Here is a 72,089-nt window from a genome sequence, read left to right on the forward strand (position 1 = left end):
CAGGTCGTGCCGCTTGACATGTACAATCCCATCTGAGCTCGGGTTCACTCCTGTTCAGTCATAGCCTTTCCTTTACCTACACATGAAAGTAGAAACTGTGATTCAACAGACTCAGTAAGAAATGCATATAACACATCATATAAATTTCTGACCTGTAAATAGGCGCCCATACACCTATTTGCAGAGCTTAACAGATGAGTATGAACGTTCTAACTAGGATACGACCATGTACCATGTACCACATGCACTCAGTATACCATCGTACTAGTGTAGGTAGGGTATGGACCGCACCTTGAGTACCGTTAAGTGTTGTACCACAGACACCTCGTACCTTTCCGTACAAGTGCTGGTAACACCATGATGTACTTCCAAACATCATACATCTTACCAATGCACTCTGTACCGCAACCGTACAAGTGTTGGTAGTGTATGAATCACAACAAATAAGCATGTATATATATTAACACATACATACATTCGAATATTCATATCACACATTATACACAGTTCTTACCTGTTTTCCGAATTCAAGTATGCTGGCCAACCTGAACGGAAATCTCGTGCTAGATGGATGTCCTAATCACAACAATTGCAACACAGATGAGTGACTCACTAAATCACTTTCCGGGACTTAAACTTGAAACTAAACGTTTCCCTATCGATAAACCTCATGGAAATACCCTAAATATCTCAAAATTGGCCAAAACTAGGGTTCTGGAAAATCCCCCAACAAAGTGCATCGGTTCCCAACCGCATCCCGGTCCCGGGTCACCAACCGGTCGACCGGTTGGTACAGACCACCCAGAACCGGAATTCCGGTTCTACTGCTGGGAACCAAAAATCATCCCCCTTGATTCAATTCAATCCCAAACTTTACCAAACTCTCCAGTATACCTATACAATGTATAAACATCCATTTCCAATCAACAAATCACAGAACAAACCAATAATTCAAATTATGCCATTAAAGCTCAAAGCTTGAGTTTCAAAACTCAAGCTTGCTTAAAACGAACCTCAAGCAATAAAATCAGCTACAAGGGACTTCAATCAACTTAAACCAACTCTAGAATTCGAACCCTAGGTACTTCAAACCTTAACAGCCCCTAATTCACAAAATCACACACCCAAACCAATAAAACTTAAAGAAAATAAGGAAGAAAACTACAAGGGCTTACCTTAGTCCTAAGAACCTTGAATCTCTAGTTGATATCCAGCAAAAATAATGGAGCTGAACCTGGTTCCTTTTGGTCTAGGTTGGCCGAGCAAAGAGAGAGGGGAAAAAGATTGAATTTCCTCAATTTGACTTTTCTTTCTTTTCTTTTTTAATTTCCCTCAAATGAATTCAAGTAAATCCTTTGCTGAGATTTAATTGCTAGGTGTCACCCTACAAGGCAGCCACCAACTCCTTTTTTTGGTAATTACTAAAATGCCCTCAAAATTATAACTTGGGTATTTCTAAAGCTAGGGGTAAAATGGTCAATTCCATAACCCCGCTCAATCCCGATAATTTATTTTTTCTAAAATACTCCCCGCTAAGAAATAAAATTCTAAACTTACCTATGTGATCAATCTAGCCATCCATCGTATTTTCCGTTGTCGCCGAGCAAAAATTACAAAATTAACATATTTCACATATAAGCTAAATAATACCCCTAGAGTTTAATAAAATCTCCAAAATTGAGAAATTACAACTCTAATATTTATTTCTAAATATTGGGGTCTAAAATAATTAAATTCATAAATAATAATAAAATAATAAAAATTAGTGCTAATTGCCTTCTCTAATCCCATTTATTAAGGCGGTCGTTACAATTATCCCCCCGTTAAAAGGATTTCGTCCTCGAAATCTAACTTGAGTAGCTTTGGACATGCTGAGTCCTCATATCAGACTTCAATTCCCAGGTGACTTCCTCCACCTTACTGTTCCTCCAGAGCACTTAATCAGAACAATAGTCTTGTTCCGAATCTAAATAGGTTGTTCTTCATAGGATAAGTCTGATTGCAGTTCAAGGGCTTCATAACTCAAGACATGAGTCGGGTCCGACACGTATTTCCTTAACATGGAAATGTGAAATACGTCATGAACAGCTGATAATGCTGGTGGTAAAGCTAGCCGATACGCTACCTGCCCGACCTTCTCGAGTATCTGAAATGGCCCAATGAACCTAGGGCTTAACTTACCCTTCTTCCCGAAGCGCCTAATACCTTTCATTGGTGAAACCCGCAGGAAAACATGTTCCCCTGCCTGAAATGTAACATCTCTGCGCTTCGGATCAGCGTAACTTTTCTGCCTGCTTTGAGAAGCAAGTATCCGAGCCTTGATCTTATCAATAACTTCATTGGTCCTCTGCACTAATTCTGGACCCAGGTACTTCCTTTCTCCCGTCTCGTCCCAATGAATAGGAGAAAGACATTTTCTACCATATAACATCTCATAGGGAGCCATCCCTATTGTACTTTGGTAGCTGTTGTTGTAGGAGAATTCAATTAAAGGCAAGTACTTACTCCATGAACCCTCAAAGTCCATGACACAGGCTTGCAGTAAATCTTCTAAAATCTAGATAGTTCTTTCTGACTGATCATCAGTCTGAGGGTGAAAGGCTGTACTAAACTTTAACTTGGTACCCATAGCCTTCTGAAGACTCACCCAAAACTTCGATGTGACCTTTGGATCCCTATCTGACACAATAGATTTAGGGGTTCTATGGAGACGAACGATCCCCTTTACATACAACTCAGCATACTGATCCAGTGAATATGTAGCCTTCACTAGTAGAAAGTGAGCTGATTTTTGTGAATCCGTCCACTATGTTCCTTACTGAATCATACATTCTCATAGTTCTAAATATTCCAATTACAAAATCCATTGCAATGTCCTCCCACTTCCATTCAGGAAGGACTAAAATTTGTAGTAACCCTGCCGGCCTCTGGTATTCACCTTAACTTACTTGGCAAGTCAAACACTTGGACACATAATCCACCTCCTTTCTTTTCATCTCATACCTCCAAGAATAGGGTTTTAAATCCTGATACATTTTGGGGGTTCCAAGATGCAATGAATAAGATATGGTATGAGCTTCATTAAGTATCTCTTTCTTAAGCTCATCAACATTAGGAACACAAACTCGAGCTTTAAATAACAACATTCCACTATTCGAGACTAAAAAGTCTTTAGGCCGACCAGCCATTACATCGTCTCGAACCTTAACTGGCTCGGGATCTTCCAATTGTGCCTTTCTGATTCTCTCCAACAGATCAGATAGGAGTGCTAGATTATGTAACTTCCCGACCACGAACTCAATTCCTGCACTAACCATTTCCGAGGCTAGGTGAGGGGCTATCATAACCGTAGTACACACTTGACCGGGACCTTTTCTGCTTAGAGCATCGGCCACAACATTGGCTTTCCCGGGGTGATACAGTATTTCACAATCGTAGTCCTTAACCAACTCCAACCACCTTCTCTGCCTCATATTCAGATCTTTTTGGGTGAAAAGTATTTGAGACTTTTATGATCAGTATAAATCTCACACTTTTCACCGTAAAGATAATGTCGCCAAATCTTTAAAGCAAAAACCACAGCAGCGAGCTCTAAATCATAAGTTGGGTAACGCTGCTCATAATCCTTCAGTTGACGAGAGGCATAGGCTATGACTCTGTCAGCTTGCATCAGAACACATCCCAGACCCTGTCTGGATGCATCACAATAAACAACGAGTTTCTCTTGATCTGATGGCAAAGCTAACACCGGAGCTGTTATCAAACATTGCTTCAACTCCTGAAAACTTGACTCACACTTATATGACCACACAAATCTCTGATTTTTTTTTTCTTGGTCAATTCGGTTAGGGGCATAGAAAGTTTAGAAAATCCTTCGACGAAACGTCGATAATACCCTACTAACCCGAGAAAACTTCGAACTTCTGTCACAGACTTGGACCTCGGCCAATTCTTCACTGATTCTATCTTATTTGGATCGACCATAATTCCATTCTTCCCAACAATATGACCCAGAAAGGACACCTCGGACAACCAGAATTCACACTTTTTGAACTTGGCATACAGCTTGTGATCCCTAAGTCGCTGTAACACCATTCGAAGATGATGCTCGTGCTCCTCTTCTGACTGAGAGTATACAAGAATGTCATCGATAAATACTATAGCGCAGTTATCGAGGAAATCCTTGAATACCCTATTCATGAGATCCATAAAGGCCGCAGGAGCATTAGTCAATCCGAATGACATTACCAGAAACTCATAGAGCCCATATCTGGTTCTAAAAGCAGTCTTTGGTATGTCCTTCTCCCGAATTCTAAGTTGATGATAACCAGACCGTAAATCAATCTTCGAAAACACTGCCTTTCCTTGAAGCTGATCGAACAAATCATCGATCCTGGGCAACGGGTACTTGTTCTTAATCGTCAGCTTGTTTAGCTCCCGATAATCAATACACATTCTGAGGGAACCATCTTTCTTTTTCACAAAAAGAACCAGAGCTCCCCAGGGCGATACACTGGGTCGAATAAACCCAATGTCAAGCATCCCCTGAAGTTGTAACTTAAGCTCCTTGAGTTCTGCCGGAGCCATTCTATATGGAGCTCTAGAAACAGGTTCGACCCCAGGTACCAAATCAATTACAAAGTCAATCTCTTGCTGTGGCGGCAATCCCGGCAACTCCTCGGGAAACACATCAAGAAAATTTTTTCACCACCCGGACTACCTCAGGCCCAAATGTTTCAGGTCTGCTGGAGTCAAATACCACCGCTACAAATCCTACAGAACCATTGCATAGTAAATCCCTAGCCCTCAACACAGAAATAACTGGGATTCGAGACCCTGAACTGATCCAACATAAACAAATGGATCTTCACCTTCCGGCTGAAAAGTCACCATTTTACGCCTACAATCTATACTGGCCGAATACTTGGATAAGAAATCCATTCCCAGTATAATATCAAACTCCGTTAATTTCAATTCTATAAGGTCAATACTCAATTCCCTATCTTCGATCCCAATTGGCGTAGACCTAAAGCGCCTATTAGAGATAACCAATTCCCCGCTAGGCATTAGGGTTCCAAACCCTCTTACAAGAAAATCATAAAGTCTATCCAAAAGATTAAATACTCTCGATACTACATACGAGTATATAGTCCCAAAGTCAAATAATACATTAAAATGGGAGTTGGTGATAAGAAGCTAACCTTTCACCATAGAAGGACTGGAAGCAACATCAGCCTCAGTGATAACAAATGTCTGAACAAGTACAGGCTTTACTTCCAGCTCCTGCTTATCTTTCTTTGCCTGAGGGCAATTTCTCTTAAAGTGCCCAACCATGCCACACAGGAAGCATGCTTTTCGGTTGCACTTTCCGGGATGATGTTTCTTGCATCGCGGGCACTCAGGGTAAGAATAATCCTTGCGTACACCCTTGCCTTGATTTCCTCGAAACCGCTGGTTCCGTTTTAAACCCACCACTGATGACGTAGGTTTACTCTTCTGCTCAACCATGGAGCCCCTACCACCTCTGCCATAACTAGAAATATGGCAAGCGGTATCCCAATTTCGTGGCATAATCTCTTGAGGTCCTAAAATACATTCTCTAGGGCTCCCAGTCCAGAGAGCATTCTTCATATTTGAATCTCCCTGAAGGACTGTAGGTTTATTTATCCAAATTTTCTCATGCAATGATCCCACTTGGTTATCAGCCATACTATGCTCTGCTGGTAATACCGAATTGAGAATGCCTGGCATATGAGGTAAAGATAGTACAGGAAACCTTTGTTGTTTCAACCTCTGAATCTCCTCATCGTGTTGTTGAATCATAGCTTCCATTTCTGCGAATCTTTGCTCCAACTCCCACGGAGCCTGTGACGAACGACCATTACTCCCATCAGAAGCCATCCAAAGGCTTTCACCTTGGTTGCGGGGAGAACTCAAACTCCATTCTCTCCAACCGTTACTAGCCCTGACCACACTATCCAGACTCCCCATATTGCACCAGGTGTCCATACTATAGGACAAACCTGCCAAATAGTAAGTCAGTCTGGTCAGGCAACGACCCCATTACAAACTTTCTACCGCACTTATGGATTCTAGGGCAACGCACTTTAAAATAATTAATTAAAATCTAATATGCTTCCTATCATGCTCTCACATTCACAATTATTTAAAATACTAAACAAGTACGGGCTTACTGAACCGTGAACCGAGCTTTCTCTGATGAAGATTGTACATGTCATAGCAAGCTTCGGTAGACAAACCTGGCGGCTCTGATACCAAAATTGTAACGCCCTAATGCTAAGGCACGCTACAGTGCTTTTTCAATTATTGTGCAATCTTTGCTAATCAAAGATATTTCTCGAAAAACGTGTTAAATTAAAACTTTTGCTTTAATTATTAAACTTTGTAATATAATACAATATTTACAAATTCCGGGATCCCGTTTTCAAACTTTGTAAAATTTACTTTTCAAATTATATATTTCAAAATACACAAGTTCTAGGTCGCACAGCGACTTTCAAAATACAACTCCCAGATGTCCCGAGACAGAACACTCCAGGTCGCGCCGCTTGATATGTACAATCCCATCTGAGCTCGGGTTCACTCCTGTTCAGTCATAGCCTTTCCTTTACCTACACATGAAAGTAGAAACTGTGAGTCAACAGACTCAGTAAGAAATGCATATAACACATCATATAAATTTCCGACCTGTAAATAGGCGCCCATACACCTATTTGCAGAGCTTAACAGATGAGTATGAACGTTCTAACTAGGATACGACCATGTACCATGTACCACATGCACTCAGTATACCATCGTACTAGTGTAGGTAGGGTATGGACCGCACCTTGAGTACCGTTAAGTGTTGTACCACAGACACCTTGTACCTTTCCGTACAAGTGCTGGTAACAGCATGATGTACTTCCAAACATCATACATCTTACCAATGCACTCTGTACCGCAACCGTACAAGTGTTGGTAGTGTATGAATCACAACAAATAAGCATGTATATATATTAACACATACATACATTCAAATATTCATATCACACATTATACACAGTTCTTACCTGTTTTCCGAATTCAAGTATGCTGGCCAACCTGAACGAAAATCTCGTGCTAGATGGATGTCCTAATCACAACAATTGCAACACAGATGAGTGACTCACTAAATCACTTTCCGGGACTTAAACTTGAAACTAAACGTTTCCCTATCGATAAACCTCATGGCAATACCCTAAATATCTCAAAATTGGCCAAAACTAGGGTTCTGGAAAATCCCCCAACAAAGTGCATCGGTTCCCAACCGCATCCCGATTCGGGTCACCAACCTACGACCATAGTACGGACCACCGAACCGGAATTCCGGTTCTACTGCTGGGAACCAAAAATCATCCCCCTTGATTCAATTCAATCCCAAACTTTACCAAACTCTCCAGTATACCTATACAATGTATAAACATCCATTTCCAATCAACAAATCACAGAACAAACCAATAATTCAAATTATGACATTAAAGCTCAAAGCTTGAGTTTCAAAACTCAAGCTTGCTTAAAACCAACCTCAAGCAATAAAATCAGCTACAAGGGACTTCAATCAACTTAAACCAACCCTAGAATTTGAACCCTAGGTACTTCAAACCTTAACAGCCCCTAATTCATAAAATCACACACCCAAACCAATAAAACTTAAAGAACATAAGGAAGAAAACTACAAGGGCTTACCTTAGTCCTAAGAACCTTGAATCTCTAGTTGATATCCAGCAAAAATAATGGAGCTGAACCTGGTTCCTTCTGGTCTAGGTTGGCCGAGCAAAGTGAGAGGGGAAAAAGATTGAATTTCCTCAATTTGACTTTTCTTTCTTTTCTTTTTTAATTTCCCTCAAATGAATTCAAGTAAATCCTTTGCTGAGATTTAATTGCTAGGTGTCACCCTACAAGGCAGCCACCAACTCCTTTTTTGGTAATTACTAAAATGCCCTCAAAATTATAACTTGGGTATTTCTAAAGCTAGGGGTAAAATGGTCAATTCCATAACCCCGCTCAATCCCGATAATTTATTTTTTCTAAAATACTCCCCGCTAAGAAATAAAATTCTAAACTTACCTATGTGATCAATCTAGCCATCCATCGTATTTTCCGTTGTCGCCGAGCAAAAATTACAAAATTAACATATTTCACATATAAGCTAAATAATACCCCTAGAGTTTAATAAAATCTCTGAAATTGAGAAATTACAACTCTAATATTTATTTCTAAATATTGGGGTCTAAAATAATTAAATTCATAAATAATAATAAAATAATAAAAATTAGTGCTAATTGCCTTCTCTAATCCCATTTATTAAGGCGGTCGTTACAAGAGATCTGAACGGAAGGAGACATTTAATTCCGTTGCACCCAATGTAAGGTTTCTAATACTTTATATGTGTTTATTTCATAATCTTTTTAGAAGTTCATATTTAGGGTGTTAATGAACATACTTGTGAGTAGATCTAAGATCCTGGTAAAATAATTTCCAACAGTAAGTGCATATTTCTGGTTCTATATGTCGATGACATATTGCTTGCCACTAATGATATAGGCTTATTGCACGAAACCAAGAGATTTCTATCTAAGCATTTTGAGATGAAAGATCTTGGTGACGCCTCTTTTGTTTTAGGAATTCAAATACATTGAGACCGTTCTTGGGGTATTCTTGGATTATCACTAAAGAGCTATATCGATAAAGTACTCAAACGATTTGGCATGCAAGATTGTAGACCAGGTGATACCCCTGTTGTTAAAGGAGACAAATTTTGTCTTAAACAATGCCCTAAAGGAAGCCTTGAAATTCAAGAAATGCAAAAGATTCCTTATGCTTCAGCTGTTGGGAGTCTTACGTATGCTCAAGTTTGTACGCGTCTGGATATAGCGTACATTGTTGGAGTGTTAGGAAGATACTTAAGCAATCCAGGAATTGATCACTGGAAAGCAGCCAAAAAGGTTATGAGATATTTGAAGAGAACAAGAGAGTACATGCTCACAAATAGGAGGTCAGATCACTTTGAGATCATTGGATACTCTGAGTCTGACTTTGCGGGATGCCAAGATAGTAGGAGATCCACTTCGGGCTACATATATCTGTTAGGTGGTGGAGCTATATCATGTAGGAGTGCAAAACAAACACTCATAGCTTCATCCACCATGGCAGCAGAATTTGTTGCGTGTTATGAGGCATCCAACCATGGTATATGCCTGAGAAATTTTGTCACTGGGCTGCGTATTGTGGATGGAATTGAAACACCACTTAAGTTGTATTGTGACAATAAGTCAGCTGTATTGTATTCCAACAATAATAGGAGCTCGACAAAGTCAAAACACATTGACATCAAGTTCCTTGTTGTAAAAGAAAGGGTACAAAGTGGGCAGATTTGTATAGAACACTTAGGAACAAACTCCATGATTGCAGACCCCCTTACTAAGGATTTGCCACCCAAGGTCTTTCATCAGCACACTGCTCGTATGAGTGTTTTAGATTATGAGGATATCTAGATTCAGTGGGACTTTTTCTTTAGTGTGTTTTAATTTGTTTCATGAAACATGTGTATTTGGATATTTTTCTGATAAGAAATTATGTTATTCAGTTTATTTCACTTTGTACATTTAAGCTAAAGTTTTGATCTCCATAAAGTAAAGTAGGACCAATTGAAAATTGACATGAATAGATCACCATGCATGTAATTTTCATACCACATTATTATTGGAAATTATTTTACCAGGATCTTAGATCTACTCACAAGTATGTTTATTAACATCCTAAATATGAACTTTCTAAAACGATAAATTAAACACATATAAAGTTTAGTAAACCTTACATTGGGTGCAGCGGAATATAATGACTCATTCCGTTCAGATATATAGCCCTTGATTCCTTTCTGTAGCAGAGCATTATCAATATCTGAACCTGGATCTCTTTCTCTGAATCTTTGATGCTGAAACTCCTTCTTGCGGAAAGTCTTTCTTCACGATCTTCCTCACTATGATTGAGGTATCACTTGCTGTGTGTGGGCACTACTCATACACTAAGTATTTCAAAATCTCAATGAGGAAGAGAGAGAGAGAGAGAGGGTTCGGCCAAAGATAGGGAGAGAGAAGGCTCAGTTTTTTCTGAATGAAAAATAGAAAATTTAAGTGTAATTTTCCTGAAGCCTTAACTATCTATTTATAGCATTCCACTAGGGTTAGGTTTGAATTATTTGGCATTAAAATAATGAAAATATCAGTTTAAATTCCCTACAAAAGTGGCTGGCCATGCTTAATGGATTTGGGCCTCACTTTTTGCAATTTTGCAGTTTTAACTTTTCTGCATCTGATTTTCTCAAAAACGCCAATTTTCTAATTCAACCATTTAAATGCCAATTCTAACTATTTAATAACTATAAATAATTATTAAATAATATTGTCATTTATCATATTTATTAATTGAACCATACAAAGTATCATAATTAACAAATATACCCCTATTAACTCTTTCTTTACAATTTCACCCTTACTTAGTGAAAAATTCACAAATAGACATAGTCTAATTTGAGAATTATAATTGATTAATCAAAACCAATTATATGAGTCTTACAAGCAATATTATCTCAACTAGTGTGGGGACCATGGGTCTATATAACCGAGCTTCCAATAAGTAGATCAAGAATTTATTACTAAAATTCACTAACTTATTAATTCTTCGTTGAATCCACGCATAGAACTTAGAATTGCACTCTCAGTATTTAGAATGCTCTATATGTTCCACCATGTAGACACATCATTAGTTATCCATTGTTATAATCCTAATGTGATCAATGATCCTCTATATGAATGATCTACACTGTAAAGGGATTAGATTACCGTTACACCCTACAATGTATTTATCCTTAAAACACTTAACCCCGTATAAATGATATTTCAGCTTATGTGAAATGAGTACTCCACCATTTATGTTCGTTTGGTCAAGCTCGAAGGAGATCATCCTTTGCTTACTATTCGCCAGATAGAAGCTATAGATTCCATGTTTATGCTAGCGCTCCCACTCAATTGCACTACCGTGTTCCCAAAATGTACGTATCACCCTGACCTAAAAGTAGGCTTAACTAACAAATCAAAGAACACGAATAGCCTTTCAAGATTGAGCCTAATCATAACAGGATTAAGAACATTTGATCTAGGATCAACTAGGCAATATTGACTTGAATAGATATTACGGTAAGTTTAATAAATCTAAGTCAAAGTTCAATATCGGTCCCTTCCGATGCATACTCCTTGCATCCAACCTGAGCTTTACTTTAACCAATGCTCTGGAAAGAACATAGCACTTCTCCAAATGCAAGTAAACTCTGTTGTAGATTATTATATCAGTAAAACCCTATGTCTGATAAATCTAGGAAACTTTATTCACATAGTCATGTTTACTTTCCAATGTGTTGACGACACAATAAATAGGATCAAGTATGTGAAAAGGGTTTCAGATGAATTCATACATTATGTACTAGGGCTGTACATAAATTTTCGTAAACCGCCCAACCCGAATAACCCGACTAAACCAAACCGACAAAACCGAAAAAAAATACAAACCGACATAACTTGACAAAATTCTAAACCGCCCAATCTGTAAATTGGGCGGGTTGAATTTTGACCCAAACCGCCCAATGAACCCGCCCAAACCGATTTAACCCGATTAAGAGTTTTTTTTTTTTTTTTATATATATTATATATTATATAATATATAATAATATATAATATATATTAAAAAAAACCCAATCCCTAAATTGAATTTAGATTTGGAATATTATGTATTTAATGTTATTAATTTTTATTTTAGTTGAATCTGAAAAAAAAAAAAAAAATCATAATTCGGTTTGGGCGGGTTAACCCGCCCAACCCGTCGGTCGGGTCCAGAATTTTTTTTTTTAAATTGGGCAGTTTGCATGCAGAATTTTATAACCCGATCTTTATGTTGGGTTGGAAAATATATAGTATAAACCGACTAAACCGACCGATGTACAGCCCTATTATGTACATATAATCATGAAATAAATCATGTGAACCATGCAACATTAAATGTTATTTCTGATCTATATTAATAAGTAAATCTGATTATATTGAAATGAATTTTATTTAGGGCATAAAACCCAAAAAACTCCCACTTGCACTAATATAAAACAAAAAATACGTTTCAAATAATCTCAAAACCTCGATATACAAATCAAGTGTAGTAGTAGTAAACTCCTCGTAATAGGATCTAAAAGGTTGAATTAAACACAACCTTTTCTCCACCATTACTCTTCCTTAATCACAAAATCATTGATAATGTGAAATTCCTCTCTATATGTCTACTCTCTTGGGATACTAGATTCTATATCTTTGGCAACTACTTTTGGTTAATCAGGAAATTAACACTAGTAGTTTAGGCAATTTGGAATGGTGCCAAAAATGTATAGAACTTTCCTTAGACTGAATAAGTACCTTTCCTGTAACTTTAACATTCAGTCCCTTCCTGGTAGAGTTAGAGACTTCAGATAGGTTTTTCCACTTCTCCAAAATCACTATTCCACCCCCAGAGTAACCGCCATCTTATCAGAAAGATTTTCTAGCACAAAGGCAAATTTCGAAATCTGACGTGGTGTAGTCTAAGAGTTTTAAACACACTCTTATAGACTAACATATAGTTCCTCTTCTTAATCTTAAGATTTACTTGATTGTCTTCCAATGTTCTTGTAACGTTCCCGCTTCAAGCCTCCATTGGGCCCTTACACCCACGAACTAATGGCTCTTATACACGAGTTCGTCACTCTGGCTGCTTTCTGGATTGATGACTGACCCTACAGACCAACACGAGTGTTTTCAGCGTGCTTTGTCCTCACTCACACGCATCTTGGGAAAACTTCCCAGGAGGTCACCCATCCTTGAAATTGCTCCAAGCCAAGCACGCTTAACTGTGGAGTTCTTTCGAGATGGGCTACCGAAAAACAAGATGCACCTTGTTGATATAGGTAGTACCAATCAATCTATTTAAGCTCTCTTCAACTGTATAGTCCCATACCTACACAGTCTCAGAATCATCCCACTTGACCTTCCCCAGGCGGTGCTTACCCGGTATTTCCCCTTACGGATCACGGGACTACTGACTGTCACAATAAAAAAATTTATTAACCAAGAAAGCGGATATTACAATTATCCCCTCCTAAAAAGAAATTTCGTCCCGAAATTCTACTCGACTTTTTTTTTTTAGAAAGCGAAGACTCAATGTCTTATACCTCAGCACTTGTCATCACTCTGTCCTGCTTCTTTTATAGCGAAGACCCTCGCTGGAACGTATTTATCGTCTTCCTTTGAATCTTCCTTGTTCTCAGTTTGTCCCCACAATGGACAATTACGTTTAATATGACCTTCTTTTCCGCATTTGTAACATGCATTTGCCCTACACTCTCCGAGATGATGTTTAGTACATTTAGGACATTCTGGAACATTGCGTCCATTGTTTCCATTGGATCGGTGGTCGTTATCAGTTTTGTACCTCTTGTCTTGACTTGATTGTCCGGGCTGATCTTGTCCCCTTTTCTTGTGGTCATTAGAATTGGCTGCACCTTTCTTAGATTCCCTCCTAGCAGCATTTTCCTTCCAAATTTTGTTTTCACTTTGCTCAGCCGTAAGAGCCATTTCGACAACTTGAGCATAACTTAATTGACCCCTAGACACAATCTCTACATCCCGAGCAATCATTGGCTTCAGGCCTTCCACAAATCGATGTGCTCGCACTCTATCAGTAGGTACCAATTCTGGAGCAAATTTTGCCAGTCTATCAAATTTTTGTGCATACTCTGTAACAGTAAGGCTCCCTTGGGCTAATCCAGTAAATTCATCAACATTTGCTGCTAACACTGCTGTGTTATAATATTTCTCATTAAAGACCCTTTTGAAATCATCCCAGCTCATGGTATTTACATCCTTTGTTTGTTCCACCACCTCCCACCAGATACAAGCATCTTTCCTCAACATGTATGATGCACACTTCACTCGGTCATTCCCATCGACCCTTAGCATCTGTAAAATATTTTCTATGCGACTCATCCACTATTCAGCCACCACTGGGTCTATGCCTCCCTCAAACTCGGGTGGGTGTTGTTTTCGAAACCTCTCTGCTAACATCTCATGTCTAGCCTCTGCAGCAGGATATACCACCGCAGCTGGTGGGTCTCTATTTTCTGGCTCTGGCGGCTCCGGTTGATGTCTCAGCTGAAGAAGTTCTTCATTCTGCCTACGAATAGTTTCTTCCAGTGCAGCAAAGCGCTCTTCCCATCCATGTGGTGCTTGTGGTGGTTCATTGATCCCTCCATTCTCTTGGCCTCTATCTTGGCGTTGGCCTTGGCCTCGACCCAATCTGACTGACCTTCTAGGAGGCATATTCAAACTCCTAAACCACACAAACCTAAAAAAAATATCAAGAAGGAACATTTTGACCATCACCTTTAGATGAGAAGAATATCACAACACTACATGAACAATTTAAAGATAACTTAATCGTAAGTAATAACCACTTACAGTACAGTGAGTCAAGCTCGTCTCGTGGCAATGAACTTTACATGTTAGGGCTAACCACACTCTTTAGGACCGTATTGCTCTGATACCATGTTGGTATATGTATGCTAGCATGGTATGAATTAATTTGATGTTGTGATGTTATTATGTTTATGACTATGTTATCTAGTTGGGGGGTTATGTCCTACATAGCTCTTCTTACTGGGCGTTAGCTCACGGGTACTCTGTGTGCAGGTAAGGCAAAACTATACAGTAAGGGTGGCGAGCTCGAGGCATGGATTACATGTTAGGGGATTGTCACGATGTTTTGGTTTGAGAATATTTCTTTAAAGATTATGGCTCGATTACTTTTGTAAAAGTTAATGTTTAAAAATTTATAAATGAATCAAGAGTTTTTGTTTTAAAATAATGAGATCTCATGCTTTAATTATTTTCAATAAATTAGTTTATTGTTTTACTATAAATGGTTTTAAACGGACTAGTAAGTGTGACGTCTCGGGAAATCAGGGCGTTACAATATGGTATCAGAGCCTTGACCCAGCCGAAAGTGTGGTCGACGAGGACGTCGGACCCCGTAAGGGGGGGTGATTGTGACAGTCAGTAGTCGCGTGATCCGTAAGGGGAAATACTGGGTAAGCTGTGCAATCCCACACCGCCTGGGGAAGGTCAAGTGGGATGATTCTGAGACTGTGTAGGTATGAGACTATACAGTTGAAGAGAGCTTAAATAGATTGATTGGTACTACCTATATCAACAAGGTGCATCTTGTTTTTCCGTAGCCCATCTCGAAAGAACTCCACAGTTAAGCGTGCTTGGCTTGGAGCAATTTCAAGGATGGGTGACCTCATGGGAAGTTTTCCCAGGATGCGTGTGAGTGAGGACAAAGCACGCTAAAAACACTCGTGTTGGTCTGTAGGGTCAATCATCAATCTAGAAAGTAGCCAGAGTGACGAACTAGTGTATAAGAGCCATTAGTTCGTGGGTTTAAGGGTCCAATGGAGGCTTGAAGCGGGGACGTTACAAAACTAGTAAGTGTGACGTCTCGGGAAATCGAGGCGTTACAATATGGTATCAGAGCCTTGACCCAGCCGGAAGTGTGGTCGACGAGGACGTTGGACCCCGTAAGGGGGGGTGATTGTGACAGTCAGTAGTCCCGTGATCCGTAAGGGGAAATACCGTGTAAGCTGTGCAATCCCACACCGCCTGGGGAAGGTCAAGTGGGATGATTCTGAGACTGTGTAGGTATGGGACTATACAGTTGAAGAGAGCTTAAATAGATTGATTGGTACTACCTATATCAACAAGGTGCATCTTGTTTTTCGGTAGCCCATCTCGAAAGAACTCCACAGTTAAGCGTGCTTGGCTTGGAGCAATTTTAAGGATGGGTGACCTCCTGGGAAGTTTTCCCAGGATGCGTGTGAGTGAGGACAAAGCACGCTGAACAAACCATGGTTAACAGTTCTAGCTTTTCTTAAGATTTTGATTAGGTCATCCATGAATCTAGTAATGATTTACATTAAGTATACAACCATTACATCATTCTAAAATTGCATTACCATGGAAGAAATTAGGCAATGACTAATAACTAATCATCAACATGCAACTCGAAATTTCTGGGGAGGTAAGTTTGGATATTAATTCAAAAATCAATTTAATGATCTTTGAACTGCATATCTACTAACTATTTCTCCACCCCTATCAGTTCGCAAGATCTTTAACCACTTACCTTAATGGTTTTAACCATTGCTAGAAATTAATGAAAATTTTCAAACATTTCAAATTTCTGGCTAAAAGGTATAATCTAGAGTTATCGTTTTAAGAATACAACGAAAAACTCATATCCACCCCTGAATGTGCATCCATATGGGAATGAGATGAACTTACTTTCACTGGATATAGGCATATTAACTCTTTGCAGAGATTGATCTTGTCAAATCCACTATGAACAAGATAAAATGCCATAGATTAAAAAAAATGGTAGTGTCTTTTGATGACATAGGTTTAGTTACATCAAAGAGTTCTTAGAATACTGCAAGTAGATCCTGGTCACAGAATACCTAACTCATATTCCATACAGTTTTAATCCATTAATAGAAGATGGATATTAAACACTTGAGAAAGTGTAACTGTATTGTATTCTGGAATTAGAAATTTAAGAAAATTTCTATTTGGAATCTAAAATTAAAGTCAAAGACTTAAATTTATACCAAATATAATGAGTAATTCTATCTTGGACCAGCACTAATAATACAAACTGTAAGTCAGATTTGCCCATACAAGTTGGAGATTTCTAAGATTGAGGATTTATATCAATTGGGAATAGAATTTCGGGATTATAATCATATGCGTCATTTAATTTCTTAAGAGAAAATATAGAATGACATGAAATGATTTATAGACCATTCATCCAATGATATGTTATTGAGCTAATTCGAAATGAATAAGCTAAGAGGAATTAGGATAATTTCGTTTAAAATAAGAATCCAACGATGCTTCGATTAGCGAAAGACAAAGTAATCTTATTTATGTAATCTTCTTGTTTCATATTGTAAAAATACTAGTCTAAGGTGTCATCAATTGATGAACAGCTAGATGTTGCATATACAATATTTATCTTTCGAGATCTTACACTATTATGTATGTCTAATGGTGAAAATCCACTAGGGATTTATCTCATTAGATAAACAAGCCAAGTTAGACCAACAATGAAGATTCGAAATTAAACTACAACTTAATAACAGAAAATAACATGGTTCAATATAAATTCATACACAATTCAGAAATTATAAACACATAGCAAGTAGGAATGACAAGTGAAAATACTAAAACTTACAATCCTAAATAATTTCCAAGGTTTTTCAACAAACTGATACAATGTCCCGTTTAGGCGAGAGTCAAAGCATCATCCATTGAATAGAGTTGTTAGCTCATCTAAAATGATAACCATTCTAGCAACCTTTTATTTGATCAAGATTGGAATTCAGCGTTGTCCCGTTTAGGCGAGAGTCAAGGCAATTCTATCTTATGAGCTTCCACCATTGTTTCATAATTTGCAAGTCAAGTATGGTCGCCACCATTAGGGTGATCTATACCATACAAAACACTTACAAACTAGTTATCATGCGAGGTTAAACGGTGCGAAATTGCTAATGAACGTTCCTCCATTAGGGAGGATTACTCACTAAAACAAACGCGGTGTAAAACCCACAATGGAGATCGAATATCTTTTGATTAAAAGCTCATTATTTAAAAAGAGTTGTATTTTCTTTGATTCTCTTTATTTATTCTATTTATTTTAAAAAATATATTTATTCAATTAAAATTTCCAATTTAGAATGAAAAATTCTAAATATAAATTTTAATTTAATATTTATAAATTTTACTAAGATGGATATGAAAATAACATGAATTATTTCCATCTTAGTAATAATTTCCAATAAATATTTAGAAAAATATTCAATTTAAGTTGTTACAAAATTAATTTAAATTAATTTACAACTCAAATTTTATTTTCTATAAATTTATATATTGCATTTCGAAAAATTAAAGTATTTAAGAATACAATTTTCGAAAAATGCATATTAAAATAAAAAATAAATCCTGGAAAAATTATTCTAATTTAATGTTGGCCCAAAATTAATTAATAAAATTAATTTACAACAAAAAATATAATTTTCTTATTTAATTAAATATATATAAGTAAAATTTTAAATATTTAAGTATGATGATGAAAATCAACTTATATATAAATTTTCTATTTAATTAAATACACTAGAAAAATACTTCAAGCAAAAATATCATCTATCTAGATTTTCCTTTGACTAATTAATTAAATTTCTAATAATATATTTTAATTCATTTATTTAAAAATTAATCAATTAATGAAAAAAAAAATCATTGATTTAAGTTGGTCCAAAATTAAAATAAATAATTTACAACTTTAATCTATTTTTCAAATAAAATTCGAAATTCCAGCATTTATGAAATGTAATTTCGAAATTTGATTAATAAAATAAAGAAAAATATATTGTGAAAATTATTTAAATTTAGTTGAAAAAATAAATTTCAACTAAAAATAATTTTCTATTTAATTAAGTGTCATGAAAAAGAAATATTTAAGTATGATGATGAAAATCAACTTAGATATTTAATTTTCAAATTAATTAAATGTATTAAATTCAAGAAATAAATAATTAAGTGTAGAGAAGGCTTAATTATTAATCTCTAGTTTAATACTAGGAAAAAATATACTTAAAATAAATTGTACCAAAATTAATTATTTAAATAATTAATTTCACAATGTATAATATTTTCCTATTTAATATTAGAAATAATAAGTAGTCTAGAAATAACTATCTAGAAAATATCTTATTTGACTAAGTATCTTTTCCACAAAATTTGAAAAAATATCTAATTTAAGTTGTATTAGAAAAAATCTAGAACTTAAATATTTTTAAATTTAAATTTAATTAAATATCAAAAATTAAGTTGTAACCACTTAATTTAAAAATATTCCATTTTAAGTTAATATTCGAAAAGATATTAACTTAAAAAATATCTAAAATATTCCATTTTAAGTTAATATTCGAAAAGATATTAACTTAAAAAATATCTAAAGAATCTTAATAACCAATGCCTAAAATTCCTCAACTTAATTTTGAAATTTAAAATTCAAAAGATATTCAGATTTAAGTTGGTTAGTTGTAGATAACTAAATATCAACTTAAATAAGAATATTTAATGAAAAATTTAAATTAAGCTCCAGAAGGAATCTAGATGGTTATAATTCTATATTTAATTAAATACAAGAAAATACATATAGTTTAGCTTAGAATAAAGAATTCTTTAAACTATAATTTTCTTAAATTAATTTCAAAATAAATGAAATTAATTATGTTGCTAATGTCCTTCAAAAAAAAATTATGTTGCTAATCAATTTTATTAGGTTAAACTAGTTTAATTAACCTAGTACAGTTGTTCAAATCAGGCAAATGGGCCTTCACAATTGGGGTGGTTCATGTGAGGGGGTGCTGGGTTTAGTATGTCGTACCCACTTCTATGGCTCCCAACTCTCACACAAGGCCCAAAAGAGAGGAATTTAACCTTAAAATGAACAACTGTTATTAATTGAATAAGCCCAAAAACTAAATGGGCCTAAATAAAATCTATCAAGAACTATGACATTTTATTTAGCAACATTAACCTATATGCATCTATAATGAAATTAAACACATAGGCTCACACATGCACACTTTGGATGGGTCCTATCATGTTGCTAGGTCATACACAGATGAAAGAAGATTGTAAATATACCTGTAACAAATTATTTACTTGACCAAAGGAGCCATCAGATCATTAGATCTGGCAAAAAGTAACCATGGCTATTTGCAATCAAGTAATAATAGGTTTTGAAAACTTACACACAAGCTAAAACACATACTCCTGCAACAAGGTTAGCTGGATAGTTGGATGTAGGATTTATTTAATTTTAAATTAAATAATTAATTTCGAAATTAAATAATTAATTAAAAAATATTTTCGAAAATTTAAAAAAATATTTGAAAAATTCGAAATTTTAAAAAAAAAATTAAATTTAAAATTAAACCTACAATTTTGAAAAAATTAGGTTTCAACCAACCTAAATATCATTTCAAAAATTTGCTAACTACTTTTAAAATTTAAATGTTATTTTATAAATAAAAATTAAATAAAAAATTAAAAAGGATAAATGAATATCTTTTTCAGATTTTAAATGTAATTTAAATAAATAAAATAACATGATTATAGTTATCATATTTTAAATTTAAATAAGGTCAAATTATTAAAAAAAAAATTAATTTAAAAATTTAAAATCTGACCTTAAATTTAAAAATAAGATAAGATATAATCAAATTTAAAAATAAGATAGATTATTAAGCAAAAAAGATAGATACTAACTATTTTTAAATTCAAATTACACTAATATCTTGAATTAAATTTAAAAAATATTAAATTAATTCATAATGATAATTAGAATTGAATTAGGAATAGTAATAGTATAAATATAGAACTACACAAAAAATCGGAAGTTAATTCCATGAAAAAGCATGAAAAACCGAAGAAAAACGAAAAAACTGGGAGCTGTACGGACAGTTTTCGCGATCGCAGGAAAATTTCAGCACAACTCCGATTTTTTTCGAATCTTCAAAAAATCATAACTAATTCAAATTAAATCGAAATTGAGTTCTGTAAAAAAGTAACTTGCTTAATTTTTTCCATACTATTCAATAAAAATAATTTCAGAAACAGATATTCAATTATTTGTAACGAAAATTCACAAACACCAATCAATCATCAAATAACACTCAATACAACATGATACCATCCAAAAACAAACAAACAATCGTTTTAAAGTCCAAATTTCTTGCAAGTAAATCAATTACCATGGCTCTGAGGGCAGTTGTTGGAAATTATTTTACCAGGATCTTAGATCTACTCACAAGTATGTTTATTAACATCCTAAATATGAACTTTCTAAAACGATAAATTAAACACATATAAAGTTTAGTAAACCTTACATTGTGTGCAGCGGAATATAATGACTCCTTCCGTTCAGATATCTAGCCCTTGATTCCTTTCTGTAGCAGAGCATTATCAATATCTGAACCTGGATCTCTTTCTCTGAATCTTTGATGCTGAAACTCCTTGCGGAAAGTCTTTCTTCACGATCTTCCTCACTATGATTGAGGTATCACTTGCTGTGTGTGGGCACTACTCATACACTAAGTATTTCGAAATCTCAATGAGGAAGAGAGAGAGAGTGGGTTCGGCCAAAGATAGGGAGAGAGAAGGCTGTGTTTTTTCTGAATGAAAAATAGAAAATTTAAGTGTAATTTTCCTGAAGCCTTCACTATCTATTTATAGCATTCCACTAGGGTTAGGTTTGAATTATTTGACATTAAAATAATGAAAATATCAGTTTAAATTCCTTACAAAAGTGGCTGGCCATGCTTAGTAGATTTGGGCCTCACTTTTTGCAATTTTGCAGTTTTAACTTTTCTGCATCTGATTATCTCAAAAACGCCAATTTTCTAATTCAACCATTTAAATGCCAATTCTAACTATTTAATAACTATAAATAATTATTAAATAATATTGTCATTTATCATATTTATTAATTGAACCATACAAAGTATCATAATTAACAAATATACCCCTATTAACTCTTTCTTTACAATTTCGCCCTTACTTAGTGAAAAATTCACAAATAGACATAGTCTAATTTGAGAATTATAATTGATTAATCAAAACCAATTATATGAGTCTTACAAGCAATATTATCTCAACTAGTGTGGGGACCATGGGTCTATATAACCGAGCTTCCAATAAGTAGATCAAGAATTTATTACTAAAATTCACTAACTTATTAATTCTTCGTTGAATCCACACATAGAACTTAGAATTGCATTCTCAGTATATAGAATGTTCTATATGTTCCACCATATAGACACATCATTAGTTATCCATTGTTATAATCCTAATGTGATCAATGATCCTCTATATGAATGATCTACACTGTAAAAGGGATTAGATTACCGTTACACCCTACAATGTATTTATTCCTTAAAACACTTAACCCCGTATAAATGATATTTCAGCTTATTTGAAATGAGTACTCCACCATTTATGTTCGTTTGGTCAAGCTCGAAGGAGATCATCCTTTGCTTACTATTCGCCAGATAGAAGCTATAGATTCCATGTTTATGCTAGCGCTCTCACTCAATTGCACTACCGTGTTCCCAAAGTGTACGTATCACCCTGACCTAAAAGTAGGCTTAACTAACAAATCAAAGAACACGAATAGCCTTTCAAGATTGAGCCTAATCATAACAGGATTAAGAACATTTGATCTAGGATCAACTAGGCGATATTGACTTGAATAGATATTACGGTAAGTTTAATAAATCTAAGTCAAAGTTCAATATCGGTCCCTTCCGATGCATACTCCATGCATCCAACCTGAGCTTTACTTTAACTAATGCTCTGGAAAGAACATAGCACTTCTCCAAATGCAAGTAAACTCTGTTGTAGATTATCATATCAGTAAAACCCTATGTCTGATAAATCTAGGAAACTTTATTCACATAGTCATGTTTACTTTCCAATGTGTTGACGGCACAATAAACAGGATCAAGTATGTGAAAAGGGTTTCAGATGAATTCATACATTGTGTACATATAATCATGAAATAAATCATGTGAACCATGCAACATTAAATGTTAATTCTGATCTATATTAATAAGTAAATCTGATTATATTGAAATGAATTTTATTTAGGGCATAAAACCCAATAATTATCATGATTAATCTATGTCATTTGGCTATGTTGATATATGCGACCATTGATGGGTTTAGTTATGATTGATACAACGAAAATAGCTTTGATCCTATGTTGATAAAGTTAATGGACGAGATTGCACATGCCTATGGTTATGATGACAAAATTATGAGCTCAATAAGGTTAACATATTTATATGTATACATATGTGACCCAGTGGGAGATTGATAGAAATTATTGGGGTGACAATTGTACATATAAAATGTGTGTTGGGTCATCAAATAAATAAGTCAAATTTATGTGGTCTATTTTGGAATAAAGTTTATGACTTAAGGGCATGATTGTCATGATTTTAATATGTGGATACCATAAGGACAATTTCTATATTGATGAGGGGCCAAATAGAAATAGTCAATAAATATTACCAACAGGTTTGTCTGTTGGTAATATAACGGGTAATGGTCCCCATTTGCATCATATCTTTTCACTCTTGTATCCCCATCACCAAGAGAAAAAGTTTCAGAGAAAGGTTTGATGCAAATTGGAAGATCATACCAATTAAAGGTCATTACAAAATCGATTGTATGGACTCCGGTACGCTTCCGCTAATCTATATTCTATTGTTTGATTCTCTTGAATTAATTAGGACTATATTCAGAGTTTACAGTATTCTAACACTTTCCCCATGGCCCTATTAGGTTGAATAATTCTGATTTTTCTTAATGTGGGGGTTGTTGTGACGATTCATGCAAAATAAATGATGTTAGTATTTAGCTGTTTAATTATGTCCCAGCTTGCAGTTACATTTTTGTTTCATAATTATGATATTTACTTTGGTTACTGGTTGTGTTTGGTCGCATGTGTTTTAACGAAAACAAATAATAATAGAAGTAAAATAAAATTTTTTGTAAATATATTTATTTTCTAAAACCAAAAAAATTTCTAAGTTTTAGTCAAAATCTTATTAGATTGTTCATGTTGGGGAGGTGCCAAATTGGCACGTGCATTGCTATCTAAAACACTCAAACTATAATAAGATAAAATATTTTGATTATAATATTAAAAATTTAATTTTAAATTTTGATATTTACAGTGAGTTTAGATATTCTATATTAAGACTTTATTTAATAATTTTTTTCATTTATTTTAAGATGCTATTTTTTCTTTAATTTTTGCTACATAATATTTACTTTAAATTTTACAAAACACATATATTGTTCTTTTGAATTTTCTAAAAATAAATAATAAATATTAAAGTTATATATTGTTATGATTTATTATAAATTATTTCTTCACATTAAGGATAATTACGTTATAATTGTGTTATTATTGCAATTAACGTATTTTTTATTATTAATACCAATGTAGATATCATAATTTTATATATACAACTATGCTTTACTAACCAAATACAATGATACAAAAATTACTTTAATAAAACGAATCATTCATATAATCATACTTTTAAATTAATTGTAGAATTTTCTTAAAAAAACAAAAACACAAAACCTTTTACGTGGCTCAGTACGTAACTTTCATCTAGTATATATATAAACCTTAATTATTTATCATTACACTTTTTGGGATATTACATGAAAATAACACAAGAAAACACCATTTAAATCACAAATAAATTTAATAATATGTGAGACAACTAAATTGCTAGAAAATGACCTAACACATATGAAGAAAGACAGAAAGAATGAAAGAAAATGGCAGCCTAGTATTAAGCTGTGAAATATCAGATTTATTTATCAACACAAGTTCTGATTAAGTTATAAAGTTATGTTTATAACGGTAGTCAGGACCATTCAGTCTATCCACGGTCAAATGTTGTTATATTAAGTCTTTTCTAGTTCCGTTTGCGGCCAGACTTCATTTGCTTCCTGGTATTAGATGAGGAAGGCTGCTTCGAAGGTACTGGCAATACAGTTCCTCCTTTGATGCCATCTGTATCCTTCATGCTCTTGAGCGCTTTCTGGGCTTCAAGATAGACACTGAGGTCCCTAATCTGTGAAACCACCATCAAATGTGTTGTGTAAATAGCTTTCTCTAAAGTTACAAAGAGTGACAGTAATAAAAATTGAAGTTTTAAAGATACATTGAATTGAATTATTACCTGTTCTTCCATATCATGTATCTTTTCATCCCTCAACTCTAGTTCGGCAGCTTCCCTATTAGTGAATAGTGACAAAGTAGAAAAGATTTAACTGGTTAGATTTTACTTCACAACATTATGACAGGTTTTAATACAAGAGAGTAGTCATATCTGGTCTATAAGTAATGCCACCTTTCTTCCAAATCCTTGAGCTTCTTGCGCAAAACTTCTTGGTCTTTGATAAGATTTCGATTAATCTTAGGAGACAAAACAAACAAAAGATAAAGCCAGTATAACAGAATAAGAGCCTGACTAACATTTTGAAAAGGAAAAAACAATCAAATGAAGATCGGTAAGAGTTTAGGGACTAAAAGAGAATATAGACAGCTTACATCTGCAACAGTATTTTTTTCCTCTGTGCACTTTTCCATTTGATTTAGGATGTCCTGCATTTTGGAAGTCACTGCCCTGTCTACTGCTTCATAAATTGTATTGTCCAGTTTACTTTTGGCTTCTGTTAGTAGAGATTCATAATGCTGAAAAAAAAAATAGCAAAGGAAAGTTTACTGAGGGAAAGGGAAATACAATATACACAATCATCAAAATAAGTAACAGGTCAATATGACAGGAACAGTACTCACTTGTCTTTGATTCTCAAGCTGATTAGCAAGGAGATGGTTATATTCATCCACAATCTGTTGTCAAGTAGGTAATCTAAATATCAGTACATGTCATGAGAAAGGGAAAAGTGATAAACACTTAATGAAAAATGAGAGCAAATGAGTGTTATAGGTTCTCTTCTAACTAACAGGTTAAAATAGGAAATGTAAAAAGCTCCAGTTTTCATACGAAATACATACTACATCCACTTTGCTGCTATAGAGTGCTCCACTAAAGCCAGAGTCCTCGCTACATGTGCAGCTGCCACAATCTCCTTCAGATGACAAGCAGCGAGAGTTCATTTCACCAAACTTGCCATCAGTTTTTGATTGGTTAAGTCGGTGAACATAAATATCACCAACATAATCCCAGATTTGTTGTGTTGTTAAGTCAAGAGAATAGCAGTGCTCTGTATCCTTCCAATGCCTGATTGCATGTCCTTCCTTGTACCTTCAAATATAGCAATAAATATCAGCAACTATAAATTCATGAGAATCAAATGTAATAATGTCAAGCTCCTATGAGTAATTTACAAACTCTTGAAACATGCAAAAAATAGCTAGTATTAATTTGTACCTTCCACATCCGACGAAACCACATATCACACAAACCCACAGATTCTCTGATGTCCCACAAACAGAGCAAGTTGGTCCATTATCCTGCTGCTGACAGTATTGGCAAACCTGATCACATACAACCAGAAAATTTCATTGGCAATGTTTCAAATATTCACTTATAATGATGACAAACAATATCAATATGTTTTCAAGGAGTCAAGGACCAACGCAAAGAGTACAAATTAAAGAACTGTGATACATTAGTCTTGAGAAAAGTAAATTAATTGCAGTTCTGTCTAAAAGAATCAAATACTTGAAGAATGTAATCCATAAAACCTGGTCATCCATATCGAAGATTTCCAAGAAATTAAGAAACAAAGGTTCAGATTTCGGAAAAATAAGTTTGATCTCAACCTTGGTTTATGCTTGCAACGAAAAACACTCGAAGATGGAATTGTTCAATAACAGATAAGTGAAAAGAGGAGCTCCAGTTAACTTTACACATCCATTCCATAAAGAAATATAAATAAAGAGTATAGCGATGTAATTATGGTCAATAGTCAGAGTCAGATATTAATAAAAGCAGTATCCATTCCATGTCCTTTCTCTTACAAAAGGAAGAATACCCTGATAAGAAAAGTACAGGGGAATAGCACACTTTTGGGAGCCCAAACCAAGAAAGGTGCCAAAGAAACCAGCCACCATCCTTGAACGGCAATAACAATCCCTATTGAGGTGGAGTTCAATAATCAAAAACTGACATATCATGTGACCAAAGTTTTTGGCAAGCACATGCTAGATAGCCGCACAAAAACATTGAGATGAATCAGGGCCGGGCAGCTAAGGCGAATTAGGCCAGCGCCTAGGGCCTACCCAGCCTCGGGGCCAAAAAAATATTTTCTTTTTAAAAATTATATATATTTTAGTAGTTTTCAAAAATACCACATATTTTAACTGAAGGGCTTAATAATTTTTATTTATGTAAGGCCGACCCAATCTCAGGGCCGGCCTTGAGATGAATGATGCAGTCATTGCAGGCAACCAACAGATATCTCTATTTACAAAATAGATGTCTAATTATAACTTTTAATGAGAACCGAGAACCTGCTCACCGGGCAAGATAAGTCAGTCCACTTTGAAGTGCAATGGCATTGGAAAGAATGATCACAAAGGGTACTCAGTATTCCACTAGTGTCTGAATCCAATCTCTCTAACAATTACCAAAAGAAATGTTTATAAGTATCAATCCACTAGTCTGCAGAAAATAAACAAGTCTACATTTTTTTCCTCAATAGCAAAAATATGTAAAAGAAATGCTAGACATCAGGTGCTAAGCCAGTAAGGAAAAATAGGTAATTCTTTTGTAACTCACCAAGGCAAACAGGGCATGTTGGTAACTCAGCGGACCCATCTGGTGGTGTCCCAGCTATCTCAGCTGATTCTGTGTAATCCACCGAATGCAGAAACAGAATGTGACAAACCTCAGCCTAAACAAAATTCAACCGTTAAAAACCAAGGATTCAACTGGTTAAATCAAAACAACACAGCCTCCACAAAAAACATAAGAGAAGATAACCAACCTCTCCGGGTGAGAATTTCTTCCCATTGAGACTGCAATAAAATCCATCAGACGTCACCTGATTCATAAGCCTAATTATAACGCTGTATCGATCATCCATCCCATCGTTTCTGATTAATGAAAAAACAATTATCTTAATCTCGAATTATCAAATTATAGATTAGAACCACAGTGATAAGCAACATGCAAATCTTCTCTAACCAAATCAACCCAGTTAAGAGTTTAGATCAAGAAAACGAAACACCATAACAAAAATCATTTCTTGATTATCTTTCTTACCTCTCGAAATTACCCGGAATTTAAAAAAAAAATGTCCAAAATCAATAATACTTCACCTTATGAAGACAAGCTCAGTGATATGATCGATTCGAGAGCCACAAAATCGGATGAAATCTTCAAAGGAGAAGTAATTGGGGACGGCAATGACGAAGATGGTAGTGGACTTGGAGCTAGGGTTTGGTAACGAAGAATGAGCTATACTCCGAAACAGATGCGTTACACCTCTCCTTTCGCTATACTTGGAAAGAGCAGTATTGGGATTCGATTGAGATTTCTTGGTGTTGATAGTATTAGTAGTATGAGGAGATGTATAAACTTGTGAAAACTCCAAATCCTCAAAGGAAAGAGGGTGGCCGGCATCAACCGAGTGGACTCGGACGGAAAACATGGTTTTCTTTTTGCTCTGACTAGCTAAGCAACTCAGTTGGAAATTGAGAGGGAGAGTTGTGGAGAAGAAAAGGAAGAAATAAATCAATTTATATGCCAAAATAAAAAAATAAATAAATAAATAAAAAGAAGCAGCATTCGCGGGAAATCGACGGTTTCTTTCAGGTAGGCATGGCAAAATAGGACTTTTCCGCGAGTCCAGTCCCTCCCAACGGGTTGGGGCCGACCCGCTGATAACTCTATAGTATAGAGTTATTTGTAGTGCTTTTAAATTAAAATGATCACGAGAAAGAGTAATAAAAGTGTGTTTGTTTGATTAACTTTAATTAACTTTTATCTTTATTTTCTATTTAGTAAGTTAGTTTTTAAGTCTTGTAACTATTATTGTGTTTGTGTGGCCACGTAATTACATAGTAACGGTGTAATTAGAGGTAATTGGGAGGCCTCAATTCCTCTCTCCAATTCTCATACCCCTATGAGAATTGGGTGTAATTACATACCAAAAATAAATTCAAATTATTTTAATTAATTGATATGATATTTTAATTATTTTTAATGTATTGACTTTTCCTTTTTCTATCAATCATCAAAAAACAAGATTAGATTGTATTAGCTGTTGGAAAATTAATAATAAACCCAAGATCTATTTGTATATAACATAGAACGCAATAATAAGATATAATAATTAGGTATGTGTACCTGATTGATCCATAGCAATTATCTCTGTTTGATCCACAGCAGTTACTCCAATTTGATAGTGCAATACTATCAACTAAGTCTTCCTCCCTAGATCTCTAAATCAGAAGCAGTTTATTTATCTGATTATCAAAAGGTATACAATTGTGATGAGACAATATGTATTTATAGAGTTAGGGAGGGGACTTAGCTACAAAACCCTAGTTGGCCGGGCTCGCTCATCAAAGGCTTCAGTCAACTAGAAAAGCCCACACTTCTGCTTCACCTAGACTTTACACACAAATGCTAAGCCCATTAACAATTGATCACCAACAACATGGGCTAACACAGCAAAGAACTATCCAATCAACCCAAGTTTTAATAAAACCAATAAAATTTAATGTAAGCCCAAATAAAAGTCTAACATTAGCATGTTGTGTACTTCACAACTTTATTCACAAGTGGAATTGGGATGATAAATTTTTCGAAGAGGACATGGAAAATAAAATAGGAAATTGTGAAAGTTTGAACAATATTGATTTTGATTCAGATTCAGATGAAGAACTTGGTGACGGACCAACGGATGATGACAAGCAATATATGTTTAATTTTAGAGATATAATAGCTCAAAATATATGGGACGCAAGAGCAATTAGATAGTCTTAAAAAAATTATTTTAAATATTTGCTACTAAATTGTTATAGTTTTGACTTTATTTTATGAAGAGATTATTATTTATTTATATATTATTAATTGATGAAATTTATTTTTAAATATTATAATGTTAATTTATTGTGTAATTACTAACTATCATGCCAAACATGATATTAGGAATTCACATGTAATTACCACTTGACATCCAAACACACATTGTATTTTAAAATACAATGTAATTACTACACAGTGTAATTACACAGTTATTTCCAAACAGACCCTAAATGTTCTTTGTTTGTTGTTAGGAAATAAGAGTTAAAGTGCAAGGAAATTTAGAGTAATGTAGATGTGTATTTATTCAACTTTTAAATTTAATTTTTATTTATGGTTATTATATATAATTTATACTTAATTTAATTATATTAATAATAAAATAATATATATATATAATTTATGCTAAAATAAAAAATTGTAACGCTGAAAAAAAAATCATAGGAAGACCCTATCATAATAACCGACGCCATAGGGGTCCTATGGCATCGGTTGTTTTTACCCCTACAGTGTCACCTGGAACAGCGTTAGTAGCGAATTTTATCAAAATCGACGCGCCCTTAAGAACCGCCTTTAAAATCCAATTTTGTAGTAGTGCGAAAATGAAGTGCCTAAAAGAAAAAATCACTCGAAAAAGAATAAGGAGGAGATAAGCTTCATTTGTTTAAATTTCTATTCTTTTTCTTCTATTTTCCTCCTTTCTTTATATACATACATATAAGCCTATATAATATATTGCTTCACAGTTTTTGAAAAATTAATTTTTTATAGTGCCCGTATATGTTCGTATATATAGTGTATACTAGTATATTGTTACGTGCGATGCACGTATGCTATGTTTTATATTAAGTATTATATTATGAGTTCGGAAGGAAATAAATGAATCAAAAATAAATAATATTTAATTTAGAGAGATTTAAATAATAAATTTAAATTAAACTTGTTATAATATATGTTGCATTTGTTCCAGTTCTTAAAATAATAGCAGTAAGAACATGTTTGACCTGGAAAAACAAATATTATAAAATTAATAATAATAATAAGGTTATAATATATGTTGCATTTCAAAAATTGTAGTTTGTTAGAGAGATATGTAAGTTAATCGTAAATATTATTTAATTTTTTGGGTTTAATTATTGGGTTTATTTTTTGAAATTATAATTTAGCCGTGTAAAAAAATTTCAAAAATGGTTGTTAGAGAGATATGTGGGTAAGATATTTTTTTAATTTAAAAAAAGATTGTTTAATTTTTTGGGTTTAATTATTGGGTTTATTTATTTGTTAACGTTTAACGTTAACAGTCTGTTAAGTAAATCGTGTAAGGCTAAATAAAAAAAGAATCGTTAAACCAAAAATCGTCGTTAGATAGACACTTTTAATATATAAAGATATATTATTTGGTTGCGATATATATTTTGGCACTTCTATGATGAGATTACAATATATTATTTTCCTTTTTGTCCATGTAATAGTTTTGACCATGTATCAACTTTTGATGGTGATCAAGTCATTGATATTTTATATGTATTATAAATTTTGATATTTTATGTGTATTATAAATTTCAATTTAGGACCATTGATAAAGTGACCAACTTGTGTGGTGTTAAATTCCTGGTTTTGGTCCTTTGTAGTAACACTTAAATTCTTTTCTTACTTGAATTTTATCTTCATGCCATACACTATATGTATACGATATATATAAATAATGTAATACACAATTAATTTCTTCAAGAATTTTTTACAACAGAGCCATTAATACGAGTTGACGAGATGAGCCAATTTTTTTATTATACTGCTTTTAAACAAAATTAACATTTTGAAAATAATCTGACAATATATTATTTATCTTTATTTAAAATTTTTATTTTTCTCTTTGATTATGAACTCTCATATAAGGGTATTTATAAAATAGCCGATTCAATTCAATCCGCACGATTCTGCAGATTAGAAAATTTAAAATCTGCACTTGTGCGGATTAGATGTTGATTGACATGTAAAAGTAACCGATCCAATCCAATCCATGTTAGAATTATTATAATGAACTAATACAATCATAGGTTTAATTCCATATTACACAATCATTAACTATGTGCCTAATGTTACTCATAACCATAATGGGATGGTTAGCAACTTAATTATATGTTAGAGGCACATGAGAGCACCCTTAATACTATAGTTGGCCCATTAAATTATAGTATACCATAAAAGACCTCAAAAGCCCTATTAGTTAATAACCCCTTAGGGTTATAAGGGTAATAACATGTGTATATATATGTGTGTTATGTGTGGTAAGAGGTGATGAGAGTTTGTATGGTAAAGGCAAAATGGGTTAGCTCCACAAGTGCTCTCTCTAGTTTTTGCTCAAAGGATTGGTGGTGATTCTCATAGAAGACATTGAAAGATAATGGCTCACATGGATGGTATGGGAGGTATGTATTTTATTGTATTTGATGCTCTAAATAAATACTAGATCTTGGCTTTAATGTTTATGAGGTATGTTTAATGTTTATAAAAACTTGATATTTTACTATAAAATCATATAACAACAGTCCAAGTATTAAGAAAAAAAAAAAAAAAATCTCAGGGCGCGTGGGGGCGCGTGCGTGGCCCATTTTGGGCCATTTTCCACAATTTCTCATATTTTTTAATTCTCTATTATTTCTTGGCATGTACAATACTAATTGCATGAATTTTATTCATATTTGGTTGATAATTTTAGTATTGTGGCATAAATTTTGTGATTTATTTCAACAATTAATGCTTAGTTTCTTGCCTATCGTAAGATTAAACATGGGAAATTGTTTGGTGATGAAGAACACTTAAATATTAATTTATTTAAGTATTGTATTTTCCTCCAAATAACATTGAGATCTTTATGAGTAATTAATTATCCTATCGATGATGGTTGCTTATTAAAGATGCGTAATATGGTGAAGAAAATTATTAAATATTATGAATCACAATTTATCTATCCTTTCGATAGTGAATTAATGCATTTGATTATAATATTTAATAGATTTTTCTTACTTGTGTATGAGTTCTATCTTGTTAAGTTGTGTGAGAACTCTAGCATGCATAATGATCATGTGTTATTTTGCGATCATTTATTTATGAGAAGAGAGCACAAATGGCATGATTATGTTATAACATCCATTTAATGGTTATTGCTCTTATTCCTCATTAGCTTTAAGCAATCCAAGAACCTCTGCCATGTTGACTCTGAACGGAACTAACCACAAGTAGTGGGTAAAATCTCTCGTGATGAATTTGACTCTTATGAGAGTGGATTTGGCCTTGAGAACTTATGCACCTCCGAAACCTACTAATGATACCACTGAAAAGGATAGAAAGTCCTATGAGGATTGGGAGCATTCCAATCGTTGTTGTCTGATGCTTATGAGATATCACATGGATGAGTCCATTCATGGTAGTATCCCCCAAATTGAGATTGCAAAAGATTTTCTCAATGCGATCAAGGAGAAGTACAAGAAATTCTCAAAGAGTGAGAAAAATGAATGTCTGACTTTGTTCCATCAAACTAATTATGCTGATTCAGTTGACATTAGATGTCACATTGACAAACTGATGGGTTGTTACCAAAAGCTCAAGGGCATGGGATTGGATCTTGGTGAGGATTACATGGTGTGGTTTGTGATGGAAACCATTCCCTCCCAATTTGACTCGATCAGATCAAGCTATAATGCTCAAAAGGAGCAATGGACCGTTGAGGAGATGACTGCCATTCTTGCTAAGGAAGATGTGGACTTGATAAGAGAAAAGCAAGAAGCATGTCCATGGTAACGAACCCAAGAAATTCTCAGAAGAGAGAGTCCACTTCCAACAACTCCAGTGACCAAAAGTCCACTTAGAGAAGAAAGGCAGTAACAAATCGAAGAAGGCCGAATAGTTCGGAAGGGTACGTATATATGGAAGATGATACTAAAGTCAGGATAGAGTTTTTTGGAACTGTTAGACTACAGTTAAATACATGATATTTTCTTGGAATTGCAAGTTGTTGCTTACTTGCCCTCTATTAGGAGGAACTTGATTTCTGTATCTATTTTGGATAGACTAGGTTATAGTTTTCTTTTGGAATCGGAAATCTAATTTTGTATCGTGACTCTATGAGGGTTGGTAATGGAAGTTCATGTGGAACTTTATATATAAGCTTGATTTATATGATGTTGTTTCTGCTGCTTCTCCCTCTTGCCTTTCTTCTTCTTCTCTTAATGTTGTTGTTGGTTCCAAACGTGCAAGATTAGAATTGAAATCATCCATGCTTTGGCATAAACGTTTAGGCCATGTTTTTGGAGATAGAATGGAGAGATTGGTGAAAGATGGTGTACTTCAAGATCTCGATTTCTCTGAATTCACTGCCTGTGTTGATTGTATAAAAGGGAAAGTTAACTGATAAGGTTAGAAAGAGTAAGTCAAATAAGTGCACAGATGTATTGGAGCTTATTCACACTGACTTTTGTGGGTCCTTTGTCCCACCTGCTATGGGCGGCTATAAATACTTCATTACCTTCATTGATGATTTTTCCCGATATGGTCATATTGAGCTCATTCGTGAGAAGTCTGAATCTTTAAATGCCTTAAGATTTTCAAGACGAATGTTGAGCTTCAAAAGGGAAAGAAGATTAAAGTTGTCAATTCTGATAGAGGTGAAGAGTATTATGGGTGTTATGATGAAACTAGAAGGAACCCCAGGCCGTTTGCCAGATACTTGCACGAACGTGGCATTGATGCAAGATATATAATGCCAGGTACACCCCAGCAGAATGAAATTGCTGAAAGAAGAAATCACACACTTCTTGATATGGTACGTTGTATGTTAATTCATTCTAGCTTACCAGAGTTTTTATGGGGTGAGGCATTAAGGACTGCTGCTTATATCTTGAATCAAGTGCCTAGCAAGTCGGTTCCAAAGATGCCATACGAGTTGTGGTCTGGCAAGAAATCGATTTTGCGTTATTTTTCACGTTTGGGGATGCAAAGCTGAGGTAAGGCCTTATAACCCTAAATCTAAGAAGCTGGATCCGAATATAATCAGTGGGAGTTTTGTAGGCTACACTATTGGTTCAAGAGGTTCTAAGTTCTATTGTCCCTCTCACACCACCAGGGTGATGGAATCAAACCGAGCAGTCTATTTTGAGGATGAATTTGGTTCAAATCAAGGGTCAGGAAATTGTATTCAGGGAAGAGCGTGTCTATGTCCCTGTACCTGTTGCTTCCGCTTCCGCTTCTAATCCTACTAATGACCCTGTGATTGAACAAGTTCCAATAGAAGCTCATGGTGAACCTTAAGATCCAGTACAAGATGAAAATCTTGATTTGGGGGGACGATGAGGTTGTGGTGAGAAGATCACAAAGAGCCTGTAGGCTTGCTATTCCTGATGACTATCTTGTCTATATGCAGGAACATGAGTTTAATGTGGGAGATGATTCTGAGCCCGTCACTTACCAAGAAGCAGTGAATAGTCCTAAATCTGCATTGTGGGTGGATGCAATGAAAGAAGAATTGAGTTCTATGTCACAAAATAAAGTTTGGGAGTTGGTTGAACTACCCAAAGGTTGTAGACCCATCGGGTGCAAATGGGTGTATAAGATCAAACGTGACTCAAATGGGCAAGTAGAGAGGTGCAAGGCTCGACTTGTGGCTAAAGGCTATAGTCAGAGAGAGGACATTGATTTCAAAGAAACTTTTTCGCCTGTTTCCACCAAAGATTCGTTGCGAATCATTATGGCTATAATTGCCTATTTTGATTTAGAACTCAAACAAATGGATGTAATGACTGCCTTCTTGAATGGTGACCTATCTGAGGATGTACATGACTCAACCTGTAGGTTTTGAGAAGTCTGGCGATGAACACATGGTTTGCAAACTCAAGAAGTAGATATATGGGCTTAAACAAGCATCAAGACAATGGTATCTCAAGTTTGATATGATTTTCAGTGGGAGAATGTGGTGGATCAATGTACATACACGAAGGTCAGTGGGAGCAGTTCCATTATCTTGGTACTACATATTGATGACATCCTGCTTGCATCTAATAATTCTGATCTGTTGGCTGAGACAAAACAACTCTTGTTTGACCATTTTGACATGAAAGACCTTGGCAATGCTTCTTATGTGCTTGGGATTCAAATTCTTCAAGATAGGGCCAATGGTATTCTTCGTTTGTCTCAGAAAACTTACATTGATCGGATCTTGAAAAGATTCAACATGCATTCATGTTCTTCTGGGAAGGCACCGATAGTGAAGGGTGACAAGTTCTCAAAGGCCCAATGTCCAAAAATGATAAAGAGAGAGAGATGAAATAAAAGTTGTTCCTTATGCGTCACTGTTAGGTAGCCTTATGTATGTTCAAGTATGCACACACCCTGATATTGATGTTGTTGTTAGCGTGTTGGGTAGGTACTTGAGTGATCCCGGACTTAGCCATTGGAAAGCGGCTAAGAAGGTCATGCGGTATCTTCAGGGTACCAAGGATAATATGTTGACCTATTAGCGAGCTGACACTCTGGATATAGTTGAGTTCAGTGACGCTGATCATGCGGGATGCGTGGACGATAAAAAGGTCCACTTCAGGCTACATTCATATGATGGCTGGAGGAGGTGTATCGTGGAAAAGTGTCAAGCAGACACTCACAGCTTTATCCGCGATAGAGGCATAGTATATGGCGTGTTATGAGGCTGTTTGTCAGGCAATATGGTTGCAGAATTTCATTTCAGCACTAGATGTTGTAGCCTTTATCACGAGGCTGCTGAAATTATATTGTGATAATTCTGCAGCAGTGGCTTTCTCTAAGAACACTAGAAGTACTTCTCGCTCAAAGCATATTGACATAAAGTACTATTTTGTTAAACAGAAAGTTACTGAGTCTCTTATTTCCATTGAATACACGCCTAGCACTAGCATGTTAGCAGACCCACTAACGAAAGGCTTACCCATATGTGTATTTTTGGAGCATGTTGCTCGAATGGGATTGTTGGAAGCCTAGCTTGTTAAGCTCAGTGGGAGTTTGTTATTTATGTATTGAACATGCTAGTATTTTGTACGGATTGCTTATGGCTTGTGTTTTAAAACATGCATTATGATATTGAAGTCACTTCTTATTGTTGTTACATATGTATGGTTATACATATATGTTGTTGTTCAAGGAAGTGACTGGTACAAAACGAGATGAATGCGCATAATCTCAATTTTGTCGTACCTCATGCATGTTTAGTTTGATTGTTAATGATTGTTAATGGATAAATGTCTTCAAGGTCAATTCATACATAATACATGTATCCTGTCGATATGATATTATGTACGTCTTAATTGGTTACCTTATGTGCGATAGAAATTATTATGGTGGCGCGATTGTATTGTCCAAGTGGGAGAATGTTAGAATTATTATAATGAACTAATACAATCATAGGTTTAATTCCATAATACACAATCATTAGCTATGTGCCTAATGTTACTCATAACCATAATGGGATGGTTAGCAACTTAATTATATGTTAGAGGCACATGAGAGCACCCTTAATACTATAGTTGGCCCATTAAATTATAGTATACCATAAAAGACCTCAAAAGCCCTATTAGTTAATAACCCCTTAGGGTTATAAGGGTAATAACATGTGTATATATATGTGTGTTATGTGTGGTAAGAGGTGATGAGAGTTTGTATGGTAAAGGCAAAATGGGTTAGCTCCACAAGTGCTCTCTCTAGTTTTTGCTCAAAGGATTGGTGGTGATTCTCATAGAAGACATTGAAAGATAATGGCTTACATGGATGGTATGGGAGGTATGTATTTTATTGTATTTGATGCTCTAAATAAATACTAGATCTTGGCTTTAATGTTTATGAGTAATGGTTATTTTAACAATCCACACATATTTATAAAAAAAAATTAAAAAATTATATATACAAATAATATTTTAATGTAAAGAAAATTGTAATTTAAAAATTTCATACATATAAAACAATTATATTTCAAAACTTAATAGATCAAATGTATATTCTCATCTTATATTTTTTTTTTCTACTTACAATTTAAAACAAAATTAAACATTTTTCTATACATACAACTTTTTTTCTTCTTTTGAATTTGTTATTTGTTATTTTATTTATTTTAATTTATTGTTAAAGACATAAAATAACTATGACTTATTTTATTTTATTGCTAGTTATGTGAAGAAAAAAAAATATTTTTTTCATAAATATTAAAAAGTAACCAATCCAAAATAACTGATCCAATCTGCACTTTTGCGGTTTGGATTTGAGCTATTGTGTGGATTCAATTGGATTCAAAAAATGGAATCCTCACTTAGTGCGGATCGGATGCACTATGAGTAAAATAGTATGGATTGGATTGGATGAACACCCCTACTCATATTGACTTATTTTCTAAAATCTAAGGAATCAAAGGAAAACATAAAAATTCTCAGCAAGAAATTTGACATCATAATAATTCTCATTGTTTAAGATTTTTGTTTTTCTCTTTGATTATGCATTCCTCATGTTGACTTATTTTCTGAAGTTTAAGGAATCAAATAGAAACATAAAATCATCCACAATAAATTTAGCAGCATAACAACATTAAAAAATTAAATTTTCTTATATAACATTTGGCTATATCCCACTTTTGATCTATTGTGGCTTAGAACCTAAATCAAAGTGGACCAAAGACAAAATAAAAAAAAAATATTAGAGAAAAAAAGAGGTTTAGATTGATGAAAAAAAAATAGGGATAACCTAATACTTACTATGTAGAAATCTCTTGAAGATGAGAATATCAATTCTCTAAAATTTATCGTAATATTTCTCTAAAAATTTTGACAGAATTTTCTTTTCTTTCTCTCCCTCTCTACTTTTTGTTTGATTTTTATTCCCTCTTTATAGACTCTTTTGTACAATATATTGATCAAAAAATGGATAGGTGAGTGGTGGGCAATTAAAAGGTTAGTAGAGAGAAAATTAGAGATATTATTAATTAATAATATTTTTTTTCCTTTTTTTGTTGCTGAACGAGTCTTTTTATATTTATTGTTATTATTTTTTTTTGTAAATAAATAAATAAAAACGGTTCAACAACTGCCCCCTCGAGCATGCGCGTGGTAATTTATATGGACACATGTGATGCTCGAGTAACTTTGAGAGTTTGGCACATAAACTTTCTACTTCTTTTTGTAGCTTTCTTATTCTACCACTCTTAATTTGAAAGGATAAATACTTTTCATATTTGTCTTTGAGATTAGGGAGAGCAATTTGAAGTTTTGATTTGGTAATTGTATCTATTATTTATATTGCCTACATACCCAGATCAGGATCAAGCCTTTCGTAGTTTAGAGAAGCACTTTGAGTGTTTGTGCTTCTTTACTCTACCCTTAAGCTTTGTGCTTTGAGATATTTTTCTTAACGCATTTTAGCTTCTTGCTTCGAGTCTTGGCTTTTTGCCTTTAGTTCTCGCTTTTACTTTAAACTTTAAGCTCTTTGCGGCTCTCTTTTTCTTTGAGCTTTCACCTCTTTTTCTTTGAGCTTGCACCTCTTTTTCTTCTTTAAACTTTAAGTCTTGAGCATTAACTTCATGTTGCTTAATTTTTTTTTTTCCTTGAGCGTTAGCTTTTTGCTTTGCTTAATTTCCTAGAGCTTTAGGTTTTGTTTTTTTTTTGCTCAATTTATTTCTAAGCCTTAGCTTTTTTGCTTTGTTTATTTTTTTCTCTAAGCGTTTTCTTTTTGCTTAGCTCTATTTTTTTTTAATTATTTTTTTTAGCATTCACTTTTTTCTTGCTTTATTTTTTCTTGAGCGTTAGCTCTGTGTTATGCTCAAATTTTTTTTAGGTTGCAACGAGTGACAACCTTTCTCCTCATTCAAAAGAAAAATTTGTCCTTAGTTAAAGAGACAATATCACAATTTACTTTTTGAAATTGAGACTCTATTTGGATCTCTTCGTGTTGGACCATCTTTTTAATGATACTTTTGAGGGCACAATATTTTGTTGTTGAATGAGTGTCACTTCGATGGTACCGATAATAATTAGTTTTGTCAGTATTATTGCCTTCTTTTGCTTTTTTAGACTTTGTGAGATTTATAGCTTTTGCAGCTAATAATTCATCTAATATTTTTTTGACATCATCTTCATCAATGAACGAATACTCTATAGTCTCTTTTATAATGGACTGTTTTGATAGTATTTTAGCTTTTCTTTTGCCTTTATCATATTTTACAAAGGTAGCAATTGATTCATGTGACATGTCATTTTGACGAGCTATTTGCACCTCAACATTACTTTCTTTAGAAACCAGCTCATTGAAAATTTCAAGTTCTGTGGAGCATAAATAGACTGCTATCTTGGAAATGAGATTTTGTCTACACAATTGAACTGCAGATAGCTCAAACAATTTTTCTGGACATTGAAGTCGAATACTTCTCCATCTAGCAATAAATTCGTTGACAAATTCATCTATTCTTTGCTTATAAGTTTCAGCTAGGTCACTAATAGTGACTTCTCTTATTAAGCTTACAAACTGAGCAATATAAGCTCTTTGCACGTCGTCCCATGTGATTATTGATCCTGGTGGTAATTGTGTAGATCAAGTGAATGCCATCCCTTTAAGTGACTGCATAAATTGTCTTATGAGTAATGTATTTGACTGAGCAGATTCACCACATGTTGAGACAAAGTATGCTAGATGCTCTTTAGGGGACCCATTTATCCCATCAAACTTTTTAAATTGTAAATTTATGTAATTTGGGGATATAGAACATAATCATAATGGGCCGAATATGGTTTATGGTATCCAAGAATAGGCATATTTTTTGTTTCATATCATTCTTGAATAATTCGTGATGAGGTACTGAAGTTGATGGTGTAGGCTCTTTTAAATAAGGTTGTGTCGGCAAAGTTGTTGACACTTGCTCCTGTTCCACTTATTTTTGCTTACTTACACTAGCTTGTTTAGCTAATTGTGTTGTAAGATATTCAACTTCAGCGTTTTTCTCTGCCAACTTTCTTTGCAACTCTTCAATTTGTTATTCCAAACTCATCGTTCCAATAACAAACACTGACATACTGTTAGATTCAATGTTGTTACATTTCACTAACTTCCTTGGAAAAGTCTTCTCATCATTTGTAGATGGAACATTGCAATATGAGTCACTAGAACATTTAATAAAGCTTTTGGATTGAACTGCAAAGATACTGGGGCACTCATAAGCTAAACATTTTCGTACAGGTTGTAGTTTTGAGCATACTACTTGTCTCATGTACTATTTTGGATTATTCCTTAATGCCCCAGTTATAGCAATGGTGGTTCTTATGGTATTTTGACCATGAAGACATTCCCACCATGCTTCTTCTTTTTCTCTTGAAGTCCATTCATTTATGCCATAGACGATGTGTACGAGTTCAATTGTGAAAAGTTAAACCCAATATGTGACAGTCAGTAGTCCCGTGATTTGTAAGGGGAAATACCGGTTAAGCTGTACAATCCCACATTGCCTGGGGAAGGTCAAGTGGGATGATTCTGAGGCTGTGTGGGTATGGGACTACACAGTTAAAGAGAGCTTAAATGGATTGTGTAACGCCCGTATTTTAATAATAATAATAAACTCGGAAATTAACTTTAATAATTTATATTAATAACCATATGGATCGGGATCCCGAGTATCAAAAATTTAGGTTAAAAGTACTTTACTATTACATATATATATTTTTTTTCTTGAAAAGTTTTGCGGACATGCATCTTCAAAATACAGACTCCAAAATATTTATAAACCGAAACCCTCCAGGTTGCACTGCCGCGATATGTACAATCATGCCGAGTTCCGCCTCACTGTTCCTCCAGCTTTGCTTTTCCTTTACCTACACAAGGTAGCAAACTGATGAGTCAACAGACTCAGTAAGATATGCAAGAAATATAAACGTAGCACGCTGCCAGCTTTATGATCAAGCTGCCCTGAGCTTAACAACGAAGCTCACCAAATGATTAAGAACGTTCTTAAGGGTAGTACGACTACTATACCAAATGCACTAAAGTACCAACTCTGTACTTGTGTTGGTAGAGCCCTAACTGTACTCCCGAGAATTACTAAGTGTTGTACCACGAACACGACGTACCCTGGTTACTCGTGTTGGTAACACCGTAATTACATAAACATCCAAAACAAGCATAAACATTCATATATATATTCTTACGCTATCTTACCTTGTTCCGTGCTCAAGTGTGCCGGTCAGCCTGAGTGGAAGTGCAGCTCGACGTTTTTACAGGGCCCTAAACCAATATGTTCAAAAACCGATGAGAGACTCGCTAAAATACTTATCGGGGATTTAAAATACAAACTAAGCTTAACCCTATCGATGAAAAGGATGCCAATACCCTAAAATACTTAAAAACGGGAAAAACTAGGGTTCGGGAAAAAGCCCCAACCGGCAGGTCGGTTCCCAACCGGAAGTCCGGTTCCTGGGACCAACCGGTCGACCGGTTGCAACAGGTCAGAACCGGAATTCCGGTTCTGAGCTGGGAACCCAAAAACTCATCCCCTTAATTCAAAACAAACCCAAATCCTTTCAAAACTTCCAGAATACCTGCATACAATATTTTAAACTAATCCCAAGCAGCAAAACACCACAATTCACACAATTTCTCAAATCACCATTAGAGCTCCAACTTGAGCTCTTTAACTAACTTTTCATCCCAACTTCAAAATAACTAACTAACTCAGCCCTAAACACTCAAAGCAATCAATACCTAACTCCAGAAAAGAGAACAAACTAAGAGCACACTCACAGCCCCCTTAAATCCCAAGACTACCAACCAAAACTTAAAATAAAATCAAAGAATATCAAAGGAAGCAAGCAAGAAGAGTTTACCTTGAATTAGAGCTTCAATTACAACAACAACTAGGTGAATTGAACAAGAAAATCCCAGCTTAGTGCTGGTTCCTACCAAATCGAGAGAAAGAGGGAAAGAGAGAAGTGATTTTTCTAGGTTTTTCTTTCTACTTCTTCACACAAGAAATAATTGACTTTTCTTTCTTCTTTTTTTTTTTTTAAAAGAAATGCTTAAATTCAGATTTTAAATAAAATCAAATAAGACAAAATCTTCCTTTGGCAATTTACTAAATTGCCCTTAACTAAAATCCTTATATTAACCAACCAAAAAGGGTAAGTTGGTAATTAAAACCCCGACAATTCTAACGCTTCTAAAATCTACTATAATACTCCGATATTATTCTAAACTATATAAAATGCGACTCTCTATAGGCCCAACGTCGCTTTCCACAGCTTCAGGACACATTCACAGAAATTAAGAAATTACATAAATAACATAATAAATAAATATATGAACTCAAATAAATTCCCATAATCGTCTTATTATCAATAATAATAAAAATCTCATACATAAACCCTAATTATTTAATAATTCAAAGTATTATTCATATGCGGTCTTTACAATTATCCCCCCGTTAAAAAGGATTTCGCCCCCGAAATCTACCTGAACAACTCAGGATGCTGAGTCCTCATATCAGATTCAAGTTCCCAAGTGGCTTCTTCCACTTTACTATTTCTCCAGAGTACCTTGACTAATGATATGGTTTTGGTTCGGAGAACCTTTTCCTTTTATCCGAATTTGCCTTTGGTTGTTCGTCATATGATAAATCAGGTTGCAATTCCAGTGCTTCATAACTCAGAACATGCATTGGATCAGACACGTACTTCCTCAGCATGGAAATATGAAACACATTATGCACTGCTGATAATGCTGGAGGTAAGGCTAACCTATAAGCAACTTGCCCAACTTTTTCCAGAATTTCAAAAGGTCCAATAAACCTAGGGCTCAATTTACCTTTCTTCCCAAAGCGTCTGATTCCCTTCATCGGGGATACTCGTAGAAAGACATGATCACCAGGTTGGAATGTAACGTCCCGTCGCTTAGGATCTGCATAACTTTTCTGCCTGCTTTGAGAAGCAAGCATTCGAGCTTTGATCTTGTCTATTGCTTCATTCGTTTTCTGGACTAATTCAGGGCCCAAGTATTTCCGTTCTCCTGTTTCGTCCCAATGAATTGGGGAACGACACTTTCTTCCATAGAGCAGCTCATAGGGAGCCATTCCTATGGTACTTTGATAGCTATTATTATAGGAGAATTCAATCAGAGGCAAATACTTACTCCATGACCCTCCAAAATCCATGACACAAGCTCGTAACAAGTCTTCAAGTATCTGGATGGTTCGTTCAGATTGCCCATCTGTTTGAGGGTGAAAGGCTGTGCTGAATTTCAAATTAGTTCCCATAGCCTTTTGCAAACTTACCCAAAACTTTGAGGTAAATTTAGGATCCCTATCTGAAACGATTGACTTCGGTACTCCATGAAGACGAACAATTTCTTTCACATACAAATCAGCATACTGATCCACTGAATAGGTTACCTTAACAGGTAAGAAATGTGCTGACTTTGTAAAACGATCCACCACAACCCAAACTGAGTCGTACATTCCTGTGGTTCTAGGCAAACCAACCACAAAGTCCATTGCAATGTCTTCCCACTTCCATTCTGGAAGTGTTAATGGCTGAAGTAATCCCGCCGGTCGTTGATGTTCAGCTTTGATTTGCTGACAGGTTAAGCATTTAGTGACATAGTCCACTACATCCCTCTTCATCCCATACCACCAGAAATAGGGCTTCAAATCTTGATACATTTTGGTGGTTCCTGGATGTAATGAGTAAGGGGTAGTATGAGCTTCTTCTAAAATTTCCTTTCTAAGCTCACTGAAATCAGAGACACACACCCGTGCTTTAAACAATAACATCCCATTGTCAGAAATGGAGAAGTCCTTAGCTTTGCCTGCTAAGACATCTTCTCGAATTTTTACCAATTCAGGATCTTCTAACTGGGCCATTCTGATTCTTTCTAACAAATCTGACTGAAGTGTCAGATTAAATAATCTCTCAGTCACCAACTCAATGTTTGCTCTAACCATTTCCGAGGCTAGCTGAGAGGAAATCATAACCATGTTGGATATCTGATCAGGTCCTTTTCTGCTTAAGGCATCAGCCACCACATTTGCCTTTCCAGGATGATACAAGATTTCACAGTCATAGTCTTTTACCAATTCTAACCACCTTCTCTGTCTCATATTCAAATCCTTCTGAGTGAAGAAATACTTGAGACTCTTGTGGTCAGTATAAATCTCACACCTTTCACCATACAAATAATGTCGCCAGATTTTCAAGGCGAACACCACTGCTGCAAGTTCTAGGTCGTGAGTTGGGTAACGCTGCTCATAATCTTTCAATTGCCGAGAAGCATAAGCTATGACTTTATCTGCTTGCATTAACACACAGCCTAAACCCTGCCTTGATGCATCACAATACACCACAAACTTTTCTTGATCTGAAGGCAAGGCTAGAACAGGAGCTGAAATCAATCGTTGCTTTAGCTCTTGAAAACTCTTTTCACACTTATCTGACCATATATATCGCTGATTTTTCCTAGTTAACTCGGATAACGGCATCGCAATTTTGGAAAATCCTTCCACAAAACGCCGATAATAACCCGCTAAACCGAGAAAACTTCGAATTTCAGTGACTGTTTTAGGTCTAGGCCAATTCTTCACCGCTTCAATCTTTCCTGGATCAACCATAATTCCATCTTTTCCAACAATATGCCCCAGAAAAGACACTTGCGACAGCCAGAACTCACACTTTTTGAACTTTGCATAGAGTTTATGATCTCTAAGCCGCTGCAGAACCATTCGAAGATGTTGGTCATGCTCTGCTTCTGACCGAGAGTACACAAGAATATCATCGATAAATACAATTACAAAATTATCGAGGAAATCCTTGAATACCCTATTCATGAGATCCATAAAAGCTGCCGGTGCATTCGTTAACCCAAAAGACATAACCAGGAATTCATAGTGGCCATACCTGGTTCGGAAAGCTGTTTTTGGGATATCCTCTTCTCGAATTCTCAATTGATGATATCCAGACCTCAAGTCAATCTTAGAAAATACTGTCTTGCCCTGAAGTTGGTCAAACAAATCGTCAATCCTGGGCAGAGGATATTTATTCTTAATGGTTAACTTATTCAGCTCCCGATAATCAATACACATCCGAAGAGTTCCATCTTTCTTCTTCACAAATAGCACAGGGGCTCCCCAAGGTGACACACTAGGTCGAGTGAACCCTAGATCCAACATCCCTTGGAGTTGTATTTTCAGTTCTTTTAATTCAGCAGGTGCCATTCGGTAGGGTGCCTTTGAAACAGGTTCTGCCCCAGGAATTAAATCAATAACAAAATCTATTTCCCGCTGGGGTGGTAACCCAGGCAATTCCTCTGGAAACACATCCAGGAATTCCTTAACCACTTTAACTTCTTCAGGTCCAAGTAACACGTATTTACCGGAATCTACTACCGCCGCGTAAACCCAACACATCCATCTCGTAATAAATCTCTAGCTTTCAATGCTGAGATTCTAGGGACACGAGAACCTTGGACTAAACCAACAAAAACGAAAGGTTCCTCATTCTCTGGTTCAAAAGTCACCATTTTCCGTTTACAATCAATACTAGCAGAGTATTTGGACAAAAAGTCCATACCAAGTATAATATCAAATTCGGCCAATGGTAACTCCACGAGATCAACACTCAATTCTCTATCTTCAATTCTAATTATTACTGACCTAATCCACTTTCTTGAAATAATTAATTCTCCATTAGGCAACAGGGTTCCAAACCCCGTCTCGAGAATATCACTAGGTCTATCAAACTGATCAAGAAGTCTTGATGACACATAAGACCGAGTAGCACCCGAATCAAATAAAACAGTATAAGCAAAACCATTGATTAGAAGCTGACCTGTAACTACTGAAGGACTGGCAGCAGCATCTGCCTGAGTTATAGCAAAGACACGAGCAGGTGCAGGTACAGGTTTGACTTCGGGCTTCGATTCCTCTTTCTTCAACTGAGGACAGTCTTTCCTGAGATGTCCCACCGAACCACACTGAAAACAGGCTCTCCGGTTACAAACCCCGGGATGATGCTTCTTACAACGCGGGCACTCAGGATAAGAATAAGTCTGACGTCCTCCTCTATTCTGGTTTCCTCGAAACCTTTTTCCTTGCCCTGAACTTCCCGAGGATGGAAAAGTTCTTTTCTTCTGTTCAAAGGTAGAACCCCCACTCTCTTTCTCAGGACCCGACATAGGGAGAGTAGTGATCCCACCAACACCAGAAGACTCTCGGGTTTCTTGTAAAAATTTAACTGCCCCTTCTGCTCGAAGAGCCTTATCAACCATTTCTGCATAAGTCGTTGTATCACTCGTTGTAATAACCAGGTCATGTCTGATTTTGGCATTCAGCCCAGCCAAATACTTTTCTTTCTTACTGAAGTCTGTTGGTACAATTCCGGAGGCTAACTTAGCCAAACGATCAAACTTGGTGGTATACTCGGTTACTGTCATACCCTCACCTTGTACCAACTCAACAAATTCCTTCCGCTTTGCACTGCGGACCGCCTCATTGTAATATTTGGCGTTGAACAATTCCCGGAACTCCTCCCAAGTCATTCTGGTCACATCCCTAGTAAGGGATACCATTTCCCACCAAATCAGGGCATCCTCCTGAAATTGGAACGTGGCACATGCCACACCCTATCATTTCCAGCTACTCCCATAAAATTCAGTATTCTTTCGATCACAGTCAACCACTGCTCAGCCTTAAGAACATCAGGGCCTCCCAGAAATACTGGAGGCGCTTGCTTTCTGAACCTCTCATATAAAGGCTCCATGCGGTTACCAGCAACATGTTGCTCAGCTGGCACCGCAGGGGCTGCGGCTGCAACCGGCCGGTTGCAGGGGAGGCGCAACAGGGGCATCCCGTTGCCTGAGTCGCCGAATCTCTTCTTCTTGTTGCTCAATTCTAGTTTGCATTTCAGCAAACCTTTGTTCCCAATCAACAGGGGCCTGAGGTGGATTCTCCTGTCCACCTCTCGGGACTCGACCGCGGCCTCTACCGCGCCCACGGGGGTTTTGGGGATTTCTACCACCCCGACCACCTCCGGTCTCAACCAATTCACCCTGCCTTCTAACGTTTCGCTGGTCGTCCATTATTTAGGACTTAGCCTGCGAACCCACAAGGCACGTAGGTCAGACAGTGGTCAAAATACTTTCAAGACCGCAATTAAAATTTAAAACACCTTATTCAATCATATATATACAACACAACATATCTTAAATTAGTTTGCAAAAAGAAATAAAGCTTACGGAACCGTGAGTTGAACTCGACACTGGCCTTGATTGTAAATATCTTGACGGTCTTCAGTGGACAACCCAGTGGCTCTGATACCAAACTGTAACGCCCGTATTTTAATAATAATAATAAACTCGGAAATTAACTTTAATAATTTATATTAATAACCATATGGATCGGGATCCCGAGTATCAAAAATTTAGGTTAAAAGTACTTTACTATTACATATATATATATTTTTTTTCTTGAAAAGTTTTGCGGACATGCATCTTCAAAATACAGACTCCAAAATATTTATAAATCGAAACCCTCCAGGTTGCACTGCCGCGATATGTACAATCATGCCGAGTTCCGCCTCACTGTTCCTCCAGCTTTGCTTTTCCTTTACCTACACAAGGTAGCAAACTGATGAGTCAACGTACTCGCAAGATATGCAAGAAATATAAACGTAGCACGCTGCCAGCTTTATGATCAAGCTGCCCTGAGCTTAACAACGAAGCTCACCAAATGATTAAGAACGTTCTTAAGGGTAGTACGACTACTATACCAAATGCACTAAAGTACCAACTCTGTACTTGTGTTGGTAGAGCCCTAACTGTACTCCCGAGAATTACTAAGTGTTGTACCACGAACACGACGTACCCTGGTTACTCGTGTTGGTAACACCGTAATTACATAAACATCCAAAACAAGCATAAACATTCATATATATATTCTTACGCTATCTTACCTCGTTCCGTGCTCAAGTGTGCCGGTCAGCCTGAGTGGAAGTGCAGCTCGACGTTTTTACAGGGCCCTAAACCAATATGTTCAAAAACCGATGAGAGACTCGCTAAAATACTTATCGGGGATTTAAAATACAAACTAAGCTTAACCCTATCGATGAAAAGGATGCCAATACCCTAAAATACTTAAAAACGGGAAAAACTAGGGTTCGGGAAAAAGCCCCAACCGAGTCGGTTCCCAACCGAAGTCCGGTTTCGGGACCAACCGGCCGACCGGCTGCAACAGGGCCTCAGAACCGAATTCGGCTCGAGGAACCCAAAAACTCATCCCCTTAATTCAAAACAAACCCAAATCCTTTCAAAACTTCCAGAATACCTGCATACAATATTTTAAACTAATCCCAAGCAGCAAAACACCACAATTCACACAATTTCTCAAATCACCATTAGAGCTCCAACTTGAGCTCTTTAACTAACTTTTCATCCCAACTTCAAAATAACTAACTAACTCAGCCCTAAACACTCAAAGCAATCAATACCTAACTCCAGAAAAGAGAACAAACTAAGAGCACACTCACAGCCCCCTTAAATCCCAAGACTACCAACCAAAACTTAAAATAAAATCAAAGAATATCAAAGGAAGCAAGCAAGAAGAGTTTACCTTGAATTAGAGCTTCAATTACAACAACAACTAGGTGAATTGAACAAGAAAATCCCAGCTTAGTGCTGGTTCCTACCAAATCGAGAGAAAGAGGGAAAGAGAGAAGTGATTTTTCTAGGTTTTTCTTTCTACTTCTTCACACAAGAAATAATTGACTTTTCTTTCTTCTTTTTTTTTTTTTAAAAGAAATGCTTAAATTCAGATTTTAAATAAAATCAAATAAGACAAAATCTTCCTTTGGCAATTTACTAAATTGCCCTTAACTAAAATCCTTATATTAACCAACCAAAAAGGGTAAGTTGGTAATTAAAACCCCGACAATTCTAACGCTTCTAAAATCTACTATAATACTCCGATATTATTCTAAACTATATAAAATGCGACTCTCTATAGGCCCAACGTCGCTTTCCACAGCTTCCGGACACATTCACAGAAATTAAGAAATTACATAAATAACATAATAAATAAATATATGAACTCAAATAAATTCCCATAATCGTCTTATTATCAATAATAATAAAAATCTCATACATAAACCCTAATTATTTAATAATTCAAAGTATTATTCATATGCGGTCTTTACAGATTGATTGGTACTACCTATATCAACAAGGTGCATCTTGTTTTTCGGTAGCCCATCTCCAAAGAACTCCACAGTTAAGCGTGCTTGGCCTGGGGTAATTTAAGGATGGGTGACCTCCAGGGAAGTTTTCCTAGGAAGCGTGCGAGTGAGGACAAAACATGCTGGAAACACTCGTGTTGGTCTGTAGGGTCAGTCATCAGTCCATGAAGCAGCCAGAGTGACGTACTCGTGTATAAGAGCCATTCATTCCGTGGGTGTAAGGACCCAATGGAGGCTTGAAGCGGGGACGTTACAAATGGTATCAGAGCCTTGACCCAGCCCGAAGTGTGGTCGACGAGGGCGTAAGGGGGGATGATTGTGACAGTCAGTAGTCCCGTGATCCGTAAGGGGAAACATCGGGTAAGCTGTACAATCCCACATCGCCTGGGGAAGGTCAAGTGGGATAATTTTAAGGCTGTGTCGGTATGGGACTACACAGTTGAAGAGAGCTTAAATGGATTGATTGGTACTACCTATATCAACAAGGTGCATCTTGTTTTTCGGTAGCCCATCTCGAAAGAACTCCACAGTTAAGCGTGCTTGGCCTGGGGTAATTTAAAAAGGGGTGACCTCCTGGGAAGTTTTCCCAGGAAGCGTGCGAGTGAGGACAAAATATGCTGGAAATACTCGTGTTGGTCTGTAGGGTCAGTCGTCAGTCCATGAAGCAGCCAGAGTGACATACTCGTGTATAAGAGCCATTCATTCCGTGGGTGTAAGGGCCCAATGGAGGCCTGAAGCGGGGACGTTACAAATGGTATCAGAGCCTTGACCCAGCCCGAAGTGTGGTCGACGAGGACGTCGAACCCCGTAAGGGGGGTGATTATGACAGTCAGTAGTCCCGTGATCTGTAAGGGGAAATACCGGGTAAGCTGTACAATTCCACATTGCCTTGGGAAGGTCAAGTGGGATGATTCTGAGGCTGTGTGGGTATGGGACTACACAGTTGAAGAGAGCTTAAATGAATTGATTGGTACTACCTATATCAACAAGGTGCATCTTGTTTTCCGGTAGCCCATCCCGAAAGAACTTCACAGTTAAGCGTGCTTGGCGTGGGGTAATTTAAGGATGGGTGACCTCCTGGGAAGTTTTCCCAGGAAGCGTGCGAGTGAGGACAAAGCATGCTGGAAACACTCGTGTTGGTCTGTAGGGTCAGTCATCAGTCCATGAAGTAGCCAGAGTGACGTACTCGTGTATAAGAGTCATTCATTCCGTGGGTGTAAGGAGCCAATGGAGGCTTGAAGCGGGGACGTTACACAATACTTGCATCACTTCTTATGGGCTTAGGCTTTGATGTAAATCCCTTAGCAGGATTACTTTGAAACAATGAGATGTTTCTCACAAGGTCTGACACAATTCCTCCTATTTTCCTTTAAAAGGTTTTCAAGAAATAATTGGTTCTTCCCTAACATATTTAGTGTATGGCCCAACCATACTATTATTTAGCAACTTTAATGCAAAGTGATGAGGTAGGATCTTTATTGGTCTTTTGTTTTCAAAAAGCGGAATTGTTATTGCCACCTTTGTTAAATTCACCATGCAAAATCTGACATCAACCAGGTTAATTGGAACAGAACCAATTATTTAAGTCACGCATTGTTGCTTAACCTTCCAGCCATACTATTATTTAGCAGCTTTAATGCAAAGTGATGAGGTAGGATCTTCATTGGTCTTTTGTTTTGAAAAAGCAGAACCTTTATTGCCACCTTTGTTGAATTCACCATGCAAAATCTGACATCAACCAGGTTAATTGGAACAGAACCAATTATTTGAGTCATGCATTGTTGCTTAACCTTTGTGGTTCCAATAGGCATGCCACTAGATTTTGTTGAATTTGTTTGAATGGACTCGAAAGAGTTTGACATTACAATAGCCTTTGATGCTTGAGCAACTCCTCTCTTAATAGATTTATCGTGTCTCTTCTTTATGTCTTTGGTGACTTTTCCTTTTAAAGCCTCTGCAGTTTGATGAGCTTTCACGACCTTCATTTCTCTAGGAACATCAACTTGAGTATGGGTTCAAATAAAATGTCATGAGAAACCCATCTTTCTTCTTTTTCCCCAATTTGGTGTGCGCATGTGCAAGCTTGTAGAAAAATACTGTTATTTTTGGTGTCACTATTTTTCCTGTAAAATAGCACACCTAATTACAAAAGTGTAATTTTTTAGTTCTCAGCGTAATTAGAGATGAAAATGAGAATGGGTCCCACCGGGCGTGCTAAAAATTATGTTAAGCAAAAATTTTATAAGTATAATATTAAAACAAATGCAAAATATAATTTCATATATGCCAAATTCATAGCATAAAATTTTATTATTTTAAGTTCGACCCATCCAAGATTATAAGAATAATCTCTTAATTACAATCCTTTCATTTAAAAGGAAACACCTTATGATTCAAATTACGATGATATTAGATATAATTGAGATAAATTTTGGAAAAATTAGGAGGAATTTAGAATTACAGCTGAACTTAGTAAATTTAATTAATTGAGCTGCCTACATACTTTCTTTGTGAAGGATCAAGCCACTTGTAGTTCATAATATGTTATTTTTGGAATTTGAAAATAAGAATTCCAGTATATGACCGTTTTCAGGAATTCTTTTCTCTTTGAAAATTTGGAAAAATTCCTAAGTATATGATCTTTTATGGAATTTTAAAATTTATGTTTTATACCATTTTGCGGTATTGACGACTGCACTTAGTCTTAGCAACTAAGTTGCCTACATATCTCATTTTAGGAATCAAGTCAAACGTAGTTCAAAATCTTCTTGCATCATGTGATTATGTAATTTTTAGAGATATAAAGTTCATTTTGGAAGAAAACTCATTATTAATCTCACATGAATAAATTTAGAGATTACTTGAATTACAATTCAATTTTAAGGAGAATTGTGAAATAAAACTCAAATTTAATCAAGACTGTGTGTCTTTACAAAAGTAAAATCTTATATTTTAGAATTGGTTCCAATAATATTTGAGAAAATACTCTCTCATAAAACGAGTACATCATTCCTTTTTCTACCTCTTACGCATTAATTTTATATTTATAACCTTTGCAGTAACTTATTTATATAATTGATATATTATACAAATAATGTTTGAAATGTGGCAACAAGGTGGTTTGAGTGCCAAAACAATTTATCAACACTTTATATATGTATACATTAATACATAATATATTGTTTCACATATACACTTTTTGGGAAGGAGTGTTCTAGTCCCCACATATATTTATATATAGAACACTTTTTAATAAATATTATCTATAAATAGTTACTAAATAAATTTAACTATAAATATTAATTTTATAATATATATAGGAAAAATATAGTGTAAACTCCCTTCTTTCTACCTCATGCCATATGGGAGTTAAATTGACCAATCAGAATTAAAAAAAGAAATTGTACACCTCATATTAGTGTACTCCCTTACACCCAATTTTTTCTTTAAAAAAAAATAACAAAAGATAAAACTACTTTATCAAAGACACCTATAAATTACATGGTGGGCTGATTCTATTTTTATTGGTCTTTTAAAAAATTTCTTAAATTTCAATAAGAATAATCCATTACATTTATGATACTATAAATTATTTATAAATTTTTAAAAATTCATATAATGTTCCAATAACAATATTATACACTATTATATAACAAAATAAGAAATTATATTCACTATAAGATTTTAAAAGTTATTTATTTAAATATGACACTTTTAAGTTTGACCAATTTATGTAATATTTTTCAATTTTAGGTAATTTTATGGTATTTGATATGTCGTATATGTGTAAATTAGGTTTTCAAAGCTCATATTTAATATTTTTATTTGTTTAGGCAGTTTTATTTGTCATTGGTGCCGCAAAAATTACTGAAGTTTACTGTCGGCACCGAAAAAATTGTCAGAGTGGTTGCCGGCGTCGAAAAAACCGCCGAAGTTGTTGCTGGCGTCGAAAAAAGCGTCAGAATTAGTATTGTCGTTGAAAAAATCATCGGAAAAATCACTTAGAAAAAATCACCGAAAAAATCACCAATCACCAAGTCTTGGTGATTTTTTCGGTGAGTTTTCTAGCGACAATGCCAATTCCGACAACTTTTCTGGTGCCAACAGCAGCTCTAACGACTTTTCCGACACCGGCACCTACTCTGACGATGAAGAAAAAGATGCTAATCTAAAAGCCCATAAAATCTATTAATCAATAAAATGAAAGAAAAATAGAGGTTCACACTCCAACTATTGATGTTTTTATTGTAAATTCTTGAGTGATCCAAATCACTTTGTCATAATAATAATAATAATAATAATAATAATAATAAGACAACGTAATATAACAGTCGAAATTGATAAAAAAAAATGACTTGATAAAAAAACCTCTAAAATACATTGATGAATAAAAGAAAAGGAAAATTTCCAAAAAAAAAAAAGAAAAAAGAAAAAAAAAAAAAAGAGAACACACTAGTTTAATATAGAACTGTACAAAAAAATTTGTAAAATGCCCAAACCAAATCGAAAAAATCGATAAAAATTATAAACCGAAATAACCTGAAAAAATTACAAACCGCCCAATTTGTTAATTGGGCGGGTTAAAAATAGGTCCAACCCGCCCAATTAAATCGAATAACCGGACCAACCCGAATTTATTGGATTTTTTTTTACTTTTTAGTTTTTATTATATATAACATAAATGATTAAATATATAATAATATAAAGTTATATACTTGATTGTTAGTTTCAAAGTCATATATATTGTGTTGTGTTTTGGTGGAATTTGATATTTTAATTTATCTTTTTTATTTTTATTGACTTTGAAACCAAAAAAAAAAAAGTTTGGCCGGTTTGGGCTGGTTAACCCAACCAAACCGCACAAACCGTTGGTAAGTTTACAAAACTTTTTTTTAAAATTGGGTGGGTTGCACTTAAATTTTAGCAACCTGAACATTATATTGGGTTAGAAAATATATAGGATAAACCGACTAAACCGACTGATGTACAACCCTAGTTTAATATATCGAGTGAGAAAAAAAAAATTAGAGCAACAGTAATATTAGTGCGAAAACTGTGAAGATTTATATGAGAGTTAACTTTAAAAAAAATAATTAATAATAATTTAAATTAAAAATTTATTTTTTTTAATTATTAATATTATTTTATTTTGTAAAATAAATATATAATTAAATATTATTATAATATATATAAACTTTTAATTGTATACAAACAGTCTTATTGTAAGAGTATACACCTTATATCTTAATAACCACACGATCTAAAATCAATAATCAAAAAAGCTTCCCTACCGGTAGAGAACTTTTGTTAGGTCCTACCATAGTCTTGCCCATATATTTATATATATTCTTTGGTTGGGATATGTATTTTGGCTCTTCTATGATGAGATCACAACATATTATTTTTCTTTTTGTCCCTATAATAATTTTAAATTGTATCAACTTTTGATGGTGATTAAGTCTATTCATGCACATAGTAAATTTTGATATTTTATGTGTATTATGAATTTCAATTTGACCAAATTAATTGGTGTTAAATTCTGACTTTTGGCCTTTGTTGTAGCACGAATTTTTTTCTTTCTTGAATTTTATCTTCATGCCATACATTATACATACAATATATATGTAATGTAATACACAACTAATTTCTTCAAGAACTTTTTATAACAGAGCCATTAATACGAGTTGAAGAGATCGACCAATTTTTTTATTATAATGCTTTTAATCAAAATTAATATTTTGAAAATAATTTTGATAACATAATATTTATCTTTATTTAAGATTTCTATTTTCTTCTTTGATTACGTACTCTCATATTGACTTATTTTCTGAAGTCTAAAGAATAAAAAAAAATATAAAAATTATCAATAAGAAATTTGTCTCATTGTTTAAGATTTTTATTTTCCTCTTTGATTATGCACCCCAATATTAATTTATTTTTTGAAGTCTAGGGAATAAAAGAGAAACATAAAAATCATTCACAATAAATTTAGCAGTATAACAACATGGAGAAATTAAATTTTCTTATTTTACCTTTGGCTATATCTCGCTTTTGAAGATATTTTGTAGCTTAGAGCTTAGATCAAAGTGGACCAAAGATAAAATAAAAAAATATTGGAGAAGAAAAGAGGTTTAGATTGATGAAAGAAAATAGAGATAACCTAACACTTATCATGTAGAAATCTCTTGAAGATGAGAATATCAATACTCCAAAATTTATCGTAATATTTCTCAGAAAATTTTGATAGAGTTTTCTTTTCTTTCTCTTCCTCTCTCCTTTTTGTCTGATTTTTATTCCCTCTTTATAGACTCTTTTGTATGATATATTGATCAGAGAATGGATAGGTGAGGTGGGCAGTTAAAAGTTAGTAGAGAGAAAAGTGTGAATATATTATTAATGAATAATATTTTTTTCCTTTTTTTTTTGGTTGTTGAACGATTCTTTTTATATTTATTGTTATTATTATTTTTTTTTTTGTAAATAAATAGAAAAAAAAAAAAAAACGATTCAACAACACTTTTATGTTAAAACCCTTTGATTAGCAAATGTTAGTACATTATTTAAGAAAAATACCGTAACATGGCTTAGCTAGTTGGGCATTACATCTGCACTTCAAGAGCCTATAGACGCTTACTTGGTGGGTCTCTTTGAAGACACCAATCTTTGCATGATCCACGCTAAGAGGGTTAACATCATGCTTAGGGATATTCAATTGGCTCCTAGGATTAGAAGCAAGGAAGCTTAGGTTTTCTAGGTGATGACATTCCTTTGTAATTGCTTGCTTCTCATTAATATTATGTTTTTTTTTTTTTTTATAATAATATGAGAAACCAATGTTAATGTTATTTTTAAGAGAAATACTAAAAGATACTAATAGTGTCTAGTACACTTAGAGGTATGTGATATCGCTATTGGTGTAATTAGAGTATTGTTATTGAGTAGTAGTAGTGTCTAACACCTTCTAAACGTGTTACCTTCAATTGATTACGCTAACTAATTGCAAGAACTCTTTGATGCATTATAGCCACACTCTATTTTTAGTAATTGAAAGTTTACTTTTTTTTAGATTGCATTTTTAAGGACGATTCTTAAGATCTTAGATAATCATGTTTAGCATAGTATATAAATAGGCATTTTACCAATTTATTTGGCTTGTTTTTGAATATTATTCAATTAGACTCTTTTTTTAAAAAAAGTAATAATCTTAAAAAAGACAGGAAGTTCTCGTCTTGATTTTTTATTGATCTTTTTTTTTGTTTATTTCTTCTCCATCAATGATATTTTCTTCTCTGTCAAAAGAGAGAAACGATTGAGGTGTACGTGCAAAAGATGATTAAGCTCTATATTTTCTTCAAGAACATAAGAAAGCAAGAAGAAAATCATACATTGAGGTAATTAGAGACCAAGAAATATATATTTATATATAAGGTGACAATATCATAAACTCTATATAAAATATATTTGTCAGTAATTTTAATCTATGCAACTGTAATATATAATTATATTTTTGACAAGTTATTCTAAATTGGGATGTGAAGATAATTTGACAATCGAAATGATAGGATCTTGTTGAAGATCTCATTTTCTTTCTCAATCTAAGGAGGAACTAAAGTATAAGATGAATAAAAGATTAGTCGATTTTGAGGGAGATCTTAAGGAGAGATTTTTTTTCAAACATTTTATTGAATATAAATATATATATATATGACATATGATTTCATACCCAAACTTGATTGAAATGTCAGAAAGTAAAAAAGAAAATGGCTTAAATAGAGAAATGGCTTAAATGAATGCCACATATGATGAAAAATGGAGGTTGTATCTGCAATTCATTTTGGAGACTCTGAATATTCTCGTATAAAATTATTAAAAGTGAACTTAACCTGACATATATGATTGTGTCTCACTTTCAACACAAATGACAAAAATAAAACTTATATTTGTATTTTGTAATGCAATAGATTCTTGTGACTTATTTTTGTGTTTATTTGTTCTATGGTTGACAATATTTTCTCAAAGATATTAAATATGGCGGGTCCAAATATGGATCAGTTCGAAGCTTACTTTAGGAAAGCAGATTTGGATGGTGATGGCAGGATTAGTGGAGCTGAGGCCGTTGCCTTCTTCCAAGGTGCCAATCTGCCAAAACATGTTCTTGCTCAGGTTTCTACTTCTTTTTTCTTCTCTTATAATCCTAAGGTTTTATGTATCACTTCTCCTTCTTATATGTATATACTCAGTTTGTCATTGCCATTTTTGAATTCTATACCTTAACATTTGAGATTAATGTGTTATTATATGGTCCTTCATTTGGTATCAGCTCTCTTGGTCCGGGCTAAACTAAAGATCTCTGTATATGTAATTTATGAAAATCATAGAATTCGCTTCGAGTTTACTATATCATTATCTTCGTCAGTTTTGTACTTCTATGAAGAGAAGCTCTGAAGTACCACCTTATTATTTTTATATCGCCTTTGAAGAACATAATTTCAAAATTATAATGTATGACATTTACGATTTCCAGATATGGATGCATGCCGATCAGACCAAAACTGGGTTTCTTGGCCGTCCAGAATTCTATAATGCTCTTAGACTTGTGACTGTTGCACAAAGTAAGCGAGATTTAACACTTGAAATTGTAAAGGCAGCATTGTTTGGTTCTGCCGCTGCCAAAATTCCTCCTCCAAAAATTAATCTACCAGCTGCATCTGCTTCTCAACCAAATGCTCTCACAGGTGCCTCATCCTCAGCCCCTTCCCCCATCCCCCATCAGATGGGATCAGTTGCACCACAATCTCAAAATTTTGGATTTAGGGACCCAGGTGTTTCTAATGCAAATTTTAACCAAAGCTCTCTCCCTCAGCAAAATCAGTCTATGGGGCCACCCCAAATCATGCCAAAAAATACCAGTAGTATTGTGGCTCCCAATGTTCTGAACTCCAGTATCTCAAACGACTGGCTTGGTGGGAGGCATGGGGCTCCTCCTACTGGTGCCAAAGGGATCACTTCTTCTGCATCCCCTTCTATAGCCAGAACACAACCTGTAGCTTCCGCGCTTTCCTTGCCTACAGTTAATGACCCAAAAACACTATTAGGTTCTAGAAATGGGTTTAATTCCACCTCAGATTTTGCTAGTGATTTGCTTTCTATAGCCCCTTCTTTACCTAAAAAAGACTCTTCTAGGTCTATCTATTCTACCAGTAGTGCTTCTGCCTCATTGGCTATTGTTCCATTTTCTAGTGCACCCCAATCTTCCAACAACAACAACAATGTACTTAATTCATTACAAGATGCATTCTCCATGCAGCCTGCAGCTAATCAATTTCAGCGACCCCAAGCACCTTTGAACTCAAGTCAGCAGGCTGCCCCTGGTTCTTCCCCTTTCACATCAACTGGTAGTTCTGTTGGAGTGGGGATCGCCACACCAGGCAATTCACAACTTTCTTGGCCAAATATGAAACCATCTGATGTCCAAAAGTACACTAAAGTGTTTATGGAAGTAGACACTGACAGAGATGGAAGAATCACTGGCGAACAGGCTCGACATCTATTTTTGAGTTGGAGATTGCCAAGAGGTGAATTTCCCTCCCAATGCATTGTATATTTGGATTTTTGTTTTAATATTTCTCATTTTTAACATTGGTTTTGTTGGCTTTACCAGAGATCTTAAAGCAGGTGTGGAATTTATCTGACCAGGACAATGATAGCATGCTTTCGTTGAAGGAGTTTTGCTTCGCTCTTTATTTGATGGAACGGTTTAAGGAAGGTCGTCCTCTTCCAGATGCCCTTCCAAACATTGTATTATTTGATAAGACCTTGTTGTCATTAACAGACCAAATTAAGGCCTCTCATGACAATGTAGCATGGAGTCCAGGCCCTGGAACTGGTAAGTGTAAATCTTTTGGTATTTTATTTTACTATTTTCTCTTTATATGTTTCTTGATAAGTATTTTTTTTCTTTTTATGTTTAGATTTTGGACAGCAACGACAATGGATGCCAGGTCCTCAATCAATGGGGCCTAATGTTAATTTGAGGCCAACAGTGCATGGAAATGCTCCTAGGCGAGATGGAGTACAATCAAATGAGGAAAGTTCGAGAGCACCTAATTTTGGTGAATTGTTTCCAGACCAACTTGACAATGGGCATCAGAGTTCTACTTTATCAAAATCAGTAGAAACAACAACGGCTGGAAAAAAGGCATTTTGTTTGCTTTAGTTCGTTTGTTGCAACTACTTATTTGCTTGTATCAAAATTTTCTTTCTTTTTTCCTAAATAGTAAGGAATTTGGGTCTTTGATTGTTGTAGGTTGAAGAGCCAAAGAAGGTTATATTGGATTCTAAAGAAAAGACTGAGTACTACCGCACAAAAATGCAAGAACTTGTGAGTAGCTTTTGTTGTTAATTTTTTTTTTGGCAATCTGAGTAAACCATCATTGCCAAATTGACTCATTGGAGGGTTGAATTTACTTAATCCACTTTTATATTTATTTTTTTCCGAAGAATTAAATCACATAAATGTAACTATCACTGAATTGGTAGGCGGCGACCTTTCCCTGAATTTGTAAAATTTGTCTAGTTCATTATTGCTTTTGATGCTTGAATCATGAAGAAGACACTAAACTTGGTATTTTTTTAGTTGATCAAACAAACCTGTAATCTAACTTCAATGAACTATGATGTTTCCTACCTTTTTCCCTCATAATCAATTCTATTATAGTTTCATTTCATTGGCTATTGTTTATGTTATCTCAGGTTCTATACAAAAGCAGATGTGATAATAAATTAAATGAGATAACAGAAAGGGCATCTTCAAATAAGCGTGAGGTACTTTAGAGATTTATTTAATTTTTTCTAAAAAATAGTTTAAATGTCTTATTTAATATATCGTTACAATATATATTACAGGCTGAGTTAATGGGGAAGAAATATGAAGAAAAGTACAAGCACGTGGCAGAGATAGCATCTAAATTAACTATTGAGGAGGCTACTTTTTGTGACATTCAGGTGATACATTCAGCACCATGACTTTTTACTCTCAATAGTTGTTAGCATTTTTTTCTTTTGACTAGTTTTTCCCACTCTCTAAAATTTATTGTCGTTTTACTAATTTTGAAATTGTGGTATATGTCTTTTGGGTGTGGAAGGGGACTCTATCTACTTCTTAGAAGTTATATTTAATTGGTGAATTTTGTTTCTTGACTAGTCTTATAGCACAGTTATGTTAAAGAGACCTTGTATTAAAGTGGTTCTCAATTTATTGGATGTCACAATTTTTCTAATATTATATATTTTATGATATGCTCTTGATTCCCTCTAAGGCAAGGAAAATGGAGCTTCATCAAGCAATTGTCAAAATAGAACAAGGAGGTAGTGCTGATGGTATCCTTCAGGTAATCTATGACTAATTAATTATAATGTGTTGTTAAAAGTTCTTGATAAATTTATTTTTACTGACAATGCAGTACTTATAGGTCCGTGCTGATCGTATACAACATGATCTCGAGGAGCTTTTGAAGGCTTTAACCGAACGTTGCAAGAAATATGGATTACATGTCAAGTCAAGTGCAATAATTGAGCTTCCTAAAGGTACGCTTTTCTTTCTCAATGTTTACCTGCTGCAACCTTCAACAAAGAACCTTTGTTAGATAGAGAGCACAAATACATATAAACATGCTACATAATTGTGTATAAGTATGCAATATTTGTCAAAATACACCTTCTCTAAGATGAGCCTATATACTTGTTTCTGGTGAATTTTGAGGTACTTACAAATGGTTCATTATTAGAATTTACTTCTTTCTTCATGCTTCACAACAATGGTTGTCTCTAATTTCCATCCCCATTTTCAAATTAGTCAAAGTAGTTTTGAATATGTGAAAATTTCTTGTCAATTGGAGAAATGAGAAACTAATAGTAGTACACATAATTACAACCTGTTATTTTTGTTTTTATATTGCCTCAACAGTTAACATGATTGTGTTTCATTTATGAACTACTTAAGGCTGGGAACCTGGTATTCAAGAGGGAGCAGCAGTTTGGGATGAGGAATGGAATAAGTTTCAAGATGAAGGTTTGCTCTCTAGTGTTTTTGTTTAGAATTTTTTTGATCTTTGCTAAACAGAATCAATTTTATCGATGCATTGAAGTAAAGTATTTTTGAAAATATGTTGACTGATACCTGTTTATTTATGTGGAAACAAAAATTAAAACTTTTAGGATTTGTAAATGACATCACAGCTGATGTTAGTCCAACATCTCAGTTAGCTTCTGTTCAGAGAGAAGTTGATGGTGACCTTGAGAATGAATCAGTATTCTCCCATAATGAAGATGATTATGCAAGAAGCTTTCGTGATAGTCCATTCGTAGAAAGTCCAACTCAAGAATTTTCAGACACTCATTATGGTAAAGGTTCTGAATCAGATGCAGAAACTCATAGGTGGGGGTAGATTATTTCTTTGTTTATTATCCTCTTGAATAATTTTATCCCTTTGCTGATTTAAAATCTCTCCCCGCAGAAGCTTTGATGAATCAACTTGGGGTGCTTTCGACAATAATGATGATTCCGACTCTATTTGGGGATTTGATGCTTCAAAAACCAATGTAAGTGTTTGCTTTCCAAAGTTCCCTTTTCCTAGCCTTTTAATTCAATACTGAAACTTGCCAGATTTTTCTCTGTTAAATATTCACCTAAAGGTGTTCTAAATAAAGGCTATTTAAATTTCCTAAAAGCTTTTTTTTAGTTGAACTTATATATGAAGTCTAAATGTCAAAAGTGAAAGGCATTGTGGACCTGGAAATAATGTGATTTACGTCCTTCAATTGTTAGCTTGATACATGAAACCTTTATTTGAAGAAGTTATTTTTTCTTGTTAAGTCATTCTACATGTGGACCTGGAATGCATTTTACCTACTTCCGATTTGTACCCATATCTCTGAACTATTTAAGGTTATAATAAGAGATAAGAGCAAGAGGAGAGAGACAACAACTGATTACTAGCAAGCATTGAAAGGTTTTATCTAGTGCTTAGAATTTTTCAAGATTTCATCATTGGGCATGTGCTTAGGCTATGAACTATAACTAAAATGAATTTATAAAAATTGGATGTACTTGTGTCTATGCCTAATGAGATGCAATTTCTCTTAAAGGCACACTGTTAAGCTCTACAATGACATTAGTTTTATACTACTGTTTCATTTGTTGTTATCATTATTAAACTTTCATAGTTTCTTCATAATCTTAATTATCGTTTTGTGTAACTCATGTCATCCTTTTCCTTTAGGATTTAGAATCTGAGAAGCACAAAGATGCCTTTGGTTCAGACAGTTTTACAATCAACCCAGTGAGAACGAGATCTCCTAATTCAGAAAGCACATTTCAGAGAAAAAGCACCTTTATTTTTGATGATTCTGTGCCTGGCACACCACTTTCTAGGTTCGGCAACTCACCAAGGTACAGTGAGGTAGGGGATCACTACTTCGACAATTTCTCGAGATTTGATTCCTTCAGCACGCACGATGCCAGATTTTCTTCTCAGCCTGAGAGGCTCACACGATTTGACTCCATAAATAGTTCGAAAGATTTTGGCCAAAATTCCTTCTTGAGATTTTCCACCATGGGAAGCTCCAGAGATTTTGGTCAGAATCATGAGAGGTTGACAAGGCTCGACTCCATAAATAGCACAAAAGACTTTGGGGCCAACGGTGGTGGTGCCTTCTCATTCGACGACACTGATCCATTCGGCTCCTCCGGTCCATTTAAGGTCTCATCTCCTAAGAAAAGTTCTGATAGATGATCTTATTTTATTGCATTTTCTCGATTTTACTGTGGTAGTATTAGGGGATTGTTGAATCACGTAGCTATTAGTATTATTATGATTTTTGTGCATTGTTGTATAGCATCTCCAATTTAGTGCTAAATAAAAAATCTTTGTTATATCTTGATTTTTTTGTAAAAAATCTTTCTCCACTTTAAAATTTGTGCTAAATTTAGCACAAAATATAACACAACTAATGCACTTGTTTGTTTTATATTTATATATATTATTCTTATTTTGCAATGAGTTAATTTTAATAACATTTTTATTATGTCATTATTTTTTAAAATATATATATGTAAGTTATTGATTATTATTATTAATGACAATTATTTTTTATATTAATTCACATCTTAATTTGTTATTATGTATTGGAGCATAATTGCAAATAGTGATAAAATATAATATTCAGAGGGTTCGTTTGATAAACTATATATAAAGGTCGTATTGTATTAAATAACATGTAACACTATACTTGGATAAAACTTTGTATTGTATTAATTATTACGACCATAAATTTTAATACAATGTGAATCGTATTATTTAATACATAACAAATGATTCGTATTAACTTGTATTATAATATTTAGAAAGGGTCTAGGGTTGGGGATCCGACACTAGACCCGAACTTCGGACCCAGCACTAGACCCCAGATACAACCTATGGACCCAGATCCAAACCTAGGATCTTGACCCGTATCCCAGACCTTAGACCCTAGACCTGAACTAGGATCTGAACCAAGACCCAAACCTGAACCCAGGAAAATTTTCAAAAATAATCTTTTTATATTTTATTTCCAATTTTACGGCTTAAAGTTTTTATTTATAAAAATACAATTGTAAAGTTTTAAAATTACAAAAATACACTTTACTCAGCAAAAATTAAGAAAACAACTAAAAAAACAATGAGAAATCAACCTCACGACAACTATGAGTCATAAATAAACTATAAAACAACAAAATATAATCTTGTGACAACTATAATACAATTATAAATAAACTATAAAAAATAAAAAAAAAAAAACGGTTTATTATTTTTACTGAAGAGATATTTTTGTAAATGAAAAGGTTCAAAGCATAAAAATTAAAAAAAATAAAAATCGTGTTGTAATTTTTTTTTTCAAAATTTTAGTCTATTATGTAAAAAAAAATTAATCAATATATAAAAACAAGAAAATACAAAAAAGGAAAAAAAAAATTACAAAAATACTATGGGCCGACTCATTAAACATTTATACAGCCCACATACAAATATTTACAAAAATGCCACATGCTCTAAACCTTCAGCCGCATGGAACGAACGATGAAGATGAACATACCTTGATCGTTTCAAATCAACAAAACAACCAAAATGAAACCAAAACGAAGGAAGTACAACCATTAATTCCGGCGAAATCAACTGAAAAAGAAGACCTGCAATAATCTAAATAGAAATTTACGAAAAAAAAAAAACCAGAAAGACTGGGAAGAAACTGAAATTACACAATTATTTTCGGTTTTATTCGATCAAAACAACTCCCCCTAATATCGAAATCCAGATTCATGAAATGCAGATCTGGAGCTCCCCCCGAATCCAAAACAAGGTATGATGTGAACATTTTTTAAAAAAAACCTCATGAACAATAGATCTACGTTAAATACAGTTGCATTTTGGTTGATTACTATTTCTAATGTAGAATATATTTTTTAAAAACTACAATAATAAGAGCAAATTCGAATTAAGGGACAACAAGTTACGTATAAGTCTATTTATTTTTTGTTTTGGTTGTCTTATAGTTGCATTATCGTTTTATGATAGTTTATATATTATGCAAGTAGCAAAACCATAATAAAACTACAAAACAACTGTAAACAAACTAAAATACAGAAAAAACTCGTTGAACATCAACATCCATGATAAATCAAATTGTTACCCATTGATGATATAAAAATGGACAGGAAACAACTAGACAAAAATATATTCCCAAAAAAATACATACAGAACTGTTGGAAATTATTTTACCAGGATCTTAGATCTACTCACAAGTATGTTGATTAACACCCTAAATATGAACTTCTAAAACGATTATAAATTAAACACATATAAAGTATGAGAAACTTTACATTGGGTGCAGCAGAATAATATGTCTCCTTCCACTCAGATCTCTAACCCTTGTATCTTTTCTGTCGCAGAGTATTATCAAGATCTGAACCTGGATCTCTTTCTCTCCTTTCTTTAGTGTTGAATCTCCTTCTTGTTGAATGTCTTTCTTCACGATCTTCCTCACTATGATTGAGGTATCACTTGTTGTGTGTGGGCACTACTCTATCACTAAGAGGTTCGAAATTATTCAAGGAAGAAGAAGAGGGTGAAGGTGGCGGCTAGGTTTAGAGAGAGAAGGCTCAGGTTTTTCTCTGAAGGAAACAAGATGTGAAAGTGTATATTTCCTGAAGCCTTCACTATCTATTTATAGCATACCACATAGGGTTAGGCTTGAATTATTTGGCATTAAAATAATGAAAATATCAGATGATATTTCCTATAAAAGTGGCCGGCCATGGCTTTATGGATTTGGGCCTCACTTTTGCAAATTTTGCAGTTTTACCAATTCTGCATCTTACTTTCTCAAAAATGCCAATTTTCAAATTCAACCATTTAAATGCCAATTATAACTATTTAATAACTATAAATAATTATTAAATAATATTGTCATTTATCATATTTATTAATTGAACCATACAAAGTATCTTAATTAACAAATATGCCCTAAAAACTCTTTCTTTACAATTTCGCCCTTACTTAGTGAAAAATTCACAAATAAATAGACATAGTCTAATTTGAGAATTCTAATGATTAATCAAAACTAATTAAATGAGTCTTACAAGTAATATTGTCTCAACTAGTGGGGGGACCATGGGTCTATATAACCGAGCTTCCAATAAGGAGATCAAGAACTTATAACCTAAATTCACTGACTTATTAATTCTTCATTGAATCCACGCATAGAACTTAGAATTGCACTCTCAGTATATAGAACGCTCCATATGTTCCACCATATAGACACGTCATTAGTTATCCATTGTTATAATCCTAATTTGATCAATGATCCTCTTTATGAATGATCTACACCGTAAAGGGATTAGATTACCGTAACACCCTACAATGTATTTTATCCTTAAAACACTTAACCCCGTATAAATGATATTTCAGCTATGTGAAATGAGTACTCCACCATTTATTTTCGTTTGGTCAAGCTCGAAGGAAATCATCCTTTACTTTCTATTCGCCAGATAGAAGCTATAGATTCCATATTTATGTTAGCGTTTCCACTCAATTGCACTACAGTGTTCCCAAAATGTACGTATCACCCTGACCCAAAAGTAGGCTTAACTAACAAATCAAAGAACACGAATAACACTCTTGAGATTGAACCTAATCATATCAGGATTGAGATCATTTGATCTAGGATCAACTAGGCGATATTGACTTGAATAGATATTACGGTAAGTTTAACTAAATCTATGTCAAAGTTCAATATCGGTCCCTTCCGATGCATACTTCATGCACCCAACCTGAGCTTTACTTTAACCAATGCTCTGGAAAGAACATAGCATTCTACCAAATGCAAGTAAACTCTGTTGTAGATTATCATATCAGTAAAACCCTGTGTCTGATAAATCTAGAAATCTTTATTCACATAGTCATGTTTACTTTCCACTGTGTTGACAACACAATAAATAGGATCAAGTATGTGAAAAGGGTTTGAAATGAATTTATAAATCAAATAGACAAGAAATTGATAACATGAACCAAAACATACACAAATGAATGAAAAATACTTATGTTTCTTTATTGATGTTGAATAAAATGGATTACATTGAAATGGAGTTTTATTTAGGGCATAAAACCCAACAAGAACGTATTTACACTATTAAAAAACTATGAAAAAACTAATACAAACTGAGAATAGATCAAATGAAGAAACTGAAATGAAAAACAATAAAACATCTAGAAAAACAAAAACTATTAAAAAAAAGATAACAAAATGAAATAGAAATTAAGACTAAACAAACAAAAATAAAAAACTCATAAAAAGAACAAATAAATTAAAGTAAAAAATTAGAAGCCCTAAAAAACCAAACAAAACTAAACGAAATGCTAAAATGAAAAACCTAGAATAGTAAAATCGAAAAACATAAGACACACAAATGGCAAATACAAACAAATTTCAAATAAGGGTGAAACAAAAAAGAAACTAAAATCAAACCTTATACCGAACACCAACTCCATCTTGATCATTTTTTTTTAGCATCATCTTGAGGAATTTTTTCATGGGCAGCCACCTTTGATTTCTTCTTTAGAGGAGCTCGCCCACGTTTCGACAATGGAGGAGCAAAATCAGTGTCATCCTCCTTAACAACAGGTCATTTACCCTTGTTTCTATTAGCTAAAGATTTCAACCCCATTTTAGAATTTTTTTATTGAACAGGGGAAGGAGTTGATGAAGAACGAGTTACAGCCATATTTATATATGGATTAAGAGAAAAATAAAAAGAGGGAAAACGGTTATGGGATTCGGTTAATGGGAGTTGAAAAAAAATTTGAAGAACAAAAAGTAGAGGAAAAATAGAGTTGGGATCATGGAGAAGGAAGTGTTCAGCTATGGAGGTTACTATTTTTTAAAAAAAAAATTGAAAAAGAAATGGAAAATAAAAGGAAAAAAAAGAGAAAAAGGAGGGAAATGATGTATAGAGTGATTGATGTATTACATCAATCACTGACGTGTCAAAAAGGTTGAATTGTGTGTGCATGTGGTAAAAATGTAATAAACTTAAGGAAATGTGTACAAATGTTGAACTAACCGTGTGGTGGTATATGTGTAATAAAGTTAGCATTTTGTATTTTTGGTGTAAAAATTTCTATATTTAATCTATTAAATATATATATATTAGACCAAAATGTTTTTCACACCATTTCAAAGCACATCATGCCATAATTAATTTTCTCAATATTACAACTACAAATTTTACAATCTTCGTCAAATTCAATTTGATAGACAAAATTAATTTCAAAACTTGCAACAAATGAAAGGAATTTAAAATAAATAAATATATAAAACCTTAAAACTTCTTTAAGCTTAAAACACATAACTCCCTCTCAAATAGTTTGAGAAACTTCTTCCTATTTGTGTCTATCAAAGTAGCCGAAAAAAAAAAATTTGACAATCAAATCAAACAACACATATCATGCGCAAAGCCTTCTCTCTCTCTCTCTCTCTCTCTCTCTCTCTCTCTCTCTCTCTCTCTCTCTCTCGAATTTTCTAGTGGGTTGTATCCCGTTACAGTTTCTTCTGGTTCCTTTCCAGCTTGATCTCTCCCTCGTGGTGATTTACTCAACTTTGCTTAATCTTCTCATTTTGTAATTTCCTACCTCTCCCTTCATTTATTGTGATTTAACCCTTTCTTTAAGTCTTTTGTCCTCTTGCTCTTCTAATTAATTACCTTGCAGCCATTTCTTCGCGTCTCCTTTTCTCTCTTCATTTATTTTCAGATGAAAATCTCCAAAAAAATCTTACTTCAGGGGTTTTTATCCTTGGATCTTTTGCCCTCTCTCTTTTGATATCCCATCCCCATTAATGGAGGCTGCCTTTTTGGCTCTTTCAAGGAGGAAGTTGATGATTACACCTAGGATCCTTGGATTTGGCCTAGGATTTTTGCAGGTAAGGATGATGATCTCTGAAGCTACCTTCCTCAATAAGAATCGTACATGCAAGTATTTCTCTAATTCTTCCTGGGTGTGAATACTCTGGCGATCTTTACTTTTCTACTTTCTTTTGCTATCGTTGTCTGGAAAATACTGGGAATCTCTCTTGCCTATCTTACTCTGGGAAATGGAGGGTATTACTGAAAATATGGCTCATGTCCTAACTCTTACTGAAAAATAAGCAACTGTCCATGAACTCTTGGATGATGTAGGAGGGGAATAACAAACTAGGAAAGCCTTCTATCTTGTGTTTCAAGTCCTTACTACTCGAACTATCAAAATTGAGTGGTTTGAAGAGGCTATGAGAAATCCTTGGATCATTCGAGCTCCTATTACCTTCTCTAATTATGGTAATGGGATGTTCATGGTTGAGTTTGGTTGTGAAGGTGATATGCAGAGGGTGATTGAGGGTCAGCCATGGCATTTTGACCACTGTTTGGTCACTAGTGCTAATCCAGCTGGCCTTGACACTCTCCTTCCTAACCAACTCAGATACTCTCCCTTTTGGATTCAAGCCCACTCCATCCCTTTTGGTATGAAGTCCTATAAGCTTGCCAAATTGATTGGAAATGAAGTTGGGGATTTCCTTGAAGTTGATAAAACCACTCTCCTCAAAGTCTCTAACTTATTCCTTCGTGTGAGAGTTCTGCTTGATGTCTCCAAACCCATTCCAAGAGGTATCCTAGTTGATTTTAGGAATTTTCATAAAGAGAAATGGTTAAATTTCTAGTATGAAAATCTGTCAAACATTTGTTTCCATTGTGGTATGTTTGATCACACCTTAACTAAATGTGTAACTTATCTAAGAAAGTGTGATGACAATGCCTACCCACCCCCCACTCCGTTACAAAATCCCTTTGAAAGCCCCTGCTAAGTCTAACTTTAAGCGTAACCCATTTGATCTCTCTAACTCCTTTCCTTTAGAGGAGCTTCTATTGCCTTATGGAAATGTTGATTAGAGTCTTGCTGCTGCTGTAAGCCAATTTCTTACCACTGAGGATGTTGGTGCAGGATCATCCTCCTCTGGCACTGCTATAAGGAGGGATGAGGCTATTTCTCAAAGATTCCTTGAACACAATCCTATTTCTACTCTTGAATTCTCTACCTTTGAGAGAATCACTTCTGTTCAAGGCTTTAACCCTGGCCTCTGTGGTGTTACTCCATTTGGTGTTCACTTTGATGCCTCTCAAGCTACACCCCCAACAATTGCTACTGTTGTGCATACTCCGACTGACATTGAGCCTGAAACTGTTCAGGACATTGCTAGGACTTCTGAGAAGTCCAAAGGTAAAGCTATTGCTGGTGCGAAGCGCTCTGCCTTCATTCCTCATTCTATCATGGTGGGGGATTCTCTTAGGAATATCCTCAAAAGAGCTCGTGCTAGCCCTGTCATCAATGAAGTTCCATCTGTTGTTGCTTCTTCCTTTGAACAGGCGGGTGCTGCAGAGCAACCCCGCCCAAAAAAATGATTCTTATGAGTTGGAATGCCCATGGGTTGGGGAGTTCCCGGGCATTCCGTAATCTCTCCCTTATTGTAAATAATCATAAGCCTAGCTTTCTCTTTATTATGGAGTCTAAGTTGTTAGCTAATCACTGTGATGTACTTAGGACTAGACTCTCTTTTGACAGTGCTTTTGAAGTTCCTAGAAATGGTCTTGGTGGAGGTCTTTTGTTGTTTTGGAAAAGGATGTTAATGTTACTATTTTGAACTACTGCTTAAACCATATTGACTGTATTGTAACTTTTGAGGATAATATAACTAATCACATTTCTTGTTATTATGGCTCCCCTTATGTTCATGATAAAACTCATACTTGGACACTTTTAGATAGGCTTTTTGATAATGCCCCTACTTCCCTGGCTCATTCTAGGGGATTTTAATGATTATCTCTCTATTAATGATAGAAGTAGTAGTTCTTCCCCACCTCACTATGCTATGATTAATTTCCAAAATTTTGTTAGCAAGTACTCTTTATCACCAGTTCATTTTGTGGAAAATAAATTCACATGGAAGCATAGTTCCACTTATGAATGATTGGAGTGGGGAATTGCTAATGATAAGTGGTTCCACAACTACCCCGAATCCATTCTTCATCATCTTAACTTTTATGGCTCGGTTTATAGGGTGTTAAAATTAGTTCTTTCTTATGAGAGTATGCACAAAGTGAAGAGTAAAAGATTTCTTTTTGAAAATCATTGGCTTACCGACCCCTCTTTCTTTACTGCTGTTAGTAATTCTTGGAATCGTTCGAATTTTGATTCTAATAATCATCCTTTATCAAATTTCCTAAGTAAGCAGAACAGTTGTATAAATGCTATCCAAACTTGGAATAAATCCTTACTAACATTAATAAAATTGATAGGAAGCTTAGTGATGTCCTTTCTTCCCTTCCTGCTTCTAAAGAGATTTTGTCTGAAGTTTCAAATCTCCAATCTCAGTTAAACAACCTT

General features: G+C 34.7%; 3 protein-coding genes across 6 annotated transcripts; 1 reads left to right on the forward strand and 2 right to left on the reverse strand.

Moving 5' to 3' along the window:
• Nucleotides 1-13,286: 13,286 nt before the first annotated feature.
• LOC115694952 (uncharacterized) lies at nucleotides 13,287-14,072 on the reverse strand. Its single transcript, XM_030622055.2, has one exon. The coding sequence runs from the start codon at nucleotides 14,070-14,072 to the stop codon at nucleotides 13,287-13,289; it is 786 nt and encodes a 261-aa protein (XP_030477915.2).
• A 10,429-nt stretch (nucleotides 14,073-24,501) lies between these two features.
• Nucleotides 24,502-28,687, reverse strand: LOC115725725 (BRAP2 RING ZnF UBP domain-containing protein 1). Of its 2 annotated transcripts, none has more exons than XM_030655321.2 (11): nucleotides 28,114-28,687; nucleotides 27,780-27,888; nucleotides 27,572-27,686; nucleotides 27,312-27,409; nucleotides 26,219-26,325; nucleotides 25,843-26,092; nucleotides 25,624-25,677; nucleotides 25,375-25,518; nucleotides 25,175-25,239; nucleotides 25,004-25,058; nucleotides 24,502-24,895 (listed from the first exon to the last, which is right to left on the reverse strand). In XM_030655321.2, the coding sequence occupies exons 1-11, from the start codon at nucleotides 28,443-28,445 to the stop codon at nucleotides 24,737-24,739; spliced, it is 1,488 nt and encodes a 495-aa protein (XP_030511181.1). In that variant the 5' UTR covers nucleotides 28,446-28,687; the 3' UTR covers nucleotides 24,502-24,736. The 2 variants fall into 2 exon arrangements, with proteins under 2 accessions (XP_030511181.1, XP_060973097.1); XM_061117114.1 differs by having other exon boundaries at nucleotides 25,175-25,290; nucleotides 28,114-28,684.
• A 27,919-nt stretch (nucleotides 28,688-56,606) lies between these two features.
• Nucleotides 56,607-64,139, forward strand: LOC115695742 (uncharacterized). Of its 3 annotated transcripts, XM_030622818.2 has the most exons (15): nucleotides 56,607-56,836; nucleotides 57,382-57,473; nucleotides 58,102-58,245; nucleotides 58,607-59,657; nucleotides 59,744-59,968; nucleotides 60,054-60,280; nucleotides 60,389-60,463; nucleotides 60,835-60,906; nucleotides 60,988-61,086; nucleotides 61,401-61,472; nucleotides 61,554-61,668; nucleotides 62,084-62,152; nucleotides 62,299-62,518; nucleotides 62,598-62,682; nucleotides 63,363-64,139. In XM_030622818.2, exons 3-15 carry the CDS (start codon nucleotides 58,111-58,113, stop codon nucleotides 63,873-63,875), a joined length of 2,958 nt encoding a protein of 985 aa, XP_030478678.1. In that variant the 5' UTR covers nucleotides 56,607-56,836; nucleotides 57,382-57,473; nucleotides 58,102-58,110; the 3' UTR covers nucleotides 63,876-64,139. The 3 variants fall into 3 exon arrangements, with proteins under 3 accessions (XP_030478678.1, XP_060973098.1, XP_030478676.1); XM_061117115.1 differs by lacking the exon at nucleotides 57,382-57,473; XM_030622816.2 differs by lacking the exons at nucleotides 56,607-56,836; nucleotides 57,382-57,473 and having other exon boundaries at nucleotides 57,586-58,245.
• Nucleotides 64,140-72,089: the final 7,950 nt, after the last annotated feature.

Source organism: Cannabis sativa, chromosome 6, assembly GCF_029168945.1.
Source record: "Cannabis sativa cultivar Pink pepper isolate KNU-18-1 chromosome 6, ASM2916894v1, whole genome shotgun sequence".
In the NCBI taxonomy this organism is placed as follows: domain Eukaryota; kingdom Viridiplantae; phylum Streptophyta; class Magnoliopsida; order Rosales; family Cannabaceae; genus Cannabis; species Cannabis sativa.

What these genes read in the sequence shown, in the direction of transcription:
- LOC115694952 (XM_030622055.2), bottom strand. Translation starts at nt 14,072, where the DNA reads ATGCTAAGGGTCGATGGGAATGACCGAGTGAAGTGTGCATCATACATG.
- LOC115725725 (XM_061117114.1), bottom strand. Translation starts at nt 28,445, where the DNA reads ATGTTTTCCGTCCGAGTCCACTCGGTTGATGCCGGCCACCCTCTTTCC. An exon ending in GGTTTCGTCGGATGTGGAAG is followed by an intron (nt 26,093 to 26,218) that starts GTACAAATTAAT and finishes CTATATTTGAAG; the next exon opens with GTACAAGGAAGGACATGCAA. An exon ending in CTCAAGGATTTGGAAGAAAG is followed by an intron (nt 25,059 to 25,174) that starts GTGGCATTACTT and finishes ATTCACTAATAG; the next exon opens with GGAAGCTGCCGAACTAGAGT.
- LOC115695742 (XM_030622816.2), top strand. Translation starts at nt 58,078, where the DNA reads ATGGTTGACAATATTTTCTCAAAGATATTAAATATGGCGGGTCCAAAT. An exon ending in CAACAACGGCTGGAAAAAAG is followed by an intron (nt 60,281 to 60,388) that starts GCATTTTGTTTG and finishes TGATTGTTGTAG; the next exon opens with GTTGAAGAGCCAAAGAAGGT. An exon ending in AATAATTGAGCTTCCTAAAG is followed by an intron (nt 61,669 to 62,083) that starts GTACGCTTTTCT and finishes GAACTACTTAAG; the next exon opens with GCTGGGAACCTGGTATTCAA.